The 72,089-nt window shown below is 39.8% G+C and overlaps 1 protein-coding gene across 6 annotated transcripts; it reads left to right on the top strand.

Annotated features, from left to right (window-relative positions):
* The first annotated feature begins 22,998 nt into the window (after positions 1–22,998).
* Positions 22,999–70,479, top strand: SLC1A3 (solute carrier family 1 member 3). 6 transcript variants are annotated; one of them, XM_032213728.1, is made up of 9 exons: positions 22,999–23,160; positions 27,930–27,933; positions 58,351–58,552; positions 61,522–61,564; positions 63,605–63,903; positions 66,687–66,920; positions 67,727–67,921; positions 69,231–69,365; positions 70,275–70,479. In XM_032213728.1, exons 1-9 carry the CDS (start codon positions 22,999–23,001, stop codon positions 70,477–70,479), a joined length of 1,479 nt encoding a protein of 492 aa, XP_032069619.1. The 6 variants fall into 6 exon arrangements, with proteins under 6 accessions (XP_032069619.1, XP_032069616.1, XP_032069620.1 ...); XM_032213725.1 differs by lacking the exon at positions 27,930–27,933 and adding an exon at positions 45,745–45,882 and having other exon boundaries at positions 22,999–23,179; positions 58,348–58,552; XM_032213729.1 differs by lacking the exon at positions 27,930–27,933 and having other exon boundaries at positions 22,999–23,118; positions 58,485–58,552.
* Positions 70,480–72,089: the final 1,610 nt, after the last annotated feature.

The raw sequence follows: 72,089 nt of genomic DNA, 5'->3' as shown, positions 1-72,089 counted from the left end.
CCTCCCTGTATCTATTTAATTCTTTCTTATTTGATATTGAAAATGTTCATTCATTTATTAAAATCCTCATTCATTCATCCCATGTCTCTCTTGGGCTACCATGATATCCAACAAAGTTTTTCCTTTTTCCTGTTTTGATTTTCACATTGCCTCTTTCCCATAGTTCCCTGGGTTCTATTTTACATAATGTATACATATTGAATTTGTTCCTTACTTGCTGATCTTATCTTCGGAGCTTATGTCTTTCACATCCAGCAAAGGAGATCCTATTACTCATGAATTCTTGTTCCCACCAGGATCACTCCCCAAGCCCCTGGGGTTATTAAACCCTCCCACTATATCAGAAAGGTCACCCCACCTAGAAGATGCCAGAAGGAACCAGCAATGATAAGGATGGGATGGGATGGGATCTCTATTGATAGTCATCTGTTCTTGGAAAGAAAAAAAATAAGTTCTTGTTCTAGAACATCTGGAGGCTAAAACTTATGAAGAATGGTTGTAGGAACTAGGTGTAATGAAAAGAAGGACTAGGGGAGACATGATAGCAGTGTTCCAATATCTCAGGGGTTGCCACAAAGAAGAGGGAGTCAAGCTATTCTCTAAAGCACCTGAGGATAGGACAAGAAGCAATGGGTGGAAACTAATCAAGGAGAGAAGCAACTTAGAACTGAGGAGACATTTCCTGACAGTTAGAATTAATCAGTGGGACAACTTGCCTCCAGAAGTTGTGAATGCTCCAACACTGGAAGTCTTTAAGAAGATGTAGGATGACCATTTGTCTGAAATGGTATAGGATTTCCTGCCTTCACAGGAGGTTGGACTAGAAGACCTCCAAGGTCCCTTCCAACTCTTATTTTGTTATTCTATTCTGTTATCATGTGCCAAGCAAAGTATAATATAGCCTTATCACCTAAAAAGTTGTCTTTAAGTGACATTGGTAGTATACATATCTAATAAGTAAATACATAAAAGGGCATGGTATAACTGAGGATCTTTTTGTCTTCTAAGGATCGTATACTTGCATTTTGTAGTATCTGCTGAAGTTCCAGAACCTCTAGGAATTAGCGGTCTTCTTGGCCATCATCCATTACCTTCTAGAATAAACAGATGCCAGATGAGATAGCAAACTTACTCCGGATCAACCTTGAGTCAAATCAGGCTGCATTATGAAGCAAAGATAGGCATTCAGCTAATACAGCCAACAGCCTGAGGAAATGAATGAAAAAGCGTCAAGAAATGAAGACAAAAGGAAACCTGTCATGATGAATAACATAGTTGTGCTACAAGATGTCTGTTATGACACGCATAGGCAAATGGGTGGGACAATTAAAAAAAAAGTGTTGTAAAGCAGTGCCTGTTCTGGTCTATAAAGGAAGCAGCACAGTTCACCGTCTGTTTATTAATAAAGGGAGATAAGGTGAAGGTTAGATTTAATCTCAGAATTTTAGCAAATGGAATCATTGTTTACTAATAATTTTGAATATAAGAATTGCTCCATTAACAAAAACACTGATTGGAATTTATGCCTTCAGGTGCAGTGATATGGATACATGATGATGTAGAATTCCAAAAGAAATCTTGTTCATCTGACATCCCCTCAAGAGATTAAACCAAGTGGACATTCAACTTTCTTTGCTAGTTAAGGGAACCATGCTTATACTTTCATTGAAAATGTGTTTGAACAGCCAAGTAATACAAAGTCACATCAACAACAAGTGGAAGAAGGGATCAGACTGGGATGATGGCAATGCCTTTTAATGACTTCTTCAGCTTCAATCACAACAATACATGAGCAGACAATAGATACAAACTCAAGGTAAACCACTCCAATCTCAATTGCAGAAAATACAACTTCGACAACAGAGTGTTCAACGCCTGGAATGCTTTATCTGACACGGTTATTACATCCTCAAACCCTCACAGTTTCAATCTCAAACTGTCTACCATGGACCTCACCCCATTCCTAAGAGGTCCATAAAGGGGGCGTGCATAAGCGCACCAGTGTGCCTACCATCCCTGTCTTACTGTCTCCATTTATCTGTATTTACTTCCTTTGTTCATGTTCATACCTGTACTTGTTATCTTGTACATGTTTGACAAACAAACAAACAATAAATAAATAAATAAATGTCTCTGTTTTTCAGAGTCTAAAAGAATTCCAACAATCCTAAAATAATCCAAAATATAACTGTTTATTATTATTGACAGTTAATATCTTGTTAACCCAGGTACAAGTTAGGAAAAAAATTATGTCTAAGGTTATTCCAGAAGAGAAAATACCTGGAATGAGTCACAATAATTTGAACTCATCAAGAAGTGGTTTTTGTTTGACTGATCTTTTGAATTGCTTCCATATCTGATAACCCCTTAGGATTTGAGTCTCTCCTTTCCCAATTCCCTGGCGTTTGTTGAGGGTATCAAAACCACACGGATAAATAGTGCATCTCGTCATAGGATCTTCTCATATGTTGCTATATAAACTAAGAAGCTAGCTATGCTTGATGGATGGCAGTAATGCTGAATCACATCTACATAATAGATTTTTAAAAATCTATTATGCTAGGTGGAAACCATTATTCATTGAGAAAATAATCCTAATAAAATGCAGTCTCACAACTTTGGATTTAAACATGTCAGAATTCTTAAACATTTTAATGAAAAGTAGACTCTTCCTTTGTATTTGGTTGACATCCAACACTCTCACAGCCTGAAAAGGCTTCTCAGAAGTATTCTTTTATCTGTCTTTTTTGGATGGAGTGGCATGATTCTTTTAAAAAAAAATCTTTTGCTCTTCACTAATGACAGGAATTGCCCATAGGGCAATTCTTTCAGCAAACAGGAGGCTTCAATCACAAAAGTAATTTGTTTACAATTGCTATGGCAACAATGGGACCATGGTAACTATTAATATTCTCTCACTCTTACACATAGAACCACCCCCACCCCCCGGGCAATCCTCTCTGTGCCTTTTCTTACAGCTTGTTCAGAGGAAAATTAAATATTCAGATTTCCACTTCCAGAAATGTGGAGTTGTGTTTCCTTATATATATTTTTTGCTCAGAGTACAGCTTTCGTTTTATAAATCTGTTTGTATAACCTTTCAAATATTTGAACTATGTCTAAGTATATACATTATATGACAAACAAACGAGTTTGCTTCTCTTCTGAAATTTCATAATGCTGGCTTCGGCACTTGTGTGCACCAGCTCCAAGTAGCCTAGTTGTTCTGGCTTCCTGTTGAGAGGCATAATTCTGCCGCCAAAAGTAGAAGAGACTTTGGGCTGCCCAGAAAGGGAGACAGGCTTAAGGACAGGGTCCAGCTGCTAAGACAAACACTCTGTCCCCCCAAAGAAGCCAAGGTAAAGCTGTCCTTGGAGAAGAGGGAAGATGAAACCAGACAGAAGAAGACTGAGTAATTGTAGGAGACGACCAGGCTGAGCCCAAGGGAGGAGTCAAATGTGTCATAAATCACGAGTCCCTGCAGCGCCCGCAAGAGTTCTAAGTTCAGCCACCTTGAATTCTTTCCTTAACTCCCATGCATTTCCCTTAACAGTCTCTTGGCCAGATTCTTGTGGAGAGCTAAGCTTGCAATAAATCTTTATACTCATTTGAACTGCCTGATTTTCCCCGGCGCTTGACAGCTTCTTCATCTTGAAGACTGACTTTTGTTCATGGGCCATCTTGGTCTGAAGACTGGTGTATCTCATGCACGAGGAAATTGTATCTTCCCATATTGCTGTGAACAACGGATTTGCAAAGATGCAGATTTGGTAGCCATTCTCGATCTGCTGGTCTCGGGGTTATAAGGCCGTATCACCCAGCATCCCCAGTCAGTGTTTGGTAGGTCGATTCTGAGCAAGTCTGAATTTATTCTAATCAGAAGATTAATTGAGGAGGCAGTCTGTACATCTTTATGTTAGCAAGCCATCAACCTGCTTGGATCTCATGGCCCTGGATAGCTGCTTCACTCAGATTCCCAGTTTCAACACAGTCGGCAGGCTCATTAAACATTGAGTGCACCCTGAGTCTATTAGGACGTTGAATCTCCCCTGAACTCCCAACTTGGAGACTACAGTCCTCATGGGAATAGTGAAGGGGCAGATGGGCTCACACACCATTGGGTCGCTAATAGCAGGGACTCCTGTTACCCACCTGACCAAGCCAGTGAGGCTAGAAATGGGCCAGCATTGGGGGATGAGTCATTTTGAAAGCTGACAGTAAGTTTAATTGACCTTCAGAGGAAAAATATGTAAAAGGAGAGACACAAGATCTCAAGAATTCGATCCTCAGCATTCTCAGCATCTATTTCAGAATGCTATAGAGAACATTCAGATGAAAATGCCATTCCGCAACAGGCTTTGATTCAACCTGACAAAAATGTATGCTTACTCAAACATAGAATGCTATTTGTTTACATAGAAAAAAATGCCACTGCAAGTAAAGAGAAAACATTCTATGAGCCATATTTTCTATATTTTCCCACTCCCTGCCTTGTTTTTCTCTAGGAAGTAGATTGTTTCAATTACCATAGGTCAATTAATTTTATCCTGCACTGTCAGTGGCATAGTAAGCAAACTGCATGATGCCAAAATGACAATGAGTATGTAATTATATCATCCCACAAATGTTTTTTTTTAGTTATTTTTTTTCTGTATTCAAAAGTTTTATTTCTTTTAAAAAACACAAATATTTCAACATTCCTCAATCAGTAAAACATCGAAGTACAATTTTTTTGTATGCCCCTCCCTCCCTCCACCCCCCAGCCCCCTCCTCCTTCCCCCCCCCGACTTCCCAGAACCCGTACACGGTATGGATTTTTAACAAACACAGTCTAAAATCTATTGAGAAAAAAGAAACAAAGAAATTAATGACATTCTGCATTGACCTTAGCTTCTTCTTGCTGAGCTACCTTTAAACAATTTAAATCATTTCTGATCTTAAGCATAGGCTAACTGGAATTTCTTGGTCCTGTATTTATTTTGTATATAGTCAATCCATTTTTTCCAGTCTCGTTTATATCTCTCATTTGAATGATCTTTAAGATATGCCGATATTTTAGCCATCTCGGCTAAATTTGTGACTTTCAATGTCCATTCTTGAGTTGTAGGCAAGTCTTCCTTCTTCCAGTATTGCGCCACCAACAGTCTTGCTGCCGTTATTAAGTGCAGAATCAAATGTTGATGTTATATCTTTGAGCCCTGATGTTTGACACATGTGTGGTATTTGTGTTGTGAGGTTAACAATTGTGGGTTTCTCCCCCCTTCTGTTCCTGGAAATGTCTGTATGTCTTGTGTGCTTTCTCTATATTCATCTACATTGAGCAGTCAAATTGGAGATTAATCAGGAAGGCAATTGCACATCTGATATTTTTGATGGGAAACTTTATGACAAACTATTGTCTAATAAGTCCATAAGATAGGTGTGCATGCTAAGGTAGGAAGATTTTATGAACCTGCATGCAACGATGCCTTAAACTCTCTAATATTAGGAACCATTCAGCAATATAAAAGCAACACAATCTATTTTCAGACTTACAATCTGAACAAAACCATTTTTAAAAATTCTGGGGGGAAAAAATCAGCCAAAAGAATATAAAAAAAACAGGTATTACCTGTAAAACATGACAAACAGGAAGACCTATTTTAAAAATAAATAGTTGTGAAAGGATGAACCTAAATTCCACTCTTCTTAAAAGTTGGCTTTTAAGTTTGCTTTTCCCAGATCCAGATTTAAATCTTATTGGTTTACTTAATAAAAAGGTTACCTGGCGAATCTGATTCCTCCATCTTAGCGTGTTTACTTTGAAGGGATTGATTAATCTGAATGTATTTTCAAGCAAAGATTTCAGTCAAGGATCCCATGGCCATGAGACAGCTACACATTCCTGCAGCTTTGAGGACAGCTCCTTTCAAAAAGTAGCAGTTCTTCCTGTTACTTTCTGGTTCAATGCATCCATATTGTGGATTTTAAAAACATGTGTATATGATTTGGTATTATTGTTTTATACAGTAACACCGAAAGTTCTTTGCCATCTTCAGTAGGAGTTGGTAATAAATAACGGACTGCGCGGAAATGGTTAAATTAACTCTCAAACTGCAAGATAAAGAAGAAAAAGAATACTATACACAGTATGGGACAAATTGTATCAGTAGTTAGATAATAGGAATAACGGATGAAAGTAGAATATTGATACATGTAAATATTAGACTATAGGAATTATAAATGTAAAGAAGAAATTGCAAATGAAAAATGAATTGAAAGTATATAAGATGCTAAACAAAAGATGTCTTAGGAATGGGAAGAATGGATGTTGAATTTGATTTTTATGTTTTGTTTTGTAAAAAGCTTAATAAAAATTACATATTAAAAAAAGAATATCTGTGATTGCATAAAATTGATTAAATTCCTTATGGGTCAGCTAACCATCGGTAAGCCTATTATTAGCACAGGGGCAGCCTTTTGATAGAATGCATACAGTGGTGATTCCTTAACCATTGATCTAAGTGGGAACATTCTAACCCATTTAAAGCAGAATAAGTGTTTCCAAAGACGATGTCAGAGTTTGTAGAAGTTTATACGGGAGTACACATTTTTTATCTTACACAAGATAAACTAAATCAAAACCGGTTATTCCCGAATATTCATTTCTAATTAATTTTCACTCTACTGTTGACTACTATAATAGCTTTCACAGGTTTAATAAGCACAATGGCAACTAAAAATATGCAGGGCCCTCCTTCAAGGACGCCACTGAGATTCTGCAGCTTTCCAGTAAATGAACTGACTAATTTCCAGCTCAGCTGTGGCTCAGGAGGGGATGTGAGAACAGCCCTTTAGTACTTAACAATGAAGCCGCAAAAGTAGGTTATTTCCCATTAGTGGGAATTCTCTTCTCAGCCATCCCCCAATTCCTTCACTCTCTCACATCCATCTTCTTTAGCTTCTCTCACACCCCAAGGTTGGTGATGCCTTGCCAACATTTCATTGCATTTTTTTTTAAAAAAGGAACAAGCCATTGTTTTTCTTATTTTAAAAGTAAACACAGCAAAGCCATAATGAGGTTGAAGGGTTGCAAGCTGAATTTTACACTCTCTGTGAGACACCAACGGTGAGGACATCTGCAGGCAGTGTGAAAAAGGTGTTTCTGATAGTCCAGAAGCTGGAAATGGGGAGGAAGTGCTACAAAGCCCAAATATGGCTGGAAGTAAATTGCACTGAACTCAGAGGAGTCATGCATAGAATTGCATTGTACTGTAAAGACCAAGATGGCAGGAACAGGCAGCACTCCGGAAGAAAGGCTTAAAATACAGAAGGATCTTGACAGACTTGAGCATTGGGCCCCGTCTAACAAAATGAAATTCAATGGGGGGGGGAGCAAGGTTGTACAGTTAGGCAAGAAAAACCAAATGAATAGGGATAGTATAGGTTAGTGTTGGCGAACCTTTTTGGCACCGAGTGTGCGCCGGAAACCAGAAGAGCAGCAGCCCTGGGTGCATGTGCGTGCTGGCTGCTCTTCCAGTTTCCAGCATGCACATGCGCACTGGCCACCTGGTCTTCTAGTTTCTGGTGTGCATGCATGTACAAAGAGCAGCCGGTCCATGCACATGCGCACACTGGAAACTGGAAGATCATCTTCCCGGCGGGAACATGCACACCGGGTGACTGCACTTCCACTTTCTGGTGCTCCCACATGCATGAAGACTAGTTGGCCAGTGCGCTGGGACCCGGAGGAGCAATGGGCAACAGCTTGCATGCCCAGAGAGATGGCTCTATGTGCGATTTCTGGCACATGTGCCATAGGATTGTCGTCCTGGCTATAGGTGGTACCTGGCTTAATAGTAGTAATTCTGAGATAGATCTTAGAGTCCTAGAGGACAATCACTTAAATATGAGCCAGCAGTGTGCTGCAGCTGCCAAACAAAACCTGTCCTAGGCTGCATTAATAGAGGGACAGAATCAAGATGATGTGAAGTGCTAATACCGCTCTATAAGCATTATAGATCCTTGGTAAGGCCACACTTGGAATACTGCATCCAGTTTTGGTCGCCACGATGTAAAAAAGATGCTAAAACTCTAGAAAGAATGCAGAGAAGAGCAACAAAGATGATTAGGGGACTGGAGGCTAAAACATATGAAGTACAGTTGCAGGAACTGGGTATGTCTTGTTTAATGAAAAAAAGGACTAAGGGAGATATGATAGCAGTGTTCCAATATCTCAGGGGTTGCCACAAAAAAGAGGGGGTCAACTTATTTTCCAATGCACCTGAAGGCAGGTCAAGATGCAATGGATGGAAACTAATCAAGGAGAGATACAACCTAGAACTAAGGAGGAAATTTCCTTGACAGTTAGAACAATTAATCAGTGGAACAACTTGCCTCCAGAAGTTGCAGATGCTCCACAGCTGGAAGTTTTAAAGGAGAGATTGGACAACCATTTGTCTGAAATAGTATAAGGTTTTCTGCCTGAGCAGGGGGTTGGACTAGAAGACCTCCACGATCCCTTTCATAACTCTGTTATTCTATAAAGGTGATGGGAACATCAATTTGCATTTACATCTTCTGTTTATACTCTTCACAGGGTTGATTCACTGGCTTCTGAAAAGACAGGATGGACCCAACCTCATGTAGAGAAGGAAGATCGTACAGAAATGATAATGAGAGTATTTCCAGAGAAGTCGCATCTAATGTGATGCACATATTCACACAATATCAAAAGCCAGTTCTTCAGGTTTTACAGAGGTTCTTTTTGTGAGTCATAAAGTGTATAATGGCTGACATAGGACCCAGGACATACTGACAATACTTAAGTCGGGCATCTTTGCAACAACATGTCTAGACTTAGTGGCTCCATTTCCAAATTCCTAAATTCAGGATTCCTAGATTTCTATCATATGTATGGTTTTCTAAGCCAACTGTAAATTATGTCAGCCACTGGTCCACCTGATAGTATTACACTATAAAGTGATATACTGTAATGTAAAATGTGAGGATATTTTTCTTTGGGGGTTAGCAGATTGTGACATATTGTGAATATGTTTTTGAGAATAATAATAACAACAACATTTGGAGCACAACACGCCAGATATCACGGTTGAAGGCCGAAGTGTACAGTTTATTGATATTGCTACTATACATGGATGACTTAAAAATGTATGCGAAAAGCCCCACTGAACTTAAATAATACTCAGCACAGTTCAACTGTTCAGCAGCGACATCAAAATGAACTTTGGACTTGAAAAATGTGCTATACTATCCATGCAGAGAGAAAAAATGGGGAAAAAACCCAGAAGGAATAGAACTGGACAATGGAAATATAGTGAAGCATTAGCAAAGGATGATGGTTACAAGTACCTAGGTATATTGGAAGCAGATAACATCTTGAGTGGAAAAGTCAAAGAGTCAACGCAAAAGGAATATATCAGGAGGGTCCGCAAAATATTAAAATCAAAGTTGAATGTTGGAAACATAATTAAAGCCATTAATACATGGACAGTTCCAGTGATACGCTACTCAGCTGGAATCATCAACTGGACTCTGGCTGAACTGGAAAACGTGGACCAGAAAACACGCAAACTTTTGAATATGTACCACGCTTTACATCCACGAAGTGACATCAACAGGTTGTACCTGCTAAGAAAAATAGGGGGCAGGGGGCTATTGCAAATCCATCAAACTGTAGAAGAAGAAAAATGAAGTTTGAACGATTATGTGAACCAAAGTACATAAAAATTGCTGCAGGCTGTGAAAACAGAGAACAGAATAAAAACAACAGAAACAAAGGCAGAATATAAGGAAAAATAGCTGGATGACAGATTAAATAGATGGAAAACCAAAGCTTTGCATGGACAGCACTTGAAAAACATTGAAGGAAAATGTGATAACAACTTGACATGGACATGGCTTAAGATGGGAACTATCAAAAAAGAAAAGGAAGTTTTTATACTGGCTGCTCAAGAACAAGCACTACAAACTAATGCCATGAAAGCAAAGATACAAAAATCCACTGACAACCCAAACTGCCGAATTTGCAATAACAAAGTTGAAACTGTTTCACATTTAATATGTGAATGCAGCAAAATCGCACAAACTGATTACAAAGCTAGACATGATCGAGTTGCTAAATTAATCCACTGCTCATTATATAAAAAATATGATTTACCTGTATCCAGAAAGTCACGGGAACATAAAGTGGAAAAAGTTATCGAAAATGAGAAGGTGAGGATCTTGTGGGACTTTTGAATACAAACGGATCGTCATTTGGAGCACAACACACCAGATATCACGGTTGTAGAGGGCCGAAGTGTACAGTTTATTGATATCGCTGTCCCTGGAGATGCCAGAGTCGAAGAAAAAGAACTAGAAAAAATAATGAAATCTTGCGACCTGGCCAGCGAAACTACACGGCTATGGATGAAGCATGTAACAGTGATACACATTGTCATTGGGGCACTTGGCACCATGTCCAAGAATTTTACAAGATACATCAACAAATTGCAGCTTCCTGCAATAACACCAGCGAAACTGCAAAAAACTGGGCTACTCAGAACATATTATATTTTAAGAAGGTACTTGGTTGATACCTAAGACGCTGGCAGCAAACCGAACTGCTTAATTTTTTGATCAACAAGCTCAGCGTTTTACCCACTGAGCCACCACGTCTCCTTCTTTGTTTGCAGACAAGGTAGCAAGTCAAGTATCTCTGAAATGAATGGGTTCTGACTATGGGTAGTCTCTGTTCTTTCCTGCTTGCTCTTTATTGTTTCCTAGCAAATGTGGTGTTTGATATGGAATGTCTCTTTCTCTTTCAACAAGCTCAGCATCTTAGCCACTGAGCCGCCGCGTCCCTTATATATGACATATACACATGCAAATTCAAATATGTCCGATATGTTCATTATTCATTCTGCCTGTAAATTAATGCAGAATATATCCAGCATGCATAACAGAAAAGCCTACAGATGATGTGAAGTGCAATGGCCTATTTACACAGCTGTCCTTCTGCTGAATGAGAATAGAGTTATTTTACTAAAAAGATAAATCATAGTGGAATTTCTCATGCTGTTTTTAAACACCATTGTGCATCCTGTCCAGAGGGATCTCGGTGGGAACGAATTCATGAAGATTTGCAAAGGGGCGGGGGGAGCCATTTCATTGTCCCATGGTAAGTGTGCCAGGATGAGCAAACAGCTTTAAGAACTGCAGTATTTTGAAAAAGGTATTAGGTGTAACAACATCCAATCGGGAGCATTGAATGCTCACTTTCCTGGCATGTTTATCTTGCACCTTACAACCAAAGAGCATAGAAAAGCTCTGACATGACTCAGAAAATGGAGTGATTTAGCTTTATTTGTAAAAAAAATGGTTGCTAAAGAGGGATCAGAATTCTTTCAGAAAGAATTATCAACAACATGGAGAAGGACTAGGGGCAGGGATGGGCTGCTGGGGGTTCACAGGGGTTTGGGAGAACCTCTAGCTAAGATTTTGTTCGGAGAACACCCAAATCCCATTCTTGGCTGGCCCTACCACTCCCACCCCTCCCCTCCCAGGAGTGCCCATGCAGCCCGTTTTGGATGCAGGTAAATGCAGGGTGTGTGTGGAGGCTTGGGGAGGGTGAAAAACGGGCCTATTGAAAGTTTGGGAAAGCTGGAATTGGGCTCCAGAGGGCCTCCAGAGCCAGGGGAAGCCGTTTTTGCCCTCCCGGAGGCTCGAATAAAACCTCTGGAGCCCAGGGAGGAGAAAAACTCCCCCCCCCATGGTGCAGGAAGCCAACTAGGCCATACCCACCAAGGCCACACCCACCCAGCAACTGGGAAGAAAACCCCTTGCTAAAATTTTTGAAGTCCACCCCTGACTGGGGGTGACATGATAGCAGTCTTTCGGTACTTGAGGGGTTGTCACAGAGAAGAGGTGATTGACCTATTTTCCAATGAGAGTAGGACAAGAAGTATTGGATGGAAACTTATCAAAGAGAGATTCAACCTAGAGAAGAAATCCCCTATCAGTGAGGATAATGAATTAGTGGAATGGATTATCTCCCGAGGTTGTGAGTGTTCCATCACTGAGGGTTTTTAAGGAGAAATTGGACAGTCATTTGTCTAGAATGGTATAGGGTCTTCTGCTTGAGCAGAGAGCCCCTATCCCTCCAACTCTGTTATTCTATTAAAATCTACTTATGTGGCTGCTGAGAGCCAAGACGTGATGCAACATAACCAATAACTCTTGCACTTTTCCAAATTTTGCAGTGCAATTTGCATTTCCTCCAAATAGCTCTTTCAAGACATCCAAAGTCCCTTCCAACTCTGTTATTCTATATTGTAAACTATTTCTATATTTATTTAAATAATAACCTACTAGAGCTACGCATAAAAAAACCCATATGATGTTCTGCATAAAGCTTATAGCAGGCATAAGTAGACAGCATTAGCTATTTCCACAAGAAGCAAAGCTCCCCTTTTCCTAAAGGCAATATAAGGTGGTTGCTTCAATTAGTGGATTTGTGATCTCAGAAATGAATGAATGAATGAATGAATGAATGAATGAATGAATGAATGAATGATGAATGAATGATCGGGGTCTCAAAGAATGTGGGTTGCCACAAAGAATCCCAGGTAGTAGAAAGGTACAATTTGTAAGAAGCCTTTCTGTGCAAATCTTGCAGAAATAATGGAATCGAATTTTATTATTTTTCCCAATTAAATTGGCATGGGATGACAATCTAATAGATTTTGCTACAATAAATATCTCCATATCTCATTCCACTGTTCTTATTGATACTGAACTTTGGAGGTGTTTGTAGACTTTGTATATCTATATCCTACAAATAAGAAATAAGAAAGTATTGTGATTGTCCAAGAGATAATCCATATGTAAAATAAATGTAATACATTATTTGGGGAATCCAAATTCAACTGGGAATACTGTACACACAGGAACTCTTGCTTCAGCATGGAAATGTCCTTAGATGACAATTAATTAGACTGCTATGCATCTGAATTGGTATCCCAAAGTGAGCTATCTGTTGAGGATGGCTTTGCTCAGAGAACTTGAGAAACAAACTAAAGGAAACCTATGGAAGGATGGAACACTTGAAGACAAGCCATAGAAAACTATACAATCCTTTTAATGTTCTAATGATGTGGTTGTAAAGACCAGGGGAAAACCGGGGAGATACAAAAGGAAAAAGTAACAGTCGCTTCTAACTAACTAGAATTGTCCCAGATCCATGCCAGGGTGATGTCTGCACCAGTGGTGGGATTCAAAATTTCTTACTACCACTTCTGTGGGTGTGACTTGGTGGACATGGTTTGGCTTCCCTCCCCATTCCTGGGGAAAGGATACTGTAAAATCCCCATTCCCTCCCCGCCCACTAACCTGCTTTCCAGTCCAGTCTCCTGTGCAAGGCAACAGAAGAAGACCCAGCCAATCAGCTGAGACTCCGATCAGCTGGGACTCGGGAGGCAGTGAATAGATGGGGGTAAGGCCAGTCAGAGGTGGTATTTGCCGGTTCTCTGAACTACTCAAAATTTCCGCTACCGATTCACCAGAACTGTTCAGAACTGGCTGAATACCACCTCTGGTCTGCACATGCTGTTGCCATGTCCTGACTGCAATATTTTTGCACAATATGGCAACTTTGTTTATGTGTTTACAGTAATCCATAATGACTAATCAGCTTTGCCAGTCCAGCATTGCTATAAACAATAGAAGCAAGTTTGTCATGGGTGACTCCTCACCACAATCTTCCAACCTGTCACTTCCCTCAAGTGCTTGACCCATTGCACAACTTTTCTGCCGTTGTCAGGGCCCCCACAAAAAAGTGTTCCTTGGAAATGGAAGTAGATCCATGAGTGACATGCAAAAAAAAGTCTTTCCTTAAGTAGCAGGACGTCTGGAGCCAACAGACAAAACAAATAGAACATAAATTTGATACTGATGTCTATATGAAGGGAATTAATGAGGAGGGGGAAAGCACTTCGGCTTTGGCTGTTATCTTCCCTAAGCCAGGCATGAGGCCAGGTGAAACAAAAGGAAGAGAGATGGATTAGGATAAAGTGGGTGGTGTAGAACCCTAGTTCACAATCAGCCGGCTGACTCACTCAAGAACTGATCTAATGTGGAGGAAATGCTTGGATCTCCCCTAGCAACTGCTCATTCCTCCCCTAGAGAGTCCCATCGCAAAGTTAATGAAACTGAATTGCTGTTGAAAAGAAAGAAAGAGAAATCTAAGTGAGAAGAATGGCTGCTTTCAACGAAGGGACTTCCCAGTGTACGGAGTGGAGTGAGTCTGGAATACAGTTGAATGGGATGCACTCCCGGAACATTTGACAACAGATCACAAGTTTTCGGCAAACACTGGGTGGTAGACAGAACTCGACAGAGATGCTGGTATTTTCTGGAGCCGGGTTTTATAGAACAGTATTAATGAGCTTACTACCTCTTTTTTCCCATTACACTGCCTATTAAGAGTCTATTTTAGGATGTCTGTCTCATTATTCATAGAGAGAGGTGTACATTAAATTAAACTAAGAATTATTTAGTGCTTCACTCCTTAAGACTGGATATTACCACATCCATTCCTTTAAGAATCTTCATTCCAATGTAAATTATCTCTTCTCCAGAGCAGCAGCAGGAGGAGCAGCTTCTTCTTCTTCTTCTTCTTCTTCTTCTTCTTCTTCTTCTTCTTCTTCTTCTTCTTCTATTGTCACTCTATTGACAATATTGTACACTTTTGTTTGTTCTTTAATTCACATGCAGGTCTTTCTATCTTGTCTTGTAATGCGGAGCATATATCTTCCCAAGGCTCTTTGCACCACTTGCAGATTTTGTATCGATTATGAAGTTAGTGTCCATGTTTCATGCTTGGCCAAGCTATATATAGTGGTCTACTACATCTAATTCTTCTCCAGATAATTCTTTTTCTTTCTTTAGTGAATTTATTAACCATAGCTGGCTCTTTTGGGGGGTTTATGTTTTTTAAGCCCAATGACCTCTGTTTCAAACCAGGGGTCCTCTCTATCCAAAATGTGGACTTTGCCATCTTCAGAAGAATAGCCTTCTGAAGGCAGAGAAGACCACTGGTTTGAAATAGGGGTCAAAGAGGCCACAACACAATCCTTTCAACAATTCCAAGGAGGCTTCACACAATTTGCACTAATCAGGTGACCCTGATGACACACACATAACCTCCAGGTGGCCTCAACGACACTCTAAAAGAATGCAAATGGCCAGAAGTATAAATCCTTCCATTCCCTACCATCCAGCCAAGCTGAAGAAGCTTCTTGGATGAGAAGTGAAATGTCTTCAAAGAAAAACCAGAAAGTCCAGTTGCCTCTTGAAAAAGCACCTTTGGGACAACCATGACCTGGATGATTGAGAATCTCCATAGACGGATGGTTGACAGTCTCTAGTTGTCTATAATGATCTAGTTCTCAATATACCTAACACAAAAGGCTGCAATTAAGAGCTACTCATGTTAATCTAATCAAATTAAATATCTTTATTAGAGTCTTTGACCAGCATAGTTAAATACACTTAAAGAAAATATGTACAAAGTATGATTACCTAGCAATGAGAAAAGCAGCATTTTATTTTAATTTTAGGTAGCCGCCTTTAAGAATCTTTGTGAAATCTCATCTTGAAAACTCTTGAGTATTTTCTATAGTCTTCTAGTAACTCAGCCATGAAAACGTTTTCCACAGATCTTTCTTTCTTTCTTCTTCTTATCAAACTATCAGATTTGGGACAGAAAATTAATTCTCACCATTATGCAATCATTCCATGCCAATGTGCCTCCTTCATATTTGCCAAGAATCAATCTAATATACAGTTGGATTTTGCAGAAAATCCCCATCAAAAATGGAATGGTTTGAAACCATCCTTAGCATTCTAAACTTGAAGCTGCATTTTCCCTCGCTAAAAATTTACATAGTTTTTCAGAGCTTGTTTCTTTCCCACAATAGACAATACAGTATCCGAATCGCCTGCCAAGGATATGTCCAAATGCTAATCAGTGGCTATAACAGTCATTACTACAAGAACAATTTTGAATTATGAACCTTCTTAAATTACAACTACAGAGAATTTTATGTTTCTTAACGGCTGTGATTAATGATTATACAATTATAAATATGAACGTTTTATAAATCATGCCACCATTTAGCTACTTAATTGAACATTATTACCTGTGTTTAGTTTTAGTTATTTGTCTCTTTTGCATTTACCACACTGTATATTTGCTGGTGGGTGGCCTGGTGGCTCAGAGGTAAGACATGGGCTTGTCAGCTGGGAAGCCAGCAGCCCAGGTTCAAGTCCTGAGGGCCATGCGATGGGGTGAGCTCCCGTTCTCGTCCTAGCTCCTGCCAGCCTAGCAGTTCAAAAGCATGCAAATGTGAGTAGATAAATAGGTACCACTATGGTGGGAAGGTAACAGCATGCTGTGATGTCATGCTGACCACATGATCACAGAAATGTCATTGGACAGTGCTGGCTCAATGGCCTTGAAACTGAAATGAGAACCGCCCCCTATAGTCAGCAAGGACTAGTAGAGTACAGTCTGCAGGAACTCCCCTTCATATTTCCTTGTGAAAAACCAACAGAACTGGCTTAAATTTGCTAAGCCAAATTCACAGCTGGAAAAATAAAGATAATCAATGTAAATGTTTAACTCTTTCATCTAGAGCCTGCTATGAAATGGTAGTTCTCTGCTAATTTCAGGTTGTTGGAATTGTCCGGATTTGAAAATATGTAAATATTTTAAATCTGCAAGATTTGTGTTGATATGAACATAGGTAGTCCTTGATTTACGACCACAGTTGAGTCCAAAATTACTTTTGCGAAACAAGACAGTTGTTAAGTGTGAATCACCCCATTTTACAAACTTTCTTACCACAGTTGTTAAATGAAGCACTGCAGTTGTTAAGTTAGTAACACGGTTCTTAAGTGAATCTGGCTTCCTCTTTGACTTCGCATGTCAGAAGGTCACAAAAAAGGATCACATGACCACAGGACACTGCAGTTGTCATAAATATGAACCAGTTGCCAAGCATCTTCGTTTTGATCATGTGACCATGGGGATGCTGTAAGTATGAAAAATTGTCATACGTCACTTTTTCCAGTGCCTTTGTAATTTCAAACAGTTGCTAAACAAATGTTGTAAATTGGGGACTACCTGTATAAAATAAATGTATACATATCCTGTTTCCCCCAAAATAAGCCTCCCCGGATAATGAGCCCTATCGGGCTTTTGAGCACATGTGCTAAAATAAGCCCTCCCTCGAAAATAAGCCCTCCCTGAAAATATTGCAACACAGCCATGAGGTGACCACGCTCACCGCCTCCTGTATCTCAAAAATAATAAGACCTCCCCAAAAATAAGGCCAAGTGCTTATTTCGGGGGTCAAAAGAAAATAAGTTTTTGTCTTATTTTCAGAGAAACACGGTAGTTGTGGAAGAATAATAATCTTCAGATGTGGAAAGTTAAATGATTTTAAGTTTGCTGAACTTTTTTTGTGCCTTCAAGTTAATTTTGACTTCAAGCAACTAATTTGTGCAGTTTTCTTGGTAAGGTTTTTCAGAAGTAGTTTGCCATTGCCTGCTTTCTAGGGCTTGGAGAGAGTAACTTTGTGCTAAGGCAGGACTAGAATTCCCAGTCTCCTAGATTCTAGCCTGATGCCTTAATCACTACAAGAAGCTGGCTCTCTATTTGATTGTATCATTATTTGTTATTCATATGTAGTCCCAAATCCTGAAATTATGCAAACTAATAAAAGCAATTATTCAATCAAGTAATCTTTGCAAGAACTGGATTTCAAGTTGATTACCAAACCAACAGGAACCAATTTTCTAAAGGCCAATGACAAGATGCAAGACTACCATATCCAAAGTGGATCATGGATTCCAGTTTTTCTCTATTTTTTTTTACATCCCCAGAAGATTCTGGTTAAAATGATAAGATGTTGTTTACTGATATTTTACTTTATACATTATAATATCACATTCAGTCTTTGGTGATAAGACATTCTCGATTTCATTTTGTTTTATTTTACTTTTAGATATATTCAAATGTATTGTGAGTTAGTTGTTCCTGAGAATAAGATGTATCTTAGACACTCTAAAATTTAATTTGCATGTAAATTAAAATTATGAGAAGTGGATGTCTAAATGAGCAGGTCAAAATGCACAATTCTGGTGAATTTACACATTCTATATTAGTGGTCTCCAACCTTGGCCACATTAAGATTTGTGGACTTCAACTCCCAGAATTCTGGGAATTGAAGTCCACAAGTCGTATCGCCACCAAGGTTGGAGACCCCTGATCTCTCTCTCTCTCCTCCCTCCCTCCCTCCCTCCCTCCCTCCATATATATATATAAAATCCCTTATATATATATAAATATAATCTGTGTATCTTCCAGCATAACTCTGGAATGCCTCCAGCAATTTCCACCAAATTTGGTACACAGATGACTTACTCTCGGGAAACAATACTGTGGGGCTAAGACACTCCTAACACCCCTCGGTGTGTGTGTTCTGTTAAGATATAGCCTCTTGTGCCTTAAAATGACTTCTACTGTACTGCTGTAAATGGCTTCTACTGTACAACGCAGTGGAGTTTCCATGGTAACAACTTCACAGTATTCCACAAGGGTAAGGGGGAAAATCCAACATTAGAAATTACATTTGGTCTGGACACGTCCCCCATATAAATAAATACCCAATATGTTTCAGCTTCTTAGTAGGGATATGAATAAGTGATTTCTTGTGTCTGTGCCTTTCTCTTTCTCTATCACAATTTGTTATCGAAGATATTGCTTACTTTCAAAATATGCAATGCTTACTTAGGACATCCCACCAATCTAAAAAGAGGATCCCATAAAAGAAACGTGAAGTTCCCATTTCAAAATCCAGTTTACCTGAACTGCTAGCCAAAAAAACCCAACAAAAAACAATCATACATCACAAGTTGGAGGAAAGACCCACACAAATAGGTTTACGACGTACTTTGTAATCCTCCTCCCAACATTACTCAGCATGCAGACTGGGCCAGCCTGTAGGTGCGCTAGTTATTGGCAGGATGAATGTCTTATGCCAAGTCAAATTTGAAGCTGTAACTCAAAACATTATTGCCATTTTTAACATTCTAGTTGCATGAGATTTCACTCTATCCCTCCCAGTTTCTGGTCAATTCCTTACTCCCCAAAAGGGCTTTGAGTCAGTTAATTTAGGTCAGTGAATACAAACAGGCAATGCATGGGTTTTAGAGTTTTCCAGGTAAAGAAGCAAAAGTTTCACGCCAGGGCCAGGAATCTTTTTCTGCTTTTCAGTTTTAAGGTGCAAAACCTGAATCAGAAAGTATGAAAAAAAAAGGTGGAATAAAAAATATATATTTTTAAAGGCACCTTTGGGATTTTTTGTTATTAGTTGTAAAGTCGTGTCCGACCCATCTTGACCCCATGAGATCCTAGTAAATGGATATGATAGTGCGAGAAGTTCAGGCATCTATTTTCTCTCATTATCGTCCAGGACTTTTGACAGTAAAAGTTTAACAGGATTTCAAGTTGTCCCAAAAGTGCTTTTTTTTTCCTTCCCAAGAGGCAACTGGACTTTCTGGTTTTTCTTGGATGAGAAGCGAAACGACTTCAAAGAAAAACCAGAAAGTCCAGTTGCCTCTTGGGGTGGGATGGGGGAAGCACCTTTGGGACAACCATGACCTGGATCACTGAGAATCTCCACAGACAGGATTTCAAGTTATTTCTGAAAGCTTTAAAAGAGAGAGAGGGAGAGAATGTTGGAAGAAATGTCCTTCTGGGTTCAGCTCCAAGTGGGGAAAAAGACACTGGAAACATGGAGGCTGCTTGGAAAGATGGTTTAATGGTGGACAGGATTACATGGTTTGAGGTCATGAACAGAAATCACATGCTTCAAGATGTTGAGTGAAGAAGAAAAGAGAGAGAAGAGCTGAAAATTCCTGGCTTTATACTCTCTGTTCGGCTCCACTTTTCTGTTTCCTGTTCCTGTGTAAGAAATGTATTCTGATTGGTTGCCAGACTCCCATGGAGCCATGCAGGGGCAAGTTTTTAGGTTGTGCTTTGAGTCCAAGTTTGGTTGAGCATTCCCAGGTGCCCTGTGATGAGATGGGTAAAGGGCTAATACTATCATGCCTTAATCCCATCACTTTGGAGCTGAAGAGGAGGGGTCTTTGTTATGTAGAATAGACTGGCCCAGGCTTTTTAAATGGCCCATTAACATAGGTGGGGGCTATTAAGAGTGAGTCTGTTTCCTGCCTAAAGACATGTTTCCCCATTTCTGATCCAGGGAAATATAATATTCTGCCTTTTCCATATTTCCTAGGATATTTCATTTTTCTAGGAGGGGTGGGTGGGTGCTCACTTCCTACAAGAATAAGTTTTGTCTTGCCTGTAAAGAAAAAGGAAGAATGATCCCAGGTCAAGTTCAATCTTTTCTAGGTAGTGCGCTTCTCAAGTGTTGAGTAGCTGAAAAGGTCAAGTTCTCAAGAAGCCCCCAAAGCATTTGTTGGGGAGAATAATGGGCCAATCTCAAGACATGGCACAGTCCTCCTTGTCCAGAGAGCTTTGGAGTCTACGCTCGCACGGCCTTCTCTTCTGTTCCCTGAAGAGGGTGGATAATGCTGGGGAATCCAGCTACAGAGGAACGGGATTCTCGCCTGCCACGTCCAGCCAGAAGAAGCAGCGGACGATGCGTGCCTGCCTTGGCCATCCATGCCGCATCAGCTGAGTTGACCAAGCGTGAATATGGGCTAAAGAAGGGGGGGGGAGGGAGGAGAAAGAAAGCCACCCGATTCTAGGGTACCAACGCTCATCAATATTCCCAAAGCTCAACTTTCACCGCTGCCCCCCCCCCTCCCCTTTTCCCGAACACACGTTTTACTGTTCTGCGTGTGCCTTCCACCACCCCCTCCCCAAACTTGGCTTGGTAGACTCCTCCCCTTTCCTTAACTCGCTGCGATTTGCTCCGCGGAGTACACGCTTTTCGCCTAACTTCGTCTCCCTTGACTTTATTGTCACACACTAAACCCCCCTTTTTATCCCATTGGTATCTTCTGGGGAAACCTTACCTTTGCCCATTTGCCCCTCGGAGGACTCCAATTTTGAAAAGGTGGGTGCGTTTATTAATTTCCAATTGTGTGCGTTCCTGTCTTCGCTTTTCTTTCCCCCTTTTTTTTTCACCCCCGCCCGGTTGGATGCGAGCGCACCTTGACGTTGACTCGTTTCCCTTTCTCGGGATTTAAAAGAAAATGGGAAGGAGGGTGGGAAGAGTACTTGCAATGCTCTGGATCTGGGACGTGGGGAAAGATTGAATATCTGGTTTGGTTTAGTTTGGGTGCTTTTTTTTTTAAAGCAAATGTTTATGACGCTTTATGCGAAAATTGTATTTTTGTACAATGATGGATGGAGAGTGGGGTTTTCCCGCCTGCCATCTGAAGTGGGTAGAAACGAATATTTAATCACACAGGCAAAACAAAAGGATTTGATTTTTTGAGTGAGTGCGCTTTATTCAAATTCTGTCATTTTCAGGACTTTTGAGTAGGGGGTGTAAAAAGAAGAGTATTGTTGAGCGAAGAATGAAATCCCAAATGCATAACTGGATGTAGATATGATCGTTTCTGATCTGTTAGAATATTACTGAAGGAGGCTTAAGCAGTTATTAGCCGTAGTTTTCAACTGTTTTGAATCCACGGCACAGTATTGGATATAGCAAGAGTTCTATATCTGTATCTTTATTGGCACAGTATTGGATATAGCAAGAGTTCTATATCTGTATCTTTATTGGCACAATATTGAATATAGCAATAGTTCTATATCTGTATCTTTATTGGCCTGAGAAATTCTGCATCTTTTATTGTTGTGCACTACAAGAGTTAGGAAAGAAGGCAAAATCTAGTGGTACTCTAGAAACAAATCTGTGACACACCTGCCATTGAATCGTATTAAAGAGGAATCTTTGTGAAAAAGAATTTTGATTTAAATCAATGAGTTTTTAAAAATCTGTAGATACTGCATGGGGTGTGTGAGGTGTGAGATTTGGCTTATTGTGAGTTACAATAAAGATGTAGCCTCCCTTATAAACACCTCTACTAAAATTGCGACTTTAAATTCTTAGTTGTCCTGTTAGTAAAGTAACTACAGCGTGCACCTGAGACAGGAATGCATACTCAGAACATTCTTCTGAAGTAGCTGAACATGTCAGGTGTAATATATGCCAAATAATCTCAATGGATCATTAGAAACAACGTTAAAAACCAAGCATAACTACTGTAACATTGGCCTTTTCTAAGATTGTATTGCATTAAATTAAATTTCATTGACCTTTCAGAGAATGATAAGTATATGCTTAAATTTCATGCGCATGAGGCCTTGAGGATACAGTGTTTTAGACACATTTGGGGGCATTTTTGTAGAACACAATGTTGGGATGGAAAGGGCTTTAACTTTTAACTTTTCTTTTAGACCACATGTCTTATTTATTAATGAGAATTATTCATTTCTTCTGTGATTCGATGTAAAATGGGCACATATTGTTAGTAACATTTTTCCAGGTTCATCATGATAAACTCACTGTTGTTTGATTTTCATTTCCATCCTTACTAAGTTAATGTCATTATAATACTGGATTTTAAAAAATGTTGAAGCTAAATTTGCAAGTCAATTTTATGTAATTTTTGGCTTTTTTGATAGCTAGTTATTAAAAGGTTAACTGCTGATCAGTGAGAAATTTGCTTACCAATATCCCTCTATTGTCTATTTTTAAGAATGTTATTACAGAACATGATTTTTCTTTTTAAAAATCTAGCTAATTATAGATTAAACTCGCATTATTTTTATTTTTCTCTGTAGGTCTTGCCTCTGGTCTAAGATATTTTTTTAATTTACATTTTTTTTTTTGGTTCCTTGTTATTACTGAGAAGATTTTTTTAAGAACACAGAAAAGGGAGAATTTTAAAAAAATTCCTGAGACAGAAATGACTAAAGTTAACGGTGAAGACGCAAGATCGGGGAATAGGATGGAGCGCTTCCAGCAAGGGGTTCAGAAACGTACTCTTATGGCAAAAAAGAAGGTTCAAAGCATCACAAAGGAAAGTGTTAAAAGTTACCTACTGAGAAATTTTTTTGTGCTTTTCACTGTCATTGCAGTCATTGTGGGTGAGTAATTTGATCAAGACCAGAATCTTGAAAATTTTGTTTAGACAATGTTATTGCTGTTCATTTCCCTTCCCTGCTGAGAATATATTGTTGCTCCAAAAATTTTTAGTCTGATCCTTCATGCTGGCTAAGCCGTAGAGAAATATTTCCTCCTTTTACAGTTGTAGTTCTGTCTTCCATTACATATCCCATTAATTTAGACCTAAAGGGACCCAACTGGAAAGAAATTACTTAAGCTGTTTAAAGGATCCTATTTTTTAACTCATCCCTAAATTAGGAATTCATTGCAGTATTTCTTGATACTTATTAGAGATCAAAGAAAATCATCTACAGTCTTAGCCCACTCCCTATTTATTTTCCATCATTTCCAAGCTATAGATAATCAGGCACATCAAAGGTCATATTATCACTTAATTCTAATCAATGCCAAACCATAGGAATAAGAATTTCAACTAAAACATTTAGTTCGCTTTCTTTCTTTCTTTCTTTTATCAGAGTTGAACTCATACCTTCAGGGTTATATCTCACATATTCTACTTATGTCATTCAATCATTGATGGGAGATTTAGTTGGCAAAAATAAAATAAGGGGATTTAGTTCAATATTGTTTGAAAAGTGGATTTCTATAGAGCGCTGTTGGCAAAGGTTTAATATTTCAAATATTTCTTAGTTCAGAAGGAAAAAGGTTGGTTTGGAAAGAATCCTTGCTCCTAGAGACTTTATAGCAACCTAATCCAAAGAGTTGTGTAACTTGTCTATGTGTCAAGAACATGGGTTTATGTTTTCAATGATTTTCTATTTGTTGATTTGCAAATCCTTTGATTTTTCTAAAAAAAAAATTATTTTTTTGACAAGGGTAAGATAGGCATTGAGATGATGATGATGAGTTTTCCCTTCAACAGATGAATAGTTTGGATCTTTTTTCATTCAGGATTGCATTCATTCAACTCGTGTTGGGCACAGCTAAAGAGCTTCTTGAACTTTAGTCATTGGGCTTTGCTTTTCAAAAGAAAGTATTTTTATAAGAAGAAAAAAATAAACCCAGCAAAGGAAAGTATTTGAATCAACAAAAATAATTTCTATGATGTATAGTCATAATCTTTATTTTATTTAAAGGGAGTATCAGGTACTTAGATAACATTAAAAACAAGGAAAGAATGTTTGCTTATTGTAATCAAAGGAACTAAGTTACCGTATTTTTCGGAGTATAAGACGCACCGGAGTATAAAACGCACCAAGGTTTTGAAGAGGCAAATTAAAAAAAAAAGTAGGTAGATAAATAGAAGGATAGAAAGAGAGAGAAAGAGAGAGAAATACAGTAGGTAGATAGGGAGAGAGAGAGTAGTTAGGTAGGTAGATAAAGGGAGGGAGAGAGAGAGAGAGAGAAATAGAGAGAGAGAGAGAGAGAGTGTAGGTAGGTAGGTAGAGGGATATATAGAGAGAAATAGAAAGAGATAGAGAAATACAGTAGATAGGTAGATAGTGAGAGAGGGAGAGTAGGTAGGTAGATAAAGGGATAGAGAGAGACATAAATAGAGAGAGATAAATACAGTAGGTAGGGAGTGTGTGTGTGTGTGTGTGTAGGTAGGTAGGTAGGTAGGTAAATAGAGGGATAGAGAGAGAGAAATAGAGATAGAGAAAATACAGTAGATAGGTGGGTGTTTCTGCTAGCACAGCACTTGATCAATGTAATTCTTATCAATCAGTTAAAGAGCTTTCCAAATGGAAAAAAGTTGCATGCACAGTCTTATGGAGGCTTATAGAGTGCTGCTGGGGAGGCAAAAAACGGCCTGTTTTTTGCTCATTTCTGCCCTCCCCAGCCCCCAGGAGCTCTCTGAAAGCCTCCTAAAGGCTATGCCCGGCCATTTTGGTGAAGGGGGGCGGGGTTTCGGGAGGCAAAAATGCTGTATTTGGTGTATAAGACACACCCAGATTTTCAGCCTCTTTTTTGAGGAAAAAAGGTGTGTCTTATACTCTGAAAAATACAGTAGTTTGCTTCATAATCCCCTGTATGAGAAGGCCTTCAGAACTATTTCCCTAGAGACTTACAGGAAGAGAAACCATTTTGGGGAGAGGATGTTCAGAACATAATGGTCCCAATGGTCCCAAAAGTATTTTTTTAAAGAGGCAACTGGACTTTCTGGTTTTTCTTTGAAGGCGTTTCGCTTCTCATCCAAGAAACTTCATCCAAGAGAAGCGAAATGTCTTCAGAGAAAAAAAAAACCTCAGAAAATCCAGTTGCCTCTTGAAAAAAACACATTTGGGACAACCATGACCTGGATGACTGAGAACTCCATAGGCAGAAGTTGGTACAGGGTTTCATTTTCCATTTCTCCTAGTACTTGCATCTTTTGCTTAACCTTACAACGTTGCAGGTTTTTATAGTTTGTTGGGATCTGAATGCCCTCTGTGTAAGCCCCACTGAAACGAATGGGAACATGCAAGAGAATAGTTATCTTGTGTATGTTACATTCCTTTCACTTGGATTTACAATCTAGGTGTAGTACAGCAGAAACTGAGAAATTCACCTAACCACATCACTTCTAACTGCAGACAGTGGAAGTGGATCTGAGAAGAAATGAGGCATCCAATTATTACTAGTAATGATTAGTAAGCAAGCAAGCCCAGTCTTAAGTAAAAGCTTTCCTTTGTATCTTTATCATTTTACCAATATGAATCCCAAGAGGAGACGTATTTCATGGAGTCATAATCTGCTATTTTTAAAAGCAATCCAGGAATAAATCACATGCTCTCAAAGAGATTTATTTCCAAGTGGACATACATATTACTCCATGAATGGGAAATATATTCACTTCTAGAAACGATCAGAAAGCAATAGCAATAGCAATAGCAGTAGACTTATATACCGCTTCATAGGGCTTTCAGCCCTCTCTAAGCGGTTTACAGAGAGTCAGCATATTGCCCCCAACAATCTGGGTCCTCATTTTATCCACCTCGGAAGGATGGAAGGCTGAGTCAACCCTGAGCCGGTGAGATTTGAACCACTGAACTGCTGATCTAGCAGTAGCCTGCAGTGCTGCATTTAACCACTGCGCCTCTGTTTTATTCTTTGATTCAATATTTTAGTAAGCACTCATTACATTTCAATTTTAAGAGCGGATTTCTTATGGCAAGGGATTGATAAGGCTTAGAATTATTCCTTTAGATCCTTCTCTAAATATAATTAATGGACAATGATTCCTTGATTATATTGAAAAATAATTCTAAGGATCCATTGTTATGAAACAATTATGGAAATAATTCCCAAGGAACTATTTTGCTGTGTAACCTGAATTGATTGCAAAACCCTATCTAGATCAGATATGAGAGATTTAGATTCACAAGCTTTGAAGCAGCAGCAAAAATTCTGGGTATAACTTCAGTGGAAAAAAAATCTGACTTCATAGCATTAGAAAAAGAAAATAGACTGAATAGCAGAACACATGCATTTATTTCAATTTTGTTGTTGTTAGTTGTAAAGTCGTGTCCGACCCATCGCAACCCCATGGACACCCTCCTCCAGGCCTTCCTGTCCTCTACCATCCTCTGGAGTCCATTTAAGCTCACGCCGACTGCTTCAGTGATTCCAGCCAGCCATCTCATTCTCTGTCATCCCCTTCTTCTTTTACCCTCAGCCTTTCCCAGCATTAGGCTCCTTCCTTCTCATTAGGTGGTCAAAGTAATTGAATTTCATCTTCAGGATCTGGCCTTCTAAGGAGCAATCAAGGTTGATCTCTAGAACTGACCATAGTTCAAAGGCCTCAATTCTTTGGTGTTCAGCCTTTCTTATGGTCCAACTTTCACAGCCATACGTTGCAACTGGAAAAACCATAGCCTTGACTATATGCACTTTTGTTGGCAGGGTGATTTCAATCAGACTTGAAACTGTGATTGTGTTGCCTCAGTTTTTTAAAAAAAACCTGAAAGACTTTCTCATTTAAGATAGTAAAGAAGAGGTTTTTTTCTCCCTTAAATATTATTCCAACAAAACTAACTAATGAAGAAATGAAGTTGTAGCAAAGACCATGATAAGAAAAACAAAGTTTATATGTATACGTAGCACATGGGTAGGTAGGATGATTTGTTGTTCCTTACTTTTTCTTGTCAGTTGTATCTGGCAAAATATGAGATTTACAGTTTGAAAATATAACAAAAAAAACCCTCCAGTAAACTAATGTATTTTGAAAAGGCAATTAGAAGAGATCAATTTTAGAAAGTTTAGTAAACATGAAATGTTCACGTCTTGGTTTAGTGAAATGAAGTGATGGTGATAGAATTGTAGGTTTTAGAATACATTTTCAGAGGCATCTTTTCAAATAGTTTATAGGAATTCAAATCAATTCTCAATTCAAAGCTTTATTGTCAGAGTACAACATGTGTACAATGAAAATATGGAATTTGAGTAATATAAGTTTTATGAGTAACCAAATAGCAGTGTAGCATGTGCATGTGTTTGTGTAGAATGACAGATAGGGGTGTGAGAAAACAAACACACACACACACACACACACACACTCATACACACTCAGGGGAATGGGGAATGTTTCCATTTCACAGAGGGACACATTTAAATGGCTGAACTTGGGAAAAGAGCATTCGAACTGAGAACAAGCAGATCTAATGGCTATACCCTGAGTGTAACTGGCCCTTAAAGAGAAGTATTGCACTGGTTTAAAGAGTCGATAACAAAAGTTCCAGTCTATGATGTCAGTGATGAAGGAGAGCAGCCTAAAAATTAAATATTCATTAGGGTAGTCCTCATTGCAATTGCTATGGGTGCAACTATTGTGTTCTTACTGAACTACCTTTCATGTTAACCTTTACTCTGGACAAAAATGGTAGAGCAGAAATTAAGAACATATAGAATGCCTGTCAATTCCTTGTTAACTCTGGATACCGTTCAGGCCAAATATCTGATGTTGCAAATATTGTGGATGGCATTGAATATCAATTCTAAGCCAGCTCACCCTCTTATAACCTTAGAAATACACTAGGCACAGGTTTTTGACAACCTGCGAGCCTGCCTTTTCTTCCTCTAGTTTAAGGAAAGGCCATTGAGGACCTTTTATACTGCACAAGTCAAAAAGAGGGCTGTGAAAATATCTACAGACCCCTCACATCCTGGACATAAATTGTTTCAACTTCTGCCCTCAAAACGACGCTATAAGGCATTGTACACCAGAACAACTAGACACAAGGACACTTTTTCCCCAAATGCCATCACTCTGCTTAACAACTAATTCCCACAACACTGTCAAATAATTTACTAAGACTGTATTACTATTATTCCCCTCTTCCTTCCTAGTATCTATCTCTCCCCACTGACTATAACCATGTTGCTTGTATCTTTCAATTTATATTGTTTTATTTGTTTACTAGTGTGATTTGATAGCTTATTGGTAACCTATGACTATCACTAAGTGTTGTATCTTTTATTCTTGATGAATATATTTTTATTCTCCTTATGTACCAAAGACAAATTCCTTGTATGTCCAATCACATTTAGCCAATAAAGAATAAAGAAAGGATTATATCACAGCCAGATATAACATCCTTCCATCGGTTCTGCTAACTAGCAGGTAGGCCAGTATGCCCCTGTCTCAGTGTACTTGCCATTTTGATTCTGGGGAAATTGACACAATTCAACATTTCATTTTTTAATGTATTTTTTATAAGGATCTCCTAAAGCCAGGGTGTCAAACTGGATTTCTTCGAGGGCCAGATCAGCATTGTAGCTCTCCTCCGCAGGCTGGCTGGCTGGAGCAGAAGATGGGACGGACGCCTCCTGCAGCATTTTCTCAGCCAAAACGGAGCATAGTAGGACTGCAGGTGCCTCCCCTGTGCCCCATTTTTTGCGTGGATGGCCTCCTGCAGAACTTTGCCAGCCAAAACGGGGCATGGGGTGGTCACCCGCCCACCTACACCCTGTTTTGACTGCCAGAGGCACCGTGGACTGGTCCTTTGCTATTTCCATGCCTGCCCCACGGGCCAGATTTAAGCATTCCATGGGCCTGTTTTGCTAAGTACACCTGGGAGAATTTTTACACACTGGGACTTAAAACCATGAAACCGCCTACACAGTAGCCAAATTTAAAATGAATTAAAATAAAACAACTAACATCAAACATAATTGGAAATTCCTTTTTCTTTCTTTTAACTGTTTCATTCTATCAAGTTGTATCTATTGCTGATCTCTGATCATAAGTAATTTGCGTGGCACGACAAAACCGCGGTCCACTAAAGCGCGCCCAATTAAAGCGCGTACCTGACGTCATCAGCAGCGCGACAAATACGACCGCGGAGAAAAAAGGGCGCTTTAAAAAGCGCTTTTAAAGCAAGCCGATTCACGTTAAGGTAAGGGTTAGGGTTAGGGTTAGGTTAAGGGTTAGGGTTAGGGTTAGGGTTAGGTTAAGCGTTAGGGTTAGGTTTAGGGTTAGGTTAAGGGTTAGGGTTAGGTTTAGGGTTAGGTTTAGGGTTAGGTTTAGGGTTAGGTTTAGGGTTAGGTTTCGGGGGGTTAGGTTTAGGTTTACGCGTTAATTTTAGCTTTACAGCTCACAGCGTGCTTTTTTCGTCGCGCTGTGATGACGTCAGGTACGCGGTTTCATCGAGCGCGCTTTAGTCGACCGCGGTTTTGTGGTGGAACTGTAATTTGAATTAATTGATATAAAGCAAGGATAGGAGGCAAATCTCCTGTGACATCAGAATTCAACTAGTAAATGTAAATTAGCAAGAAATATTTCCTGCCATATAATAAAATGACAACAATATACTGGAGCAAACTGTATCGTATAATATTAGCCCTTATAACAGAAATAAGCTCGAGGTGATTCAGAGGGATATGGCAGGGTTCTCCAATTTGGTTCCCTGCAGATGAGTGATAAAGGTAACACTTAGTACTCCAAACCAACAATTGGCCTTCAGCAGATTACCAAGTTATCCGAAAATAAATATATTTCAGACAAAATAGCTGGTACTGCACTTACATTACAATCCTTGCTAAAACGATGCAAGATTTAACATGTGTAAAACAGTGGTCTATAATTGTTAAAGGGGACATGGTGGCTCAGTGGCTAAGGCCCTGAGCTTATTGATCAGAAAGGTCGCCTGTTTGGCGGTTCAAATCCCTAGCGCTGTGTAATGGAGTGAGCTCTCATTACTTGTCCCAGCTTCTGCCAGCCTAGCAGTTTGAAAGCACGTAAAAATGCAAGTAGAAAAATAGGAACCACTTTTGGTGGGAAGGTAACAATGTTCTGTGCGCCTTCGCTGTTTAGTTATGCCGACCACATGACCATGGAAACATCTTTGGGCAGCGCTGGCTCTTTGGCTTTGAAATGGAGATGAGCACCGCCCCCTAGAGTCGGGAACGACTAGCACATATGTGTGAGGGGAACCCTTACCTTATAGTTGTTAATCTGTGTGGTCATGACAATCAGTTAAATTAAATTATAGTCTCTTTGAAAAATAACTCTAGTTCAACTAACGATCTATGAACTCTTGTCATGCTACTTTTATTACAGTTCTGAAACATATGAAGCCGAAATGGGGAGGCTTTTAAAAGAGAATTGAAAGGCTTGCTTTAATGTCAGACACACAATATGGAAGAAGACTGTCTCGGACTGATCCTGATCCTATTTTAACGCCACTTCTTACTTGAGCAGTAGCGTAGCCCTTAAATGCCCCAGGCTATCTTTCTCTTGCAAATGTTTAAAATATAGTATTCTTGTTCAGATACAGTGCTCTGCTAATGTATTAGTTGGCTTTAACTAGCTGTGGACAGCAAGAAAGCCAGCAGGAGCTTACATTCAGTGCCCTGATTACAGAAAAATTATCTACTTTTGCCAGTGAACAGAAATATTCAGCCATGTACATACTACCCCCCCCCTAAAAAAAAATCAGTCAAGAAATATGCCAAACTAGCAATAGTATTTAGACTTGTATATCGCTGGACAATGCTTTGCAGGCCTCTCTAAGTGGTTTACAGAGTCAGCAGATTTCCCCCAACAATCTGGGTCCTCATTTTACCGACCTCAGAAGGATGAAAAACTGAATCAACCTTGAGCCACTCAGAATCAAACTCCTCGAGCAGGGGTCGGCAACCTTAAACAATCAAAGAGCCACAAAAGTCCTAACTGGAAGCCCCCAGTTCAATTCTGGAGCTGACCAGAATTCCGATTCCCCCACCATAGAGTCTCCTAGCGCATTGTCCTTTTTCCTCTACATGTCCTAACCAAAGGTCTTATCAATTGTGGAGCCGACTGGTGACAGGGAGCCACAGCAGAGGGATGGAAGAGCCACATGCGGCTCCAGAGCCAAAGGTTGCTGACCCCTGTCCTAGAGTGAGCAGGGAGTTAGCCTGCATTCTAACCACTGTGCCACTACGGTCTTCTAGCCTTTGGTAGAGCAGCCATGAAGGTCTTGGAAGATATTCAAATGTCATATGTCTAATTCTACAAAGGTCAGAATTGTGCAAGCCCATTGTATTCCCTGTTGCACTCTATGGAAGCAAATGTTGACAGGATAGGAAGAGTATGGACACTTTTGAACTTGGGTATTGAAGGAGAATTCCTGAGAATTCCATGGACAGCCAGGGAATCAAACCAGTGGATCATTGAAGAACAATTCAACTCGGAGTTCTCATTCAAAATCCAAATGACCAGGTCAAATTATCCTATTTTCTGAAAAAGGATGTAATGTTGGGAAATTTGGAAGGAAAGAGAAGAAGAGGATGACCAATAGCAAGGTGGATGGACTGTGGAGATGCTAAAATAGCTGCAGCTTTAAGGGCCAGTCAATTTTCAGCACCAGTTTAACTTCAAGTGGTTGCTGAATGAGCGATCAACGAGAAAAAACTACCTGTATTAATTTTTTACTAGCTGGTAACCTGGTATTGTCTGGGTATTTATAGATGTTGAAGCGTTTGTCTGACAGAGAGCCATTGAGAGGGGGCTTTCTTCCCCCTACTCCCATGCCCATCCTCCCTGCCCTCACCCTTCCCCCTCCCATGCGCTCCTCTTTCCCACCCTGTCTACAATCCTGGCACTTTGCCCCAAATCCATCAGGTGTTTTCCCATTGTTCTACTGGAGGGCGAACATCACGACTGAGTTTCCAGAGGAAGCTGCAAAGGAACTGACATCACAAACAATTGCCGCTCTAGGACACCACACTCGCTCTCCTTAATGGGCCAGGAGTTCCAGAGTTATGCTGGAACACACAGACACAAACACATACACACACCAGTGGTGTCTTCCCGCTCCCCTAAGTATTAGTTTCCAGAGGGTAAGTCATCTGTGTACCAGGTTTGGTTGAAATTGCTTGAGGTGCTCCAGAGTTATGGTGGAACATACATACATACAGCATTTTTTAAATATATGCAAAATATGTAATAATATAATATGTAATAATATAATACGTAATAATATAATATGTAATAGTATAATAATATAAGAATATATAAAATAAAATATAAATAATATATAAGATAAGAAAAATATAAGCGTGACCCGTCAAAACCACGGTCCACAAAAGCGCGATCGACGAAAGCGCGCAATTGACGTCATCACAGCGCGACGAAAAAAATTAAAAATTGAAATAACAATAAAATTAAAGCAAGCCGATTCACATAAAGGTTAGGGTTAGGGTTAGGGTTAGGTTAAGGGTTAGGGTTAGGTTTAGAGCGTTAGGGTTACGTTAAATTTTATGTTAAAGGTTAGCGTTAGGTTTAGCGTTAGGTTAAGGGTTAGGTTTAGGATTAGATTTAGGCTTAGGTTAAGGGTTAGGTTTAGGGTTAGGTTTGGGGGGGTTAGGGTAAGGTTTTCGCTTTATTTTTACATTTTTCCATCACAGCGCGATGTTTTCATCGCGCTGTGATGACGTCAAATGCGTGCTTTCGTCAACCGCGATTTTGTCGTCCGCAGTTTTGTGGTGGAACCAAATATAAGAAGATTGATTTAATGTAATCTTCACTATTTTCTGATTGCTCCAAACCTTCCATCTTCTACTGTTTAAGACATCATTTTCACGCTGCCCATTGACAGGATTGATTTGCTTTGTTATAGATTCTGCCTTAAGCCTATACCATATCTCAGCTACTCTGAACCACTTTTTCCATTCAAAGTACTACATAGTTGTAATATCTGGAGTCTCAGAAATTAAATCAAATGATGGGACAGCAGGCATGGTGGCATTTTTAATGCCAACTTCAATTCTCGATTAGCTAAAAGGTGAGTGGTGTGATAGAGATTGCACAGTTGTCCTTCCTTTTAAAATCTTTTTTAGAGGAAAATTTAGAAAGCCAACTTGGATTGGAAACACCAAATCTAAGTGGATGTAGCCTGTACTTTTATTCTCTCCGCCCTCAAAAGCATTTGTTTAGAAAAATTGACCTCCTTCTGGTCTAGTAAATGGCTGCAGCCCAAGTCTTCCTTTGGAAATGTGCCACTTTCCCAAGAAAAACAAAGACCAAGTAGTGTAACCAGTGTATCCTGAGGAGTTGGAACCAGAGAAGTTGAAGGGAATCAACATCATTAGTTGCCTTCTAGTAAATAGAACTTTTGTGAGTGAGATTATCAATCATGGCAAACATTTATGGAAGTGCCTATCACATTATACCTCAAAAAATTGTTCCTGCTTACATTCATCCATTGGAAAATTCTTCAGATAATGAGTTTGTTCTTAATTCCTAGTACTATCCTGGAAGCTAGTTTTCTTTCCCAAGGGATATACATTATCCTCTGTAACTCCAGTTCCTGTCTGTTTCTTCTCTGTTTAGCTTCTTCCTGTGCGCCCAACCTAACTTCCAGCATTGTCTTGCCTGATCAATAGGGGTAAACATCTAGGCATTAGAGTATGGTCATTTTAGCCCCGTGTTTTCAGATTAACTGCTTTCCCTTTCAGAACTCTAAAAACTCAAAAAAATAAACCAAGATCAGATGTAATTGGGATGGGAAACCAAAGGAAAATTAGTGTTATAAGCTACATTGGGAAGTTGAAACCAAATTCAACATAAATAAATCAATAAAGACCTTGCCTTAATGTCAAAGAAGCTACCGTATTTTTTGGCGTATAAGATGCACCGGAGTATAAAACGCAGCAAGGTTTTGAAGAGGCAAATTAAAAAAAAAAGTTTTTGTACTCTGCAAATCTCCCAAAAACGGCCCTGTTTTTTTTTTCAAATAAAGGGCATGAATAGCCCTTAGAAGGTTTGTAGATTGTTCCTTGGGAGGGGGGCAAAAATGAGCAAAAAACGGTCCATCTTTTGCAAAAACGAGCCAGTTTTTTGTCAAAAGGAGCTTTAGGAAGCTTATAGAGTGCTCCTGGGGGCTGGGGGGCAAAATTGAGCAAAAAATGGCCCATTTTTTGCTCATTTCTACTCTCCCCACCCCCCAGGAGCTCTCTGAAAGCTTCCTACAAACTATGCACAGCCATTTTGGTGAAGGGGCAGGGTTTTAGGGGGCAAAAAATGCTGTATTCAGTGTATAAGACGCACCCAGATTTTCAGCCTCTATTTTGAGGGGGAAAGGTTCGTCTTATTCTCTGAAAAATACAGTATATAGATATGCTCTATCTAGATATATAGAGAGAGCAGTGGTGTCAAAATCGATTTCATTGCGGGACACATCACGGTTGTGTTTCACCTTGGGAGGCCAAGGTGGATATAGCCAGCTTGACATCACTCATATCAGAGGGCACCCATGGTGGCCTGAGTGCTCTTTCAGTGAAAATGGTCTCCTGCGCTCCATTTACAGTTGCAACAGCTTTCTGCAACCCTCCACCAGAGAAAATGGGATCCTGAGCTCCATTTTCTCTGGCAGAGGGTTGCAGGAAGCCGTCACAGCCGAAAACAGAGCTATTTTCCTATTTTCACTGGTAGAAGCACAATGAGTCGCACGAGTCGGTCCTTTACTGATTCCAGGGTGGCCCCCTGGGCCAGATCTAAGCACCCCAGAGGCCGGATCCGGGCCCTGGCCCTTGAGATTGACATTCTGAACTAGAGTTTCCTTTGAATGAAAAGCATCTGTACTTTTTGAAGAACCTCAATTGGAGGAACCTCAATTGGAGGAACAATTACAGCACCCTTTACCCATTCCTGTATTTTCCTTGCTGAGGGTAATGGGAATTACTGTCATCTGATAATAGGATGAGCATAACCAACCACTACGTCAGAGGTGGGTTCCGGAACTGTACCTGGTACTCCCAGCAGGCACTGGTACGCCCGTACCAGGGTGTACCAGTCATATCCCATCATTGTACTACATATACAAGTAAGGTTGAAAATGATTTCACGTGCATGGAATCCATGATGTAATGGATGTGTTACACCATGGTTCTTGGGTAAGTAAAATAATGTAACTTAATGTTACCATGTTTACTTTCATGTTTGCTAGGTTTCAGGTGATCTGTGAACTTAGACATTTCTTTGTAGCTATTTCTTTCATTCACTCGGTAACCTCACCAGCAAAAAAGTAAATATTTATGCCGTTGTTCCACAAACATGTTACTGAAATATGGATTTTGTTGTGGTTTGGATTTATAGTTTGAGAGCTGAGTTGCAAGATAGACTTTGGCCCTGGACAAAATAATTGGTAATTTAACAATAATTTAAAAAATAATATACTGAAGGTAGTTGGTTGCAACCATCCTTGTGGGAGGGAAGCAGGCCGTGGAGAGAAAGGAAAGGATCCCAAATACTTTTTTTTTTATTGGTATCTGGATATTCTCCCTTTCTCTTTTGTTTGTTTTGTAACCAAAGAGGAAAAAGATTGCATGGCATATGTCCCTATAAACTAAAAATTCTGGCTTAATGAAATCAGGATGCAAACAATTCATATGCAGCCAAGTTGCTTTCTTGTTTTGTGACCAGCCATCAGGCTAGGATTGGGTAATAGGACAACTAGAATTTCACATCAGAACTGTGGTGAAATAGTAACAAACCCACACCTCCAAGCTGATTTCTGTCTGTTTGTTTGCAAGTGCTTGCCTGAGTTGTGGGCTCACCACAGCATAAGAAACTACAGTACAGTAAGTGATGTACCTTAGTTTAATAACTACCTTTGCAGAATGTGGAGTAGAGTGACTGCATACCAGTTGTTTATATAGATCAGGGGTGTCAAACTCAAGGCCCAGGGGCTGGATCCAAGCTGCGGGGTGCTTAGATCTGGCCCATGGGGCTGCCCTGGAAATAGCGAAGGACTGGCTCACAGTGCCGCTGCCAGGGAAAAGGGAGCTCGCGAGGGCTGTGCGTGGCCCTCTCGAGTTCCATTTTTGCTGGCGGAGGGTTGCAAGATGCCGTCACAGGGAAAAACAGAGCTCGGGAGCCCGTTTTCACTGGCAGAGTGGGCCATCACATGCACCCCCCAAAACAAGTGATGTTATGCTGGCCACCCCACTCCACCCCACCCCCCGCGAGATCAAACACAACCTTGATGCAGCCATCAATGAAATCGAGTTTGACACCCCTGATATAGATTATGGTTTATTGCAATAATGAATAATAATTGGGGAAACATCAGCTTGAACTGTCAGAGAACTACAGTATTATAAGATAAGCACAAATGTTGTTAAATATAAAATACTGTATGAAATTCTAGATTTCTCATCAGATGAAAAATGCTGCCGAGTATAGCTCTAGAATCAGGCTCAGTGGAATTCTAAGACATTATGGACTTATTATATTTTCAGTTCAGCAAAACATTTTGTACATTTTTCTTCAAGGGTGGGCTGGCTGATGTGACAATTGAATACTGTCAAAAACCATATTCTCAAAAATCATATTCAGAGTACTCATCAAGAGCCAAACCACCAAACCATAGAGAAGTATTGAGATATCTCAAGGTTCGGTTATGATCCTCTACTCATCAATAGTTTTATTAATGGCGTGGATGAGAAGATGGAGAGAATATTAATTTTATTAGATCAAAAGAAAATACAACATTGGGATAGATAACAAAATACCTTGAAGAAAATAAATAAAAGTCAAGATAATCTTAGTAGGCTAAAGAAAATAGATGAAAATAATAAAGTACACTTAAACATACTTAAACATGATCAATGCAAAATTATTCAAATAATGAGTATGTAACTGCATAGATACAGCATGATAAAATACCAAGATTAGCAATAGTACATGCAGAAATAATGTTGCACTGAGTGGATAAAAAGAACAAAATGAGTCACCCTTGAGATGTGATTGCAAACAATGTAAATGTGATTTTAGGCTATATTAATAGTGGTTCCTAATCAGTAATAATATCACATTCTCATTGTCTATGGAGATTCTCAGTCATCCAGGTCATGGTTATTCCAAAGATGCTTTTTTCAGAAGGTAACTTGGACTTTGTTTTTCCTTAAAGGCCTTTCGCTTCTCATCGAAGAACCTTCTTCAGTTCAGAAAAACAAAGTCCAGTTGCCTTTTGAAAAAGCACCTTTGGGACATCACATTCTTGCATTGTTTCAAAGCATTGCATGTTAGAAAGGTTTCAAACCAACTGGAACTAGTTCAAAGAAAGGTAACAAAGATATTCAGAGGAGAAGGGATTATTTTCTATAGGAAGAGGTTGAAAGAACTGGGAATATTTAGTCTGGGGAGAAGAAGAAGAGGCAGTATATAATGGCAGTCTTCAACTAGCAAGTTTTTTTTTCAGTGGATGCATTTAAGTAGAGGTTGGATAGTCAATTGTCTTGGATTCTTTCTTTGGACTCCTGCCCAAACCAGGTACACTATATAAACTCAGTGTCTAAATAGCTGCTACCAATTCTGTGATTATATTTGACTGGGGAAACAAGGCACATATAATTGAAGTTTAGACCATTATGAAGGGCATATTCTGGAGAACCGGTAGCAGAAATTTTGAGTAGTTCAGAGAACTGGTAAATACCACCTCTGACTGGCCCCTCTCCCATCTATTCTCTGCCTCCCGAGTCCTAGCTGATCAGGAGGGAATGGGGATTTTGCAATAACCTTTCCCTGGAGTAGGGAATGGAGATTTTACAGTATCCTTCCCCTGACACGCCCACCAAGCCACGTCCACAGAACCAGTAGTAAATTTTTTTGAATCCCACTGCTGATTTGGAGATGGTCCAGATAGGCTTGGCAATAACCTTCCCCTGGAGTGCGGTGGGAATGGAGATTTTATAGTAACCTACCCTTCCACGTCCACCAAGCCATACCCACCAAGCCACACCCACCGGTTAGTAAAAAAAATTGAATCTCACCACTGATATATATGTATGTGTCTGTCTGTATGTATATATGTATGTATATTAAAAACTGCTTTGCTTGATAACATTCATTAAAATCACAGTGAAATGGTTGTTGAACATTTTTTCATGGGAACAACGTGATGCTTGAGAGAACAGCCACCTCACAAAGACCAGAACTGACATTAGAAGCAGGTTTTTCATATACTGCTGTCTATGAATATTGAAAATATTACCAGTGTTTAGTATGTGCGTATGTGTATGTCTGTGTGGTGTGAAGGGTGGGAGGGCCAGGGGGGGGAGAGACAGAGAGAGAGAGGGAGGGAGGGGGAGAGAGAGAGAGAGAGAGAGAGAGATCTCCAAAGCAACTTTTCAAAATTAAATCCAAAGTCCTGCAAATCCCATGTTTTTATTCATGTGTAACATATTTCTCAGTATCGAATAATCTGCTCTTGACCCAATCCCCAACTACAACTGAAATTTAAGTGGAATTCAATAAGTTTTAGTTCTTCGACAAAGTTAAACTTTTGAATTTGTTAAGTGAGATTAAGTTTTGGAAGGATTTGTTGGGTTCTATGTGTGTTTACTTTGTTTGTTTCAAAAAGAGTGGTCTTGGCATGCCATATAAAGAGCTAGTGTGGCCGGTGGTCCAAAAATATTTTCCCGTTACTCCAACAGCAGAAAACAATACTCTGTGTTTGTATGTCTTGTTGTTGAAGAACGTCTTGCTAGTTTTAAAATGAGATGATCCTTTGGCATAATCAGTTGTCCCTATGTTCTTACTTTCTTACTTTTCTTGTTGGTCCATGAAAGGCTCCTGGATGACCTTAATGGAAGTTCACTGATGTTATCTCATCTCGTTTTTATTTGTGTGGTTCTAGTATTTAAAAAGTATGCTTTCCATTGTAACATTGTAAGGAGAATTAAACTGATTGTAAAAAGATGGTTTGGACATGCTGATACCCCCATTACTTTTGGTTCACGATTTGCCATGAAATCTGCATCAGGCAAGCAGTGTATTAAAATAGAGTAGAGTAGAAACTTTATTGTCACTTTAAACATATACTAATCAACATACTTTAAATTAATTTTTGTTGCATTACATTTGTATGTAAACTTGACAGTTCACCAGTATAGTGCAGTGTTTTTCAAGTTTGGCAGCTTTAAAACATCTGGATTTCAGCTCCCAGAATTCCCCAGACAGCACACTTTCATTCAGAACCAGCTATATGACTTTGGACCAATCACTCTAAACTTGTTTTCTGACTTCCAGTGGACCCGGTAGGTCCATTTTTTGCCCACCCCAGGCTCCAGAGGCTTTCTAGGAGCCTGGGGAGGGCGGAAAAGGGCCCAACATGCAAACCGGAAGTTTGGGAACAGACTTCCGGATTGCCTGTTGGGCGGTTTTTCTCCCTCTGGAAAAACAGCTGAACACACAAACCGGAAGTCCATTCCCAAACTCTGGTTTGCGCATTGGGTGATTTTTTTGCCCTCTGAATGCTTCAGGGAAGCCTTTGGAGGGCAAAAATCAAGCCCAAAAATCAGCTGGCCAGTGCACGCTTGCATGCATGCTGGAGCTGATAGGGTAAATGCCTCGCATGCCCTCAGAAATGGTTCTACGTGCCAACTGTGGCACGCATGCCATAGGTTGGGCCTACACAATGTGAGAGTGTCTTAACTTTTATAGCAAGAATGTAACTGGACCTCAAGTGGTGAAGGTCCTTGGTGCTCTCTGAGCTTGGTTCTTTTCTTGCGTGACCTGTCAAAACCGCGCTCGACTAAACCGCCCCCGATTAAACCGCGTCGCTGACGTCATCAACAGGGTGACAACAGCCAGCGCAGAGAAAGAAGGGCGCTTTAAATAGCGCTTTGAAAGCAAGTCGATTCAACTTAAGGTAAGGGTTAGGTTTAGGGTTAGCTTTAGGGTTAGGTTTAGGGTTAGCTTTAGGGTTAGGTTAAGGGTTAGGGTTAGGTTTAGGGTTAGGGTTAGGGTTAGGTTTAGGGTTAGGTTAAGGGTTAGGGTTAGGTTTAGGGTTAGGGTTAGGTTAAGGGTTAGGGTTAGGTTTAGGGTTAGGTTAAGGGTTAGGATTAGGTTTAGGGTTAGGTTAAGGGTTAGGTTTAGGGTTAGGTTTAGGATTAGCTTTAGGGGGGTTAGGTTTAGGTTTAGGGGTTAATTTTAGGTTTAGGGTTTACAGCGTGCTTCTGTCTCTGCGCTGTTGTCGCCCTGTTGATGACGTCAGCGACGCAGTTTAGTCGGACGCGGTTGAGTCAAGTGCGGTTTTGTGGTGGAACCCTTTTCTTGCAGGTTTTTCATTACCAAACTAGATAACAGCATCAGTGCTGTGCAGAGCCCTAGTATCCGAAGTCACTCAGTCTTGCTTGGCTTGAGTTAAAACCTGTTATTCCCCAGCCAAATCATCAGTCTCCAGACAGAACCTTCACATCACTTAGTTGATCTAGAGTAGATGTATAAAAAGAGAGTATCATCAACATACACACTACTCTCATCCTACTCCTAGCAGAGGTCATCCAAAAGTGCAACCAATGCAATTTTATGTCTTACTTTGCAGATAACGTAATGTTGGTTTATCAGCTAGACAAGATCAGGTATCTGCAAATACCACTGATTACAAAGGGAATTGTAAGTAATAGACCTCATACTTCTTTTAAATCATCCATTAATTCTTTGATTTTGTCTTGCAAACGTGAATAGTTGTTGAATAGAAAAAAGGTTGCCGGGTAAGACAATAGACTGTCAATTTCTGAGATACAGAATGGATGTAAAGTCAACCATACACATTTGTAGAAATGTGGATCAATATGTGAATAATTGATCTCTAGAATGTGCGACTTGACATAGCAGTTAATTTATTTACAAGAGTTTCTCATTTAACCAAGTTAGAAGACCAACAAACAGTATTGTCTCATAGTCTTTAGATATAATTAAGATTTGATGTAACTGAAAATAATGTTAAGTTTGAGGACTGTTCTTTGATTTTGTGGCTTTAGCTTTTGGTCAGAGGGAAATGCTCAAGGAAAATGTAGAGGTGCCATATTGATAGAAACACACTTATATTCAAACATAAACATGTATAGACATCATATCACACTGATTTCCCAAAAAGAAGTTACTTTAGTTTCTAGCAACCTAGAAAATATCAATTTGTGACATTATCAGTTATAATTGCCCTATTATTGTGTTGCCATTAAAATTCTTACCTGTCTTCAGCTTCTTCAACTTAAATCTCAACTTAAATTCCAAATTTTCAGTTGTTTCATGTCAAATTCTTTATCTTTGTTTCTTTGTACGTACATATTGGAAGACCTTATCTTAGTTTTGAGCAGATACAGCTTTATGCTCTTATCAAAGGTGCCATATCAAGCTTTCTCCTCCATTATGTAGATGGTAGTGGAGCCAGTTCATAGCGGCAGGAGAGGGGAAGCCCATGTCAGGAATCCCACACCTTTTGCCTCTGGAGTGATTTCAGCTGTATAAGCAAAAGAATCATTAGCATTCCTCCCCCCCCCCCCCCCGATATATCTGATAAAATGCAAATGAAGTAGATGGGGAAAGCTCAGCAAATATAAGCACATTTCATACATTTTTAATATCATGAAGGACTGTAGGTAGTCCTCGATTTACGACTGTAATTAGCTCAAAATTTATGTTGGCTAAGTGAAAAATCTGTTAAACGAGGTTTGCCCCATTTTACGACTTATCTTGCCAGGTTTGTTAACTGAATCACCGCAGTTGTGAAATTTGTAACACGGTTGTTAAGTGAATGTGATTTCCCCATTGAGTTTGCTCGTCAGAAGGTTGTAAAAGGAGATCACATGACCTTGGGGCACTGCAACCGTCATAAATGTGAGTCAGTTGTCAAGCATTTGAATATGAATCACGTGACCATGAGGATGCTGCAATGGTCATAAGTATGAAATATGGTCATAAATCATTTTTTCCCCAGTGCCGTTATAACATCAATTAACTGTTGTAATTGGATGTATATAATTGTGTCTGATATAGAGTCAGATATTTCCTTTTGTCTAGTTTAAGAGAAACAAAGTTCTTGATCAGTTTCTTGATTTGATTTACCTTCCAGGTTTTCTCTGAGAGACAAGGACATTACTTTGACCAAAACGTCCCAATCTTTTTCCTTTCATATTCAAAATTGCTATCAAAATTCCTATTTACCTAATGTGAGCAAAACACTTTAAGTCAATTTCAATGTCCCTATTGTGATTGGGTAATAGTTAATGTTTCATTACCAAAAGAAAAAAAAATCACTTTTACCCAAATATGGATAATTTATCCAGTTGGGAAGCACTACTTTATAATGCTAAGGCAGGATATTTTTTTTAAATAACCCAATTTGTTAAGCAAGAAATAATAGTTTCATATAATGCCAAACCATAACAGGTAAATTCCAAGGTTTTAACACTGTGGGAATACACAATAATAATGAACAGATCAATATTGGTTGAGTGCTTTGGGCAAGAAGCAATTATTTAAGCATACAATTGGTGAAATTTGTTTTCATGGAAATATTGTAATTTTATTCCTTTTTCCTTTATTTTGGTTTGCAAATAATAGTAAAAAATAGTAAAAAAGCAATTTTTGACATTTGTGCTTTGGATATCAATATTAGTTAGAAGAGCCAAGGTGGCGCAGTGGTTAAATGCAGCACTGCAGGCTACTGCTAGATCAGCAGGTCAGCGGTTCAAATCTCACCGGCTCAGGGTTGACTCAGCCTTCCATCCTTCCGAGGTGGGTAAAATGAGGACCCAGATTGTTGGGGGCAATATGCTGACTCTCTGTAAACCGCTTAGAGAGGCCTGAAAGGCCTATGAAGCGGTATATAAGTCTACTGCTATTGATATTGATATTGATATTGATAGTTTGTTCCAAATTTAAATGCCATAGATTGGTGTTTTTTCCAAACTTGGCAACTTTAGGATGTGTGAATCTCATTTCCCCAAATTCCTCAACCAGCTTCCAGTTGAGTTGAAGTTTATATTATCTTAAAATTGCTAAGTTCGAAAAATACTGCCATAGTGCATCCTATCTTACTTAAGATTGGTGTTGACATATATAGGTTTATCCTGCAATAACAGTCTGTTCCATATATTGCTACATGTTCTCCTAATGAAAAGATTTAAATTATTAATTGAATTTAGCAACGAAGCAGAGTTGCATTTCAGAATTCCGCGTTTATATTTCCCTTTTAACATGAAGATGTACAAATTAGAATCAAAAATCTGCGTTTGGTTTGGTGATTATGTAGAGCTACATCTTGCAAGCTTTTTCATTTTTGTCTTTGTTTAGATTGCACACCTGGGCAGTTTCTTTTAATGCATCATTCTGAAAAAAATCAGGGCATCAGAATTTCTTTGTCTTTTTTTTAAATATGTGCTCCCCTTGTCTTCTTTTGGAATGCTTGCTTCCTCTCTTCCCCCCTACCCCCTGTAAAAAGTCAGGAGAAAACCTGCAGAACAACTTTTGGAGATTTCTTAGTGGGCTTTGTTCCACAGATAGGCTCACACTAGTTAGGAAACTTAAACCTTTGTAGAGGAGCGGTATTCTATCTCTACATAGAATCTATAACGGAGCCCCTTTGATTTCCAACCCGCCTTGCTTGTTATTCTATTTTTTTACCTGCAGTCATTGCTCTGTCATCTATGGTGCCTTTAATGAAATGGAAGACAATAACCAATTCATCAGTGAATTGGTATTTTAATTGCAAAAACGCAGAGAGGAATTTGTAAAGTTCCAAAACTTTGCATGGAAATTTTTGTGTGTTTGTCTGTGTGAGTCTTTATTCATTTATAAAATTTATATGCTGCTCATCTTGTGGTTTGATGTCTTGGAGTAAGTTTTCTTTTAAAAAAAAACTCTTGTAAATTGCATAGAGTCGTCCTTGAAATGTTATTGGCAAAGTTTTTCAAAAGTGGTTTGCCATTGCCATTGCTTTCCTTGGGCTGGGAGAGGGCCCAAAGTTACCCAGCTGGTTTCATGCCTAAGGAGATCTCGTGGTCTCCCAGTTTGTAGCCTGATACCTCACCCACTTTAACCAACTGGTCTTTATTTTTGTCTGGGTTACTCCTTGTACTCATAGCAAAAAGGAGGGTACTTGTAGTTTCAGAATAAGCTTGCGTTCACATGTGCTCTTTTAAGTCCCCTTGTTGTTTAAGACTGGCTCAACTGCTGAAGAGTATAAAATAAAATGGTCCTACATTCATTCAGAACTGTACAGCTGCATACCAACTGTTCCTGCGGTCAATGGAAAGGAAGCAGGGGCAACCATGAATGGCCTACAAAGGCCCTTCCCTCACTTCCAATCAAAAGAAAGGATGGAGAGAACTGTTTTTCTTCCTAAAACACAAACAGAATTGAGTAACATCCAGAATTTGCAATTCTCTCCAAATGAGATGGGAATAAACTTCACTGCCCTTTGTGAGGCTTCTGAATAGCATAGGGGACTGTGTCTTTAGTACTGTATATGGCTGTGATGGCGGACCTTTTCGGCACCGAGTGCCCAGACCAGTACGTGTGTGCATGTGTGTACCCGTGCTGGAGTGCTGGAGACCCAAACAGCAGCTAGCTGGCACATGGATGTCTGTTTTTGGAGCATCTTTTGGGTGTTTTCAGGCTGTTTTGGGGCCATTTTCAGGCCAAATTTCAGCCTTTTTCGGGCCAAAAACTGCCTTAAAAAGGTCCCAAAAACAGTCCGAAAAATGGCCTGAAAATGGTCTGTTTTTTGGCTGTTTTGGGGGCTGTTTTCAGGCCGTTTTCTGGTGCTCTGGGACCCATGAAGATCAGCTAGCAGGCACGCACCGTAAACCAGAAGAGCAGTTGGTGACAACAGGCATGTCCAGAGAGAGGGTTCTGTGTACCACCTCTGCCATGCGTGCCATAGGTTCGCCATCACGGGTATATGAGTTATTCTACTTTCTGGTTGAAAAGTAGACTACTGAAAAGAATATGCGTACAATGATCATCAATGATCAATAGCTTGATTGTACATCATTATTTTTTTCAGAATAAAATAAGTTTATGTGAGGATTTCTCTTCAGGGCAATTCCTAAGTGTGCAAAGTCCAAACACACTCATAACCTCAGGAAAATCAATTTTAGATTATTTCCTTCTTTTCTGGCAGTCATGAGAGCGAGATAATTCAGCAGAGAATATTTTGTTGCCTCACAAACCCCATAGTCTACAAGCTTAGTAGCAGCCAACATCAAATTGGTGAGAATGTGTAGTTCTGCCCTCAGTGTATCTATGAATGTCCTTGTCAGTTACAGCTGTACCAAATCTATGTGTTTAAATAATGCTTGCAGAAGAATAAAGCACCATGGTTTCTTTTTTTCTTAGGTATCATCCTTGGCTTTTCTCTCCGATCCTATCACTTCAGCTACCGAGAAGTGAAATATTTTTCCTTCCCTGGCGAACTGTTAATGAGAATGCTGCAAATGTTGGTTTTGCCTCTCATTGTATCCAGCTTAGTAACAGGTACTGGTGTAAATTATTTTCTAATTTCTTTTTGTGTTTTACTACTGTCATTCAAGTTTTAACATTTCTCTTTGGGTGTATATGTGTATTGTTTTTTAAAAAAAAACAGTATCTAAGGATATTCTCTAAGCCCGTCAAAGAATCTAGAATGTGATGTTATAACGTGTCAATTCATGATAGTGATTATTCGGTCAAAAATAAGCTCTTTTAATGAAAGGATAAAAGTTCTGTGGGAGGATATTTGCTTGCATAAAGAAGCTGAAAGGTTCGGTTTCCAACAACATTAGTTAAAAACTGAGATAAAATATTTATTTATTCATTAATTGATTACAATTGTAAGGTGAATGACTGCAGATAGTCCTTTGTTGTGGTAAGTGGTTGTAGTTGATAAGCAAGGTTGCCTTCTTCAATGACTGCAATCCTGACTCTCCCAGTTGCAGTCATTAAATGACAGTGCGGGTCATTAAGCAGAGAATAGGGTGCCTCGGGGTACGAGAGGCCTGGCGCAGGGCAATACTCTATTTTAAATTCCAGGCGTACACTGCAGCACATGCCTAGCTTGCTTGCTTATTTATTATTTATTTGCTTGCTTACTCACTCACTTACTTACTTGACCTCTAGGCCTCCCACCTCACCAGAGGCAGCTCTAGGCAGCTTACAGACAGTCCATTAAAAATCATTACAAAACTATACGACTATAAATAAGTTATCATAAATTTTAATACAAGCCTTCTGCTGGGCCTCCTAGGACCTCCCTCTGAACAGTTTCCACCCTGCCAGATTGCACAGACTTGGGCCTGCTTTTTGACCTGTTGGGTCTTATAGCCTAGCGCCTGCTTCCACGTGACCCGACAAATGCGCACACGACGAAAGCGTGCCGACAAAACCGCGGTGAGAAAACTGCGAGGTCGAAATCACGCCCATAACAGCGCGCCACAACAGCGCGCCCACAACAGCGCAATTAGAGTTAAGGTTGGGGTTGGGGTTGGGGTTGGGGTTGAATTATTACCTTGTTTTTGCGTTGTTTGTTGATGGCGCGCTGTTGTCGGAGCGCTGTTGTCGGAGCTCTGTTGTGGGCACGATTTCGACCTTGCGGTTTTCTCGCTGTGGTTTTGTCGGTGTGCTTTTGTCGTGCGCGCTTTTGTCGGTGAACCCTGCTTCCCACCCTGCCTGATCTCACACAAGCTTGGGCCTCCTCGTACCTGCCCTGTCATGTTTTGTTCCTCTTACTTCTTCCAAATATCTTTCTGAAAAAATGCCCAGCCTATATGACCCCCCCAGCCTTCCTACAGAGGCCACCGTTCTAGAGGTAGCCACCATTCTCTGAATCTTTCAGGCAAACACGATTTTCCCAACATCGCAGAAAGAGCTTTCTTCTCCAACGACTGCTCCAACTAGGATAATTATTTATCTCCTGCATATTCCTCTTGAGTTACAGCTTTTTTTTAAAAACAAACGAAGGATTTCCTTACAATATTGCAACCAAACTGCATATAAAACTAAATCTGTAGCAGGTTCTCTCGGAGAATACTTGCAGAAAACTCTCGGAAACTGGAAGTTGGCCTCAGGGTGCTGTTTTATAGGGAAAGATGTTTAATATTATTGGCCACCTTCTATCAAGGGGACCCCCAAGGTAACTTGGAATTATTTGAAAGCAGCTGGTATGATTTCCTACTTCCCCCTTTCACAAACACAGATGGGTAACTTATGCACATTTCAGTTCTGAAAAACACTGGTGTGTGAGCTAAAGAAGGAGAGAGTATAACTTCCAGTAAAACATATGGAGATTTTTAGAGTGGGGAAAAAAAAACAAATGAAAGGGAAGATTACTTTTAAAGTAATGACAATAATATTGTTGGATTTTGCAAGAGCATTAGATGAAAAGATTCTAATGCTGTTTTAAGACTGTGCATGTTTTCTGTACAAGCCATAATGTTCAGGTAGCCATTTTTTTAACCATTTTTAATTCTTAGGAAGGGTGGGTACGATCCTCATGCCCATGCTTTATTATTGAAGAGGAGAGTGAGAGAGATGTAGCATGGCTAAAATGGTCTCTGGCAGAATTTGAAAATAATTAGGTTTTTTTAAGTTGTTAAAATTACAGGTATAAAAAAAGTAGAGTGGTAAAAACTGAACCTGTTTTGTGTCACTTATAATTATCCTAGTTAAAGCAACTGCTGGAGAAAAAGGAAGCTCTTTCTTGGATATTGGAAAAATAGTTTTTTCCCTGGAGAAAGAGTCTATGTGAGACAGATTGTTTTCAATCACACTCTGAACCTGGATCTTTGAATTATTAAGCATTAGGTGGTTCATGCAATACAGGCAGGGGTGGGATTCAAAAAATTCAGCAACCAGTTCTCTGCCCGGTTGCTGGGTGGGCGTGGCCATGGTGGGCGTGCCCTACCCAGCCTCCTGCACCATGGGTGGAGGGGTTCATCCTACCCAGGCTCCGGAGGATTCCTTTGAGCCTCCGGGAGGCGAAAAGGTCTCCCCTGTTTCCGAACTTCTGGGAGGCCTGTTTTTTGCCCTCCCAGAGCCTCCACATGGGCCCTGCTCTTACCTGGCATCCAAAATGGGCTGCGTGGAGACTCAGGGGAGGGGAGGGATGGGAGTAGCCAGACAGGCCTTGCAACTACTGGTTCAGTGAACCAGATGTAAAATTAGCATCCAGTTCGCCCGAATGCGTCCGAACCGGCTGAATCCCACCCCTGTATATAGGTGATCCTCAACTTATGATCATTTGTTCAACCTTCAAAATTAGGACAGTCTTGGAAGAAGCAATTTATGACCTCCCCTTTCACTTACAAATGTCACATCACACCACAGTCACATGATCAAAATTGGGCGCTTGACAATCAGTTCACATTCTCAACCAGTTGCACCATCCTGCTATCTGATAACCATTTGCAACCTTCCCACCTAGTTTTTGACAAAAACATAAACTAGGGAAGTTGAATTTGCTTAACGATTGCATGATTCACTTAACAACTGAGGTGATTTGCTTAACAGCAGTAAAATAGCTGTAAGATTGGGTCATCTTACAAATATACCAACTTATGAAAGAAATTATTATCCCAATTATCCCAATTGTGGTCTTGTGGTCATAAGTTGAAGACTATCTGTACATTGAATTATAAACTTACCCAGTAACTAACAAACGTAGCCAAAAAGCCCTACTTAAGGTTAACACCAAGCTTAGTGTACTATGTGAATATAACTGCTAGATCTTTGATGGTTACCTAAGTTTAACTACTGTATTTTTGGAGTATAAGACGCACTTTCCTCCCTCCCCCCTAAAAAAAGGATGAAAATTTGGGTGCGTCTTATACTCTGGAGACTCTTATACTCTGAAAAATGCGGTATATGAACACACCCAGAGTCAGCTGTATAACTTCAGAAGTCTGTTAGAAGAGCAGAATCAAATGGAGTTGAGCAGCATTAGAACTAAATCATAGGTTGGGCTCACACAACACACTAAGGCTCTCACAAACACAAATCTTATGCCCAGCATCTGCTATACAGCATTATTTGCCGCTTGTGGAGGTAATTCATTTGTCATCAAATAAATTTCCCACTGTAAACTTTATTGCATCTGCTTCTTCATAAATTCTAGCCACTTCATTTCAAAGTATTGTACCCATAGTAGGAGGCTTAAGGTGTTATTCACCTTCTCTGGCACTTCCTGTGGTTAGCCAATCACTGTGAGTGGTTTTTAGCATCCTTCATCTCCATTCTAGAAGCCTAAGATCAGCAGAGTCTTGTAGGATCAGGCCAAGCACCTATTTAATCTAGTCTTCTGTCTTGCCATGGATGCATTTAGGAAGCGGAGAACTTAAGTCATGCTTAGGACATTGCTTCCTTGTTCAAAGGAAGGCAAGAGGACCACTATGCACTTAAACTTCTTTTTCTATGCCAGAGGTGTCAAACCTGATTTCATTGAGAGCTGCATCAGGGTTGTGTTTGATCTCAGGGGGACGGTGTGTGTGGCCAGGGGGCATGGCCAGCTCGACATCACTCCTGTCAGGGGCACCTGTGGTGGCTCCAGTGCTCTGCCATTGAAAACAGACTCCCAAGCGCCATTTTTAGCTGCTAGGGCCTCCTGCAATCCTCTGCCAGTGAAAAATGAGCTTGGGCCGTCCGTTTTCACTGGCAGATGGTTGCAGGAGATCGTAGCATCTGAAAACAGAGCTCAGGAGCCCGTTTTCGCTGGCCTGAAGCACTGTAGGTCAGTCTTTTGCTGTTTCCATGGAGGTCCCGTGGGCCAGATCTAAGTACCACGTGGGCCGGATCTGGTCCCCAGGCCTTGAATTTGACACGCCTTCTCTATGCAGTCTGACTGCCTCGTCTGACTTTTCTTCTGCTGCCTTAAGTCAGGAATTCCGCCAAGGCTATAAACACTGACCTATGTTTCCAGAGGTCAAAACATAGTGGCTAACTGTGAACCTGGAGATCTGGTTTGCATTTGACCCTGCAACCCTTTGCCTTCCTACAGAGGAATAGCTTCATGGCTCATGTTTTTCAGGAATGCATCTCATCACTTGCCTTACATTCTTGTTTCCAACTTCCTTGTGCCATTATCATCATCACTGTTGATCGTTTTTTCCCTATATTTGGAAAGAAGGAAGGAATAATAAATAACATTTGAATAGGCTCTCCTTGGCTTGTAAACTAAAATAAGCTCTCCGTTTTGCTACCACATTCAAATGATGCAAATGTGGGAAATCAGTAATAAACTTACCCTCAGTTATTAGAATGTTCCCAAAGTTGTAAGAGCACGTGATTATCTCACCAAACTATATAAACTGAGGGACAGGAAGTCAGTATTTATATAGCCAATCAGAGTGAGCACAATATTTGTTAAAATGTTTGTTCTTATCCTAATTCTAATGAGAAGTGCCTAGTAGCCGCTGGGCTATCATTTTCCTGTTGTCAGAAAGCCAGATATGAGTTGGTGGGGATATTTGTAAATATTTTTAAAATGAGTTCTGAAGAAAAAGACTTTTTAAAAATAATATGAACCTGTGGCCTTTTCTTAACTCTGATGAATTTGGAAGTTCTTGAAACTTGTTTCTTATCAACCTGGAACAACGTTTTATTTAGATTAGCTTAGAACAGTGTATTTTAAACTTGGCATACTGGCTGGGAAATTCCTGAAGCTGAATTCCATACATCACAAAGTTACCAAATTTTGAGAAACACTGGCCTAGAACAATATGTGAACTCAGCCAGTTGTGGCATAGTTACAAAACATTCATAAACCATGGTTTAGCCCTGCCTATGAAACCACTGGAGGGCTAATATGTATTGAGCAATTAAGAAAAGCATTATTTCAATAAAAGACACTTTATAACATCTGAGCATTTACCATATCTGTGGATGGATAAATTGGGAGGAAAGGAATGGTGTTTCCTAGCCAAGTTAATGTGCTAATCTTTTAATCAGATTTAAATCTGTTATTATTGTAACAGATTGGGGAAATGTTGCAGATGTATTACCTCAGACCCCCCCCCCCTTTCCAATACTGGTTTTTCTGCTAATTTGCTATGCTTCAAGAAGTTTGGTTGGCTTGGGAAGTTACTTTGATGGACTTCCCTCTAATTAAATCATTGTGTTTCACTGTGTTACTTCAACATTAGGGAATCCAGCAAAATCATCAAGTGAAAGTCCTTTTTTTTTCAGAAGCTAATGGGCTTTGATTATACATCATTTACTTTCTTATCCTCACCCAACTCATAGCCCAGCTACCAGAAAAGGCCATTTTAAGCCAATTAATGATATGGGAAAATGCTTTTATAGGAGAGCAGGTTAATTTAAGTGTCACATCCATCAAAGGATGGTCTCTTCAGGTCTCTAGCAAGCAGGTATTGGCTGCCTTTAGTTACCGAAAAATTTTGGGCTGCTATTTCTGTGAGCCTTCATTTCAGATTCTTGGCATTGGGACAGTTAGTTCTTTGTGCTCTGGTATTACAATGAGGCAACCCAAGAGAAAGAGGCTCGGTTCAAGGCTGTCAGCTGTTACTAATCACCATTCTATGGCTTGCTGTGAATCCCTGCTAGTCCTTACCTCCTGCTCTGCTTAGCACACATAAAGAAGATAAATTACTCCCTTAGTTTCTCTTCAAAAAGCATATTGTGTGGTGCATTCCAATATCATGAGGAAAAGATGGAATAATGCAAAGAGTTAAAGTGGTATCTAAACAGCCCACACAGTAGGCTCCTACTCTGGCAGATGTGAAGAACAGGAAATGTGCCACTGAACTTGGATATCTAGAAATACTGCGTTACTTTGCTCTTGCAAAGTTGGGAGTAGAGAAATGGGATGCAGCTCTCGGAAAATGGGCCTCGGGGTTTGTGTGTGCGTGTCTGTGTTTGCGTTTCGACTAGGCTATTGCAGTATTTCTCTACCTCAGGAATTTTAAGATGGGTGGACTTCAGCTCCCAGAAGTCCCTAGCTAGCAAGACTGGTCGGGGAATGCTGGCAGTTGAAGTCCACCCCCATCTTAAAGTTTCCAAGGTTGAAAAACAGAAGGGTATTCCAATTGTGCAACCTGGCATCAGCATCAAGGGCTGTGAGAAGTTACAGCAAAAGACAAAATTACTTTTGAGCCTGAAGAAAATAATTTCCACAAGTCTCTGAAGAGCCAGAGGTAGTTCGCCAAATCTAGGGAACGGAGTACAGTTGAGTGGTAGTGATACAAGTGACAAATTCTGAAATGGAAAGTGTTGTATATGTGTTGTGTGAGGGAACGAAGCAGGAGCCATGGAATCAGAGAGTAAGATGTTTATTAGTAGGTGACAAGCGATTCAGAATGTGTTACAACTGTCACAGTATTTATACTCTCAGGTACCAACTGTCATTTAACTGTCATTACAACCACCAATCACAGGTATTTATACTCTCAGGTACCAACTGTCATTTAACTGTCATTACAACCACCAATCACAGGCTGTGCTTCGCCCGACCAATTAGAACGCAGCACAGGCTGTTGCTGGGCTATAACAGAAAGGAACAGACAGACGAGTTACTTCCTCAGACTTACCCTAAGAACTGAATTACAAGATACAGGTAGTCTTTGAGTTACGACCAGTCACTTAGTAATCATTTGAAGTTTTGACAGACTTTGACAGATCAGGACGTACGACCCAGATTCAAAATTCCAATGGTTCTGTCCAACATGGTCATATGACTGTACTCCAGGCATTCAGCAAGTGGGACAGCTGTTTGTGGCAGCCCGCAATCACGTGATCATATTTTATGACAGTTTTGCCAAGAACTGATATTTACTTCCAGTTTTCAGCAAAACCTGCCCATAGCAAACCATCGGTGTACTTAACAACCACAGCATTCGCTTCACAACTGACACAAAAAAGGCTATAAAATTGTCATGAGTTACATCCATGATGGGCACGCTCCATTATGGATGCAATCTGAGGATTACCTCTAAAATATATACTTTTAGCTTTATTTGTATCTAAAACGTCCCAACTGGATTAATCAGGGGAACATTTTGGGTTTTTTTTTTACTGTACCTAAGAACTATATTCCACCCCTTGTCATTGGGACAGTGCAATGTTTCCGATTCAACCAATACTTTGCTTTAAGCAGTTAGAGAGAGGTGTTATATTTATGCTGTGAACCTTTTGGAAAGTGAATCCAACGAGCTGTGCAAACCTAGTGTGCGTGCATATAATTGCAAACAAGAATGCAAAAACAGTTCAAAACAAACTATGATGCAGCATCTTGTTTCCTAAAAATGCCGTCTACTCTTTATTAGCGTATCCTTTGCAGAGACCAGGGAGAGGTTTGCAAAAGATAAAACCAGCATTTTGCTCTTTTTGTACTTGTGTTGTGACATTGCATGCATGTACAAAAGGAGCAAATCTTGCTTTGCAGCTGAGCAGCTCCGCTGTCCTCACTTTAACAACACCATCAGACCTGTGGACACTTAAGCTTTAATCTTAGAAAAGTTAGGCATCCCTACTGTAGGCAAAACGATCTCACGTCTTCCAGATTTGTTAGATCTTTAACTTCTATCCTCACCCAGCAACAGAGCTGCTCTTCCTGTATGTATGCACCACATTTCTGCTTTCGTTGCGGGGTTGAAATGTTAGGGAGCACTATAGGAATCCCTTGGTTATATTTATTATTCTTTGATTTAAAAGCCAGTGATTTGATTCCACCCTGGATTCCTTTTCAGATACAATTTAATTACCTGTCAGTTTGTGCCATTTGCCAAGCTGCATCATTTCATTTGCATTTTTTCAGGTATTTCTCAGACCAATGAATCTTTATAGAACTTGTATATTGAGGAAGCAAAAATCCACACTTTGGGAAAATGTGCCTATAACAAAATGAATGTTCAAGGTAACAACATGTAAAAACAAATAAGATTTCCTTGCAGTTGGAGGGAAAAAACCCACAAAATTATATAGAATTTTGATAGAATGAAGTAACAGCTGAAAGGGCATGACATGCATAAAATGGATATAGGCTACCTGTACTGTCATTAATATTTAATTTCAAAAAACCAGGTGAGTTACAATTTGTTCAGTAGCTTTCCCTAGCAGTTTCCGCAGGTAGCCAAATATGCTAGTGAGATATTGCTATGTTTCTAATAGTAATTTTATTAAAAATTGCAATTAGATAAAAAACTAATACAAATTTTTAAAAAATGAAAATGAAAAATATAAAGTGCAGAAAAGAAAAATATAAAAATAAGAATATAGTAAAGAAAAAGAAATGAAATATATATATAGAGAGAGGAATGGCTTCCCCATTCATCACAATTATAAAAAGTTAGTAACTTGTCACCTTCTCTTAAAATGCTGCAAAATTCCACATCCCATTGATTTTTTTTGATTTTTTTTTATTTTATTTAGCATTTATAGGCCGCCCTTTTCCCTGAGGGGACTCAGGGCGGCTTACAATAGTAAGGGAAGGGGAGTGAAAGACAAAATACAGAAAAAAAAATGTGAGATAACTAAAAGGTACTAAAACACAACATTCACTCAGCATTCGGGAGGGGCAAAAAAATTTATCCCCAGGCCTGACGGGCTAGCCAGATCTTGAGGGCTGTGCGGAAGGCCTGGACTGTGGTCAGGGTACGAATCTCCACGGGGAGATTGTTCCATAGCGTCGGAGCAGCAACTGAGAAGGCTCTCCTCCGGGTGGTCGCCAGTCGGCACTGACTGGCGGATGGAATACGGAGGAGGCCTGCTCTATGCGATCTGATGGGACGCAGGGAGGTTATTGGCAGGAGGCGGTCTCTCAAATAGTCAGATCCACTACCATGGAGCGCTTTATGGGTGGTAAGTAAGGCCTTGAATTGCACCCGGAGATCTACAGGCAGCCAGCGCAGCTCGCGGAGGATAGGTGTTATGTGGGCGAACCGAGGTGCGCCCACAATCACTCGCGCGGCCGCGTTCTGTACTAGCTGAAGTCTCCGGGTGCTCTTCAAGGGCAGCCCCATGTAGAGCACATTGCAGTATTCCAGCTTAGAGATCACAAGGGCTCGAGTGACTGTCGTGAGAGCCTCCCGATTCAGGTAGGGCCGCAACTGGCGCACCAGGCGAACCTGGGCAAATGCCCCCCTGGTCACAGCTGATAGATGGTGATCAAAACTCAGCTGTGGATCCAGGAGGACTCCCAAGTTGCGGACCCTATCTGAGGGGTATAAGTTTTGTCCCCCCAGCCTGATTGATGGAACGGTGGTCAAATTATTGGGAGGAAAACACAACAGCCACTCGGTCTTGTCTGGGTTGAGCACCAGTTTGTTTGCTCTCATCCAGTCTTTAACAGCTTCCAGACCCTGGTTCATCACGTCCACCGCTTCATTGAGTTGGCACGGGGCGGACAGATACAATTGTGTATCGTCCGCATATTGGTGATACTTTATCCCGTGCCTCCGAATGATCTCGCCCATCTTTTATCTATAAACAAATCCTTAAAGCGTTGTCATTTCAGTATCCATTAAAGGTTACCAGAACTAACATGCCTATTTTAACCTTGATCTAACAAGCCAACTTTATATTCCTTCCTTTTAATTTAACAATCTCAATCTTCTTTCAAATAACATCCTAAGAGCTTGATTTCTTTTCGTTTTCTTCTTTGTCCCTTCTCACAGAATTCTGCAAAGCTTTAACAAATCTCTTTTGTAAATCTAATAGAGAGAAATTATCCGGGTCACTCACTTGATTTACTATTTGTATAACCCTTTTAATTATTAAGCATTTTCCTACAGGAGACATTCTTTGAATTAATTCCCCCCCAAAAAAATTTCAAATCCATCTGGACCCTTAGTCTGTTTGCAGTTTTCCAAAATCAAAGTTCACCCTTTTTCTGTTTATTCCCCACCCAAATCTACTATACAGAAATCCATACACAACCTCCCTAGGTCTCAATCTTATTATAGGATTTGCCTGGAAGACACCTGCTTAAATTAGTCAAAGGGTTGATTGCTTAGTTTTTATTTTCTTTATGTACACTGAGAGCATATGCACCAAAGACAAATTCCTTGTATGTCCAATCACACTTTGCCAATAAATAATTCTATTCTGTTCTGTTCTGTTCTGTTCTATTCCATACCATTCCCCTCCACTCCATTCCACTCCACTCCATTCCATTCTATTCCATTCCATTCTATTCTATTCTCTTGAATTCCCTCTTTCGAAGTTAGTACCACCTCTCTGGGGTGGATTTTGTCTTCAAGTTGCTGATGAACAGTAAAAATAAGCAACATTGCTCAGATATTACGTGTGAGAGAAAAAAGGTGAAAACATCCCCTTCCCAATAGTTCAAATTGTGGAATATATTGTAGATGCAGATAGTTAAGTGTTGAATCTAGCAAGATTTTGTCTATCGGTGCAACAATAAAGAATTCAGCTTGGAAAAATCACCATGTACGATTCTTGGTTTTGGGCCCGACATCAAGGTTGCGTTGCTTCTTGTCTCATCCCCCTCCTTGGAATATGATCCCTTCTTTCTTGGAAATTGCCGCTTCTTTGTAGTCCAGCACACCATCTCTCCCTCCATGGGCACCATGATCCGTCACACATAATTGCCTGAGTGCCACCTACATGTTAGCCAATATGTTATAGTAGTTAGAGTGTTGAATTGGGCAGCCATTCCATTCATCTATCTAACAAGGTGGTTATTGTGAGGATAAAATGAGGGTGTGTTCAGGATCACCTCTGTTAATTATTTAAAAGAGTAATAACATGTTAATAAGGGATGTGGTGGCTCAATGGCTAAGATGCTGAGCTTGACGATCAGAAAGGTCAGCAATTCGGCAGTTCGAATCCCTAGCACTGTGTAATGGAATGAGCTCCAGTTACTTGTCCCAGCTTCTGCCAACCTAGCAGTTTGAAAGCATGTAGAAAAATAGGAACTACCTTTGGTGGGGAGGTAACAGTGTTCCGTGTGCCTTCGGCATTTAGTCATGCTGGCTACATGACTACGGAGACGTCTTCGACAGCGCTGGCTCTTTGGCTTTGAAACAGAGATAAGCACCACCCCCTAGAGTCGGGAAGGACTAGCACATATATATGAGAGGGGAACCTTTACCTTTACTTAACATATTAATGCAAGAAATACATAATTGAATGAATAATAAATGAATAAGAATCAAATAATTAAAACAGGAAATCTATTACCAGCAAAGAATGGGCATATTTGTGGAGAATAGTCAAATGTGAAATGCTAAAGGTAAAATTAATTGCTATAGCTAAAATTGAAATATAATAGAATTGATCACAGTAAGGTAGATAAATATTCTGTGCCTTCTCAAAGCCTATTTGTTTATTTCGTAAACTTATATGCTGCCCATCTCGTCTAAAGGCAATTCTAGGCAGCTTACAATCATAAAAACAAGATAAAACCTTAAAACATTACACAATTAGCCCTCGACATATGACTGTATTTGAGCCCACAATGACATTCATATGTTGTGGTGGTTGTTGAGTGGGTCACCACAGAAACACACTCAATTTTATGATGTATTTTGGCAGTCATTAAGCAAGGACCATTGTTTTCTTAATTATTATTATTATTATTTTTTGCTGGAAACTGGAAGTAAATGCCTGAAACAGGAAAAAAACACCAAAATCAATCATATGACTGCAGAATGCTGCAAATAGCCACAAATGTGAGCCACTTACCAAGCACCCCAAATTTGATCATGTAACTGTAGGGTGTATGTGTGTGTGCAGCTACTTGAACTCCAGAATTGGGTTATAAGTAGCTCTGAAGAGGTGGGTCATAACCTCAAAGAGTCATAAGCAATTGGTGGTTAAGGACTACCTTTATGGGTATAATTGTAAAGAATTTCAGTCTTATTGTTCCTCACAAAGTTTTGAAGAAGGACCAGACAAAGAGGACATTGAGGGTGAAGGCCATTCTTCTGCAAAAAAGGTTAAATTTCTGAGATGTATGACTCTAACTTTTCCCTTGTGTATCCTTTGTGTTAGGAGTGGCTGCCTTGGACAGTAAAGCATCAGGGAAAATGGGTCTCCGAGCCGTGGCGTATTACATGTCCACCACAATTATAGCTGTCCTGATTGGGATAATCATGGTAGTCATCATCCATCCTGGGAAAGGGTCAAAGGAAAAAATGCACAGAGAAGGCAAGATTGTCCAAGTGACAGCTGCAGATGCCTTTCTGGACTTAATCAGGTAGGCGGCATTTTTCTGCAACTTGGCTCCTTTGATTGCGTTAGATCACAGCCTCTTAATGCAATGCAGTTAGTGTGAATTGTAGGAGGGCCTTCCTGGAAGAAAGCTATTCACTAAATAAAAAAAGATGCTTCACGTGTGATAATGTAAAGCTAAGGAAATGAGATGCGATGGAACATCAAGGTGGCCACCTCAGCTTGGAAATAATTATGAAACATAGTCCAAAAATAGCCGGATAGCCACATATCATAGTTGAACAACCTTATGTGTCTGTGGGCAGTACCATTTTTGTGCCCCCCAGCCCCCAGGAGCACTTTATAAGCCTCCTAAAAGCTATGCATGACCTTTTTTGACAAAAAATTGGCCTTTTTTGCTTGTTTCCGCCCCCCCCCCAAGTCCCCAGGAGCACTCTACAAGTCTCCTAAAGATTATGCATGCCCCCCCTTTTTTTTTGACAAAAAATGTCCCGTTTTTGCAAAAAAACAGGCTGTTTTGGGGAGGTCTGCATAGTACAAAAACTTTTTTTTATGTGCCTTTTCAAAATCTTGGTGTGTCTTATACTCTGGTGAGTCTTATACTCCGAAAAATACAGTACTTTATTTTTGGGAAACCTGAGAGCCACAGTTTGCGAAAGTTTTGCACACTTAAACAAAGTGAGTATAGCTTACCTCAAGCTGAGCAAGTTCACTTTCACCACTACTGTTCAACATTGCATTAATTCCACTGACAATAATACTACGAAACACAAAACTGGGATACCAAATCTCAAGTCAACATGGCAAGATAAACCATCTACTATACATGGATGACTTAAAAATGTATGCAAAAAGCCCCACTGAGCTTAAATCAATACTCAGCACAGTTCAACTGTTCAGCCGTGACATCAAAATGAATTTTGGGCTTCAAAAATGCACTATATTATCCATGCGGCGAGGAAAAATGGAAAAAACAGAAGGAATAGAACTGGGCAATGGAAATATAGTGAAAGCATTAGCAAAGATGATGGTTGCAAGTACCTAGGTATATTGGAAGCAGATAACATCTTGAATGGAAAAGTCTAAAGAGTCAACGCAAAAGAAATATATCAGGAGGGTCCGCAAAATATTAAAAACAAAGCTGAATGCTGGAAACATAATTAAATATATGAGCAGTTCCAGTGATACGCTATTCGGCTGAAATCATCAACTGGACTCTGGCTGAACTGGAAAACTTGGACCGAAAAACATGCAAACTTTTGAATATGTACCACGCTTTACATCCACGAAGTGACATCAACAGGTTATACCTGCCAAGAAAAATAGGGGGCAGGGGGCTATTGCAAATCCATCAAACTGTAGAAGAAGAAAAGCGAAATTTGAATGATTTTGTTAACCAAAGTACAGAAAAATTGCTGCAGGCTGTGAAAACGGAGAACAGCATAAAAACAACAGAAACAAAGGCAGAATATAAGGAAAAACATCTGGATGACAGATTAAATAGATGGAAAACCAAAGCTTTGCATGGACAGCACTTGAAAAAAATTGAAAGAAAATGTGATGACAACTTGACATGGACATGGCTTAAGATGGGAACTATCAAGAAAGAAACGGAAGGTTTAATACTGGCTGCTCAAGAACAAGCACTACAAACTAATTCCATGAAAGCGAAGATACAAAAATCTATTGACAACCCAAACTGCTGACTTTGCAGTAACAAAGTCGAAACTGTTTCACAGTTAATATGTGAATGTAGCAAAATTGCACAAACGGATTACAAAGCTAGACATGACCGAGTTGCTAAATTAATCCACTGGTCACTATGTAAAAAATATGATTTACCTGTATCCAGAAAGTCATGGGAACATAAAGTGGAAAAAGTTATCGAAAATGAGAAGGTGAGGATCTTGTGGGACTTTTAAATACAAACGGATCATCATTTGGAGCATAACACACCAGATATCACAGTTGTAGGGAGCCAAAGTGTACAGTTTATTGATATCGCTGTTCCTGGAGATGCCAGAGTCGAAGAAAAAGAACTAGAAAAAATAATGAAATATTGCAACTTGGCCATCGAAACTACACGGCTATGGATGAAGCATGTAACAGTGATACCCATTGTCATTGGGGCACTTGGCATCATGTCCAAGAATTTTACAAGATACATCAACAAATTGCATCTTCCTGCAATAACACCAGCGAAACTGCAAAAAAACTACACTACTCACAACATCTTATATTTTAAGAAGGTACTTGGTTGATACCTAGGATGCTGGCAGCAAATCATATCAACCATTAGCACCAGTCACTGGTATTTGTAATGCATTTTTTAATGTTCAGTTGCCTGTTTCATGTTTAATGAATAAAGTATAATAATAATAATAGTGATGAGGAGGAGGAGGAAGAGGAGGAGGAGATGATATTTCTGTATGTCTTAGGTGTCATTCCAATTTCAGTGGGGCTGGTTGACATTGGGCATACAAGTCAACATTCAGAGGGACGCTATCTTAAAAATCAGAACATTGGTGTTCTTATTTATTATACTGTTTATTATATTCTGAATGAAGGAAACACTTCATTGAATATGTGTGTTGGTGAGAGATTTAACTGGTGGGAGAAATTTCAATTTCAGGAGGATAGCATAATTTGATTCAGGGTATGCAAATCATTTGAGGAGCCACTTTGCTTACAAAGAAGCAAATCTGATTTTGAAGCAATGAAGCAGCTAAGACCATGAGGATACTTGACAAGTGACTCAAAGCTCTTCCATTGTTTTCTGGGCCTGCCTGTACATGGCCAGAAAACACTTCTACTGACCAGCTTTCTGCTATCAGCGACCAAATTATCCAACCCATAAAATGTGGATTTGGATTGTACTTTGTATTTAAAGGAATATTGGGGGGGGGGGGGAATTGATTGTTGGTCCTTAGCATGATCCTGATAGGATAAAAAATTATGGCCAATAGATAAATACTATTTTTTTCTTCTTTACAGGAACATGTTTCCTCCAAATCTTGTAGAAGCATGCTTCAAACAGGTAAAAAAAGATTCAATCCCTTCCTATATGTGGGTATATTACATGTCCAGATTCAATTGGAATTACACAAAGACCAAGCTTATAATGCAGGGAATTGTTATTCATTGTCTCCCAGGGAGAAGCACTTACAGCGTCTATAAGATAAGATTCCAAAAGGTTGTATTATCTGGATTCAGGACCCAACCAAGATTAGGTTTTCCAGTTACTTTTCTGAATGGATATCTGGCTTATCAAAAGTATAAAATTACTCCCATGGTTATTGCTTATGTTCTAGTAACCATAGATGCAGAGAAGACAAGTGCTTCATTATTATTAAAAGTACATCATAATATTAGAAGCCATCAGTGTTTAGATTTGAGATTAACATATTTAAATCATTTAATTTCACAACATATAGACCGATTTAACCATAGTTTCAATTGGGAACATGTGACTTTCCTACACCAAGCCAAGTCCAAAAATGGTGGGGAATTTCTAGAAACTTGGCACTCTGACAAATTAATCATCAATAGACACAGAGACATTAACAATATCTATAGATTATGCAAAGAAGACAATCAACCAACCAAAAAGGGAATAAAAAGATCCAAATACCACTCCATCAGCAATCAGCACCCAGATCAGCACCCAGATCAGCATAGATTAACTCCAAGGTTAATATCAGACCAACAATCAACTAAACCAGGAGTCAGCAACCTTTCAGACCTCAGAGACTTTTAAAACCCGCAGACCATTAATATGATCTGATTAATGACTGGCTGTGTGGGCTTGGTTAGGTGGTCATGTGACTGGATGGGTGTGGCCAACTTGATGTCACTCACGTCGAGGGGCGCCTCGTCAGTCTCTACTCACCCCTCCCCTCCCATCCACTTCTTGCCTGCCCGCCCAGGCTCCTTAGGGTCCCAACAGGAAGCAGCCACCAAGAGAAAGAGTTGGCAAAACAGCTGGCTCAGTTCAAATTGGATCTGACCGAGAAGGAGGCTGAACAGAAGCACCTCCCTGAGGACTATGAGCATAGGCTTTCCAAGCAGAGGGAACACCTGTGGGAGGGCAAAGCCACATACGGCACCTGGAGGCTCAGTGGGCTGAGATGGTCAGCCAGTTCCAGGCCATGATGCAGTCCCACTGGAACAAGGCCCTTAGCTCTTTGTCACCAGCGGCGCTTCCCTCCAGCCTTCGCCCAAAGCCCTGCACCAGAAGGCTGAAGCAGACCACAAGTTGGAATTTATGCCCTTCTCCAACCCGCACAAAAAGATCCCGAAGGAAGAGTCTCTACAGCAACACAAGCATCCATTGCATGTATCCAGCCCAGGGGCCCTAGTTTGAGGACACCTGATTTAGTGCAATATAAAAAATGCAAATAATTTTTCTGCAGACCGCCAACATTTTCTCACAAGCCACCCGTGGTCCATGGACCACCAGTTGGTGACCGCTGAACTAAACAACACCCCAATCAAAAAGCTGCCAAAGAAGCTGACAGTAAAAATCCCAACCAAAGAATCTCTTAAGTTCACCCCCACCAATACTGACAGGGCAAGCCACTAGAATATAAACTGACAGCAAACTGCACCCCTTACTTAGCACTGATGATGTTACCCAGTTTGGGTAATGAAAGGTTTTCAAGAAAACAAGCAAGCTCAGAGAGCACCAACCCCCCCCCCTTATTTAGATTATTTCTGCCTTCATCAGAAATATGAGCCGAGGTGGCGCAGTGGTTAAATGCAGCACTGCAGGCTACTGCTAGATCAGCAGTTCAGCGGTTCAAATCTCACCGGCTCAGGGTTGACTCAGCCTTCCATCCTTCCGAGGTGGGTAAAATGAGGACCCAGATTGTTGGGGGCAATATGCTGACTCTCTGTAAACCGCTTAGAGAGGGCTGAAAGCCCTATGAAGCGGTATATAAGTCTACTGCTATTGCTATTGCTATCCAGGGAGGTCAGACAAATATTTTGATAATTTACATTTGGGCAGTTAGAAATAAGGCTTCCAGAATTCCTAACACATTAATGTAATATTTGTCCTTCTGACCATCCTTAACAGTTCAAAACAAGCTATGAAGAGCATACCCCTCATCATGCACATGTTGATTCTAACGAAACGTCGGTCCTTGCTGGCATTATAGCTAATGTAACAGAAGCTGTGGAAAATCTAACTCAGCTAAAGAAGGAGATGATCCCTGTACCAGGGGCTGTGAATGGCGTGAATGCACTTGGACTGGTTGTCTTCTCCATTAGTTTTGGATTAGTGATTGGCAATATGAAGGAACAAGGTCGAGCCTTGAGAGATTTCTTCGACAGCCTTAATGAGGCTATCATGCGGCTGGTAGCTCTAATAATGTGGTAAGTATTAAATTCATTGTGCTACTATTAACTGGTTTTGATCCCTCACACCTCTTTACTTTAAGGTCTAAGATGAGTTTCCTTCTTGGTTGTTCTAACAGTTTCTGGGATGAAAGTTCAAGGAGGTGGATACAGATCCGACATTAGAAAGAACTTCTTGATAATAACAACCATAAAAAATCAATCAGTGGAATAAGTTACTGCATGGAGCAGTTTCTTCTTCACTGGAAGTTTTCAAACAAAGGCTGTAGACATTTGTGGAGATGTAATTGAATCTTGGGGATGCAATGGCTCAGTGGCTAAGACACTGAACTTGTTGATCATAAAGGTCGGCGGTTCGAATCCCTAGTGCCGTGTAACAGAGTGAGCTCCCGCTACTTGTCCCAGCTTCAGCCAATCTAGCTGTTCAAAAGCATGTAAAAATGCAAGTAGAAAAATAGGAACCACCTTTGGTCAGAAGGTAACAGTGTTCTGTGCGCCTTCAGCATTTAGACATGCCGGCCACATGACCATGGAGACATCTTTGGACAGCGCTGGCTCTTCGGCTTTGAAACGGAGATGAACACTGCCCTCTAGAAACAGGATCGACCAGCACATATGTGCGAGGGGAACCTTTACACTTACCTAATGAATCTTGAGAGCCAGTTTGGTATAGTGTTTGAGGTACCAGGCTAGAAACTGGAAGATCATGACTTGTAGTCCTGCTTTGAGCACAAAGTCAATTGGGTCAGTCCTAAGAAGGAGACAATGGCAGATCACCTCTGAAAAACCTTGCCAAAAAAACTGCAGGGACTTGTCCAGGCAGTCTCCAGGAATGTGGCACAATTGAATGGAAAGAAAAAGAAGATGTATCCTCCAATGTGCAGGGAAATGGACTTGATTGCCTCTTCCTTTCTGTGATCATAGGGGATCCATATATATGAAATGAAAGGATGATCCGGGAATCAATAGAGTCCTTTTTCCAGGAATTGCTGAATTCCCATATGGTGCATTATCTTGTGAAATGGATATTCTCATTCCTCACCAATAACTTCTGTCATCTTCCTCCAGATTTTGAACAAAAAGAACCTGGAAATGATTCCAAGTCACTTTAGCTGTACTCCAATTCAGCTAATGAGGAGTGGGAACCTGTGACATTTCAGATGTTGCTGAACACAAACTTTCAGTTGTCCTAAGAACTATATAGAGCCCAGGTGGTACAGTGCAGTGATTAGAGTGCAGCGCTGCAGGCTACTTCAGCTGACTGCTAACTGTAGTTCGGCAGTTCAAATCCCACCAGGCTCAAGGTTGACTCAGCCTTCCATCCTTCTGAGGTTGGTAAAATGAGGCCCCAGATTGTTGGGGGCAATAGGTTGACTCTGTAAACCGCTTAGAAAGGGCTGTAAAGCATTGTGAAGCGGTATATAAATCTGATTGCTATTGCTATAAAGGATTCTGAGAGATACAGTAAAATTTAGCAAAATTATGAATATACTTGCTCATCTTCAAAACGGAATTTACTCCCATCCATATTGGCAACACTGAAGAAAGTCCGTGTCCAACAGAACTTTCCATTTAATCAAAGTCCTTTATTAATTACTCTTATTAATCATGACAGGGCTATCACTTTACATGATATTGTATTAAAAGCCTGAAAGTCGGATGGTCTGTATTTCAAGATTGGTATATAATGGAGAAAGGGAAGAGGAAAATATTGAGGGAAAAGAAGGAAGAAGAATGTACAGTATTCCAGTGATGCCTACTTAAGCAAAGTTATAGGATAACAGCATTCCTGTACATGATGTCTTAATTTTATTTATTTAATTTGTATACAATATTTGTGCAGCTGTATATCTTAAACTAAATTCTGGGCAGTTTACAATCACGAATAAAACCATAAAAACTAAAAACAATAAACCAGTAAAAAGTCTCGGATCATTTCCTAAACTTCCCTGATTCGCATGATTACACTGACTAAGAATTCTGGGATTTGAATTCCAAACAATCAGGAGGACTCTAGATGGGAAAAAGTGTAAGTAGGAACTCAGTTTTGATGAGTGATTAGTAGGGAAGAAATGAAGAATCTTCACACAGTTGTTTCAAAAGCGATTATAACAGCAGGAAGCAAAAACAGGGGTTCTTAGAATAGGAATTTGTGATGGTCTCTATTGGAATATAAGACCAGAAATATGAAGCTAAAATAAATTTTGAATTTAAAAAAAATCAGTATCACTAACAAGCTGCCTAGTTCTTATATTTGGGCAGAGTTAGTTTAATTCGGTACTCTATTTATAGACTGAATTACAGCCATACTATACAAGATCTTGTGTAACTGGCTTCAGAATTCATTATTTCATCAAAATAATATTTTACCCAACTAGAATGTGATGAAAAAATTTAAAAAGTATTTATTTTTTTTAAAATACATATTTTGGAATAAAACACACCACCCACGATTAAAGTCTGTCCATAATGAATTGGTATCTTCATATTCTCCTTTGTTTGCCACTAATTTGCAGCGTTCATTTTAAAAATAAATTCTATTGAGTTCAGAGAGACTTCCCTTTTGGGGAAGTCATCCAAAGGATCTCCAGATATTATAATATACAAAAACATACTGGGGACAATATATTTAATGTCACAGTCTCTGTATATATAGAGTGCAGCAATAAACTTCCAAGTGCAAGAGAATAAAGATACATTACACACAAGTAGACTTGCAGGATAGTTACAAAGCAATGCATTTATCTTTCTCTGTCTCTCTCTTACTCTCCCTGTCTCTCTTTATCTTTCTTTTTTTCCAGGTATGCACCACTTGGTATTTTGTTTTTAATTGCTGGGAAAATTGTTGAGATGGAAGATATGGGTGTGATTGGAGGCCAGCTAGCCATGTATACAGTTACTGTTATCATTGGTTTGCTCATCCATGCAATTATTGTTCTCCCACTTCTCTACTTCTTCATTACTCGGAAAAATCCTTGGGTCTTTATTGGAGGATTGTTGCAAGCTCTCATCACAGCTTTGGGAACTTCCTCAAGGTAGGTTTTCACAATCAAGTAGCTTGGGATACAGGAGTTTTTACTGGGTATATACTGCCTGTACATATGCATCAGCCAAGCATAATAGGTCCCAAAATACATACACCCCCCCCCCCCCAAACTGGGTTCAGCTTATCTACAGATGTCTATATAGATTCTTAGTCATTCTGGCCCCAAAGGTGCTTTTTCAAGAGGCAACTGAATTGCTTGTTTTTCTTTGAAGACAAAGATATATCTTTTAGCCTAGTAATGTCTCCAGGTTAGACAGACATCAATGAAATGAAAGGCATTGAAAATATGTAGGCACCATGCATGATCTAGCTGTATTGTATGGTCTTTCGTAATATATATCCAGGAATCCAAATTGGGTATAGATTCCCTCAAATTTGGAGCATTGTCCGAAGGTTAACTATATGAACAAACTCTCTCTCTGTACATACATACATACCAATGGTGGGTTGCAGGTGGTACGCCCTGATACGGGCGTACCGGAGCCTGCCCGGAGCACCGGATACCATTCCGGTATGGTACTCCGGAGGGCCCACCCGTCCTTACCGGTCTTTTAAGTTTTCACCACTTCCACACACGTGCACGGCGCGTACAGCGTTGCACGACGCTCCGCTGAGCTGCTGGAACGTCACGGAGGCGCTAAGACGCATGCATGTGCGCTATGCACATCTATGTGGACGCCACCGGGCCCGTTCCAACCATACTGGTTGGAACGGGATACGGAACCCACCACACATACATACATACATACATACATACATACTAATGGTATCTTCTTGTTTTTGTTCTGATTTCAGTTCTGCCACTTTGCCTGTCACTTTTAAGTGTTTGGAAGAGAACAATGGAGTGGACAAACGCATTACGAGATTTGTCCTGCCTGTCGGTGCAACTATTAACATGGATGGGACAGCTTTGTATGAAGCCCTGGCTGCAATTTTCATTGCACAGGTTAACAATATGGATCTAAACTTTGGGCAAATTATCACTATCAGGTTTGTAAACCCTGCAAAAAATATATATCCTTGTATACCTATACAAGGAAATAAAGCTAGAAAAGTTGAAATGAGGGGCATTTCTGACTGGAGTGCACGGTAACACAGGGGGACAGGAGGATGATAAAGTAAGGAGGTCATGAACAATTCAGAAATCACAGAATATTTCATGTTTGCAATGCAAATTATAATATCGAGACCTAATCCAGATTGAGACAGCTACATAGACCGCAGGTCTTCTTCCTATTCTGCTAATTATTGCTTTTAGAGTAATATAGAAGTAAGGAAGGTAGAAATTAGATGAAGAAAGAGTACTATATTTAACTAAAATATGAATATTGTTTATAATTATATGTATCGGGTGAATTGCTGCCGGCATTACTGCCGGTTCGGTTCGCGTGCAATTTTGCTCCTTACGCTTGCACAGCTGCCAAGAAATAGTTCTGCGCATGTACAGAACATTAAAAATGATTATAAAAACATGCCACACCAACCAGGGAACTGGTTTGGAGGCATGGCAGGCCTGGGCCGCTGCCAGTTCTGGTAACACAGGCCGGCAAACCACTACCAGTTCAGCCAAACCTGTCCGAACCAGTAGGAACCCACCTCTGATATGTATGCCAATATATTTATTAGGAACATAAATAAGCGAATATAATTATAAATGCGGTTAGAATTATTTTGTTACATTATTATTATTGATATCAGTATATGTGTTATCTTTTTTTCCTTTCCTTTTTGTAGAAATGGTATGCCCGGACAATACGTTGTATTCAAAATATTTATATATAAATTTTAAAAACTTGACAAAAAAAAGGAGGGAGGGAAGGAAGTTAGGAAGGAAGAAGGAAGGAAGGGTTAGGAAGGAAGAAGGAAAGAAAGGAAGGAAGGGTTAGGAAGGAAGGAAGGAAGTTAGGAAGGAAGAAGGAAGGGAAGGAAGAAGGAAGGAAGGGAAGGAAGTTAGGAAGGAAGTTAGGAAGAAAGAAGGAAGGAAAGAAAGGAAATTAGGAAGGAGGAAGGATGGATCACAATCTGAACATCTAAGATATCTAGAAAATGCCAGCTTGGGGAAGACTAATCTAACTCATGAAGCTGAATACATGGATGGCTTATCTAGCTTAAGCATCACATTTTCTTGTAAGAGAAATGAAAGGGGAAAGACTTGATTGTGCAAACTAGCAACTGATTCCAACAAAGACTCTAGCCAACAACTTCTTCAAGGCTGAAAGAGTTTTATGACATAAGGACATGTTTTTAAAAAAATAAAAATGACAATATGATTGGTTTTATATCTCTTTCCTTGTAACAGTATTACCGCAACAGCTGCCAGCATTGGTGCAGCGGGAATTCCTCAAGCTGGCCTGGTCACAATGGTGATTGTATTAACCTCTGTTGGTTTGCCTACAGATGACATAACACTTATCATTGCGGTGGATTGGTTTCTGTGAGTATTTCTCTATATGAAGTAGACTAAAGAGACAAGTGGAAACCAAATGCCATTGTAGTTCCTTTCCTGAAGAAATGTATTGGGTCTCTTTGAAACAATACTTGGTTACGTTGCATACAAATGTCAAACTGTCATCTTATACAAAAAGAAGAGTAGAAATAGGATAGTGATGAGGATTTTGGGGGCAGAGGTATTAAAGTTATTCAATCTCTGTTCACCTTCCAAGCTGTAGTTTTTTAAAAGATGCATTATTCAGTCTCACCAGCAACCGTATTTTCAACATGCAAGCCTTAATTTCCCTGTTCTTTTCCAATGCTGCAGCTTTTATTTTTTATTTATTTTTATTTATTTTGTCAAGCATGTATAAGATAACAGATATAAGTATAAACATGATTATGAAATGAATATGAATAAGTAGGGACAGTAGGACAGGGACAGTAGGCATGTTGGTACGCTTACATACACCCCTTAAAGACCTCTTAGGAATGGGGTGAGGTCAACAGTAGACAGTCTAAGGTTAATGTTTTGGGGTTTGGGGATGAAACCACAGAGTCAGTTAGTGAGTGCACTGTGCTTGTGACAAGTTAGCTTGAATCTCCTTATGTGAGAAGGAAAGAGGCCCCAAAGAAAACATGAATGTTACAAAACACCTGTGTGTTCTTCCTTCTTGGAACTGATATTTAATTTTTAAATATGGCTGTTATTTCATTTCACTATTTATTTATATTCCCCATCAGCCCAGTAACATTTTCTCTTTACTACTGTGTAAACATTGAAGCACATGTTATTATATTGCCAATGTAATTTTAAGGAAAGAATGTGGACTTGAGTTATATCTTCTAGTGAAAACTTTCACTATGTTGGTAAACAATGACTGGTTTACTTAATTTGCAACGTCTTCCCCAGGGATCGTCTGCGCACTACTACCAACGTTTTGGGAGACTCCATTGGTGCAGGAATTGTCGAACACTTATCCCGCCATGAGTTACGGAACAAGGATGCTGAAATGGGCAACTCCGTGATTGAGGAGAATGAAATGAAGAAGCCTTATCACCTGATTTCACAAGAGAGTGAGAATGAAAAGCCCGTAGACAGTGAAACCAAGATGTAAGGTAGAAGAAAGTTGACACAAAGTACTAGAGATATGGAAAATGTACACTTTCTTTGGTCCTTCTGCTTGTTCCTCATTTCTTCTTGTACTCTCAAAGCACTGAAAAGATTTAAGGATGAACTAGATATTACGAGACACATAGAGTGTGTGACCTGTCTCCTTTGCCTTGTGATAGGTTAGAGCAATGAACAACAGCAGGCTGTTGCTCCACATGCCTCGCCTTGTTCCTTCCCATAAGGAAGGCCAGAGGAAGGCAAAGCAAAGCACAGTATTGCCATATCTCATATTGTGTTTACCTAGACATATTTTCTCTGGCCTGATGCCTTCCTGGTGTGAAACTACAACTCCCAGAATTCTTAGGAAACATGCAGCAGACATGCTGGTTAGAGTTCTGGAAGTCATAATCCACTACATCTGGGGGACATCTGGCTGAAGAAGGCTGCACAATCTGTGCAGGAGAAAATAGTGAGGAGCTGAGCTGCGCATTTTTCAAAATTGGTGAAAAATATTCCAAATTCGTGGCTATGTGCCATTAAAAAAATATAGGCGTTACACAAAGTGATATGCAACATTTTAATGGGTGATAAATATTTTATCAAATTAGCAAGCTTATTCAAGAATATATTTCTTTATCCTGTTAATGTGATCTCATTTAATATAAGCTGAAATAGCAAACAGAAGAAATCCTGAAAGAGGCTCCATTTTGCTCAAATGCTACATGTTCTTAGCACCATCAAGTCAACCTTTGACATTTCATGCTATTCCAAGAGAAATTAATAGCAGATTTTTATTTCTTTTTTTAAAAAGATAGCGTTACCTTATTTCATTGCTGTTAGAACAGCACAAGTACGAATACATTTTTTCCCCTAAAGAATGAAATAAGTGAATCGTATTTCCCACAGGTCATTATATTTATGAATTAAGCAAAAACTACTAATCATGTGTTCATTTCTAACCAATGGGATATTTTAGTATCAGAAAGAGGCTCGTGCTTCTTGGTACTGTGCACCTTCAAATCCCATTGATTTTGTATATCACAAACCTGCAAATACCTCTGTCTATGTGTAACATTATGACTCTCTTTTAGATGATAGTATTTAGCACAAATACTGCTACTCATACACACTGTTTTTTCTTTCCAGGATCAGAGATCAAATGCACACACTTTAAAAACATATGCACTTTGGAACAGGAAATTTATCTTAGCTGCTTCATTGGTATGGGCATATTGAATTATTGCTATCACGACAATTGTGATGTCATTATTTGATCAAACAACTGTAAATATTCTTCTGATTTAATCTAGTGAGGCTTAGATAAATTATAACCCGTTCATCATATATAGTTTTCAGAAAGTAACTGCTTTTGCTTCCTACAGAAACTGTAAATATGGGGGGATTATAAACATTTAGGCTCCAGGAAGATTACCGTGGTTCATAAATTGTCCTGACTTAAATTTCAATTTACCACTGAGTTTTCAATGGGAATTGAGATCCTCGCTGATTTATATCCATATGGCATTTCCAATCAGTCATGGGAATTATAGTTTAGTCTGACATTAAGAATCTTGTTGAAGATCCTTAGCCTACACACACACACACACACACACA

Source organism: Thamnophis elegans, chromosome 3, assembly GCF_009769535.1.
Source record: "Thamnophis elegans isolate rThaEle1 chromosome 3, rThaEle1.pri, whole genome shotgun sequence".
NCBI classification, from domain to species: Eukaryota; Metazoa; Chordata; class Lepidosauria; order Squamata; family Colubridae; genus Thamnophis; species Thamnophis elegans.
Note: the sequence above shows the minus strand (reverse complement) of the source record. Positions and strands in the feature narration are given on the sequence as shown.

Coding starts and splice junctions, on each gene's coding strand:
- SLC1A3 (XM_032213725.1), top strand. CDS start 22,999: ATGACTAAAGTTAACGGTGAAGACGCAAGATCGGGGAATAGGATGGAG. Junction 63,904..66,686: donor CTGGTAGCTCTAATAATGTG/GTAAGTATTAAA, acceptor CTTTTTTTCCAG/GTATGCACCACTTGGTATTT. Junction 66,921..67,726: donor GCTTTGGGAACTTCCTCAAG/GTAGGTTTTCAC, acceptor TTCTGATTTCAG/TTCTGCCACTTTGCCTGTCA.